The sequence below is a fragment of the Neolamprologus multifasciatus genome, chromosome 16 (genome assembly GCF_963576455.1).
Source record: "Neolamprologus multifasciatus chromosome 16, fNeoMul1.2, whole genome shotgun sequence".
NCBI classification, from domain to species: Eukaryota; Metazoa; Chordata; class Actinopteri; order Cichliformes; family Cichlidae; genus Neolamprologus; species Neolamprologus multifasciatus.
In genome coordinates this window covers 597,138-650,432 of record NC_140454.1, presented here as the reverse complement: position 1 = coordinate 650,432, position 53,295 = coordinate 597,138, and the positions used below count along the sequence as shown (strand labels likewise).

Genomic DNA, 53,295 nt, shown 5'->3' with positions numbered 1-53,295 from the left:
AATTAATATTATATTATTGTATATATTGTTTGGAGTTTAGTCTGTTACTGTTACTATTTTTACCATTTCTTCTTGGAGGAACTGTAACCCACATAATTTCCTTAGGGATTAATAAAGTATTCTGATTCTGATTCTGATTGTTTCAGGATGACCTGCCATTATCCAATGACACATCTGCTTACCTGTATCTTTTGCTCGTTTCTCCTTGTAGGAGTCATAATTAAATGTATTGAATTTTAATGATCACTGGGTTTTCATTTGTTTGGTTGCTATGGTGATGTGTAACGGGACTCACGTGGGTGCTAGCGGTGACATTAAGAGGGCGTTGTCAGTCTGTCTTTCACTGGTTTGATTTTGACAGAGAGCAGGGCTGGGTAGCCATAGTTTTTGTTGACCGCAGCACAACGAGTTTCCCCTTGTTGCATTAGAGCCTGTGATGTTTTAAGAGTTTGAATCGCGAGCCGATAACATTGCTCTGTAAACTTTTCAAGCACTTTAATAAACAAGCAAGCAATTCCACCTCTGGCATTATTGCGTAAAGTTGACAGCGTGTCAGGCAAATAGGCAGGCTCCCTCCCCAGCCTCTAGCGACTGTGGAAGTCGCTACACTCCTCTTCTTTTCTCTTTTTTTAAACTTTAAAAACGGGTTGTGTGTGAGACTTTAAATAAACAAAATATAAAATATACATTTTAAATTGTTATTGATCCCTTTACCCCGAGTCCTAAAGTGTATATTTATTTGTTTTACTCTTAAATATTTATTGTTTGTTTACTTGCACTGCTGTAACTGGAGCCTCGTCGTCTCGTCTCTCTATATACTGGACTGTATGCAGCGGAGATGACAATAAAGTTTACTTTGACTTCAGCAGCGAGCAGGCGCACCGAGGGCTCTCGCGCTCACTTTTCGCGTATAGAATTTTGAAAAAACATCGGTGCAAATTATAAGTCTGTATGATGATGTCTGGTGTTTTCGTGTTTGCTGTTTGTTTTTATTTTGTTTTATTTTGCGAGTTGGTAATTTTTACTGCTCCAGCCAGCCAGAGAATCCCCCGCCGCCCTGCACTCTCCTCCCTGTGCCGCAAGCAGCAGGCGCACCTCGCAAACGGAGGGCGCCCTTACTCCCATGGGCGATAGAAAACCTATGCCATTCCCAGTATGCGCTGGCTGATGTCGGGGCATCATGAGTACGAGCAATTTTTATTTTTTTTTACCGATTCTCGTGATGCCGCCCCCCACCACGATGCCGCCCCGGGCAACCGCCCGTGTCGCCCGTATCTAAAACCGCTACTGCATAGAAACATTTGAAAAGTTGTGATAAATAGAACAAAATAATATTTGCAAATATATTAATGTGTGTGTGTTTGTGAGTGTGCGCACGTGTGTGTGTGTTTGTGTGTTTACAAAGATCTGTCTGTCAGTCTCTTTCTGCCTTCTCATCTTACTCTTGAACAAGATCCCATGAAATCCCATGAGACTTCTCCACTTGGAGCGATCAATCATCCCACAGTAGGCACTTGTGGCAGAGGTGTGGTCCCTGGCTCAGCTGCAGGGGAGAGATGGTGCAGTGAGTTTGAGGGGGCGGTGCCAGCTGAGGCCACAGGTCTTGATGATCTGTGAAGTGAAGCCAGAGACCGGAGCGAGAGGAGTGTGTGTGCTAGTGATGGGATTTCCGGCTCTTTTTAAAGAACCGGCTCTTTCGGCTCCGAACCGGCTCTTCAGGTTGTTTTGTTGCTTTAATTAATTTATTAACAATAATATAAAATTATGCACAAAAAGAAAGACTAATGTAAAAAAGTGGTTTTATTTATATATGTTTATATATAAATATATGCGGTGGCCCCTAGAGACAAAACACAAACTCCAAAACACATTTCTAGCATGAACTGAACTTCCAAAACAGAGCTACCTATATCACTTAAATTACACAACTGAAAGCATTAAAGCATATGTGTATTGTTTATGTATTTATACACAAGCACTCATATATATTCAAATAATAAAAAAACAAACTTTCATTTACCTGTTACTACCACACACCAAATCCGGTTGTTGATACTTCCTGGCTTGTGTAGCCACGAGGTAACAAAAGCTCAACACTGCGCCCAGCATCCTGGAGCACTTCTGTTGTCTTTTGTACGTGTTTTGTTTTTTTATGTGCTTCGGAGTTTATACGTGTTTTTACGTGTTTTGGAGTTTTTACGTGTTTTGGAGTTTGTACGTGCTTTGTCTCTTGGAGCCACCGTAAATATACTTTTATTCACTCCACATAAAATGTAATAAATAAATCATATAATACAAAAATCAACTATTCACATTTCAACTTTTAACTATTTAAATTTTCAGCTTTTTCCTTTTACAAATTTAAAGTGAAACAACACAAAACACTGCAAACCACAACACAATTAAATATAAATTAAAATATGAAAACAGAAAGAACATGCACATTCTCTGTCATATGGACCTGCATGAATAAACTTTCTGAATCCTTTATCATCGGCAACTGAAAATAGTTGTGGATGATTACTTTACCTTTCTAATGTGATCAAAGGAGCTTGCAAAGAAAAGCGTCTGGACTTCTTTAAGTTACTTGAAGACGTTTCACCTCTCATCCGAGAGGCTTCTTCAGTTCTAAGGTCAATTGGTGGAGAGTCCCAGATATAACCCTAGTGGGAGTGTCCCCCCACAGAGGGACAAAAGGACCCCCTGATGATCCTCTAATCGCCTGAGCCAAGGTGTGGAACTGGGTGTGGGTCCCAATCAGCCAGAGTTTCGGGTGATTTCATTGTGAAACCTGGCCCCACCTTATCATGCGAATTCCTGAGGTCAGATGGCCCAGGGTGTGAGTGGGCCTTAAGGCGTCTGGGAAGGGATCTCAAAACTGGATTATAGATGGCAGAGAGTTGGTGTCGTAAACCACCGCCTCTGTTCAAAGATGGTCGCTCACAGTGGACATAGATGGCTTCTTTCACTCCTCTTTCAAACCATCTGTCCTCTCTGTCCAAAATGTGAACATTGGCATCCTCGAAAGAGTGTCCTTTATCCTTAAGATGCAGATGGACAGCTGAATCTTGTCCTGTGGAGGTCGCTCTTCTGTGTTGTGCCATGCGCTTGTGAAGTGGCTGTTTGGTCTCTCCAATGTAGAGGTCTGGGCATTCCTCGCTGCACTGTACGGCATACACCACATTGTTAAGTCTGTGTTTTGGCGTTTTGTCTTTCGGGTGAACCAGTTTTTGTCTGAGTGTGTTGCTGGGTCTGAAGTACACCGGGATGTCATGCTTGGAGAAAACCCTCCTGAGTTTCTCTGATACACCGGCTACATAGGGGATGACAATGTTGTTGCGCCTGTCCTTCTTATCCTCCCTCGCTGGTGTCTGATCTTCTTTTCTGTGCCTCTTTGCTGACTTTAAAAACGCCCATTTAGGATAGCCGCACGTTTTGAGTGCTTCCTTTACATGTGTGTGTTCCTTCTTTTTCCCTTCAGGCTTAGAGGGAACATGTTCTGCCCGGTGGTGTAGGGTCCTAATTACTCCAAGTTTGTGTTCCAGAGGGTGATGGGAGTCAAACAGGAGGTACTGGTCCGTGTGTGTGGGCTTCCGGTAAACTTCGATGTTGAGGTTGCCATTCTCTTCAATGTGCACAGCGCAGTCCACAAAGGCAAACAGTCATCCTTCGTGTCTTCCCTGGTGAACTTGATGTTTTTATCCACAGCGTTGATGTGCGCAGTGAAGGATTCCACTTCTTGTGTCTTGATTTTGACCCAGGTGTCGTCTACATATCTGTACCAGTGGCTGGGTACTCTTCCTTTGAAAGAGCCAAGAGCCTTCCTTTCCACTTCCTCCATGTAAAGGTTGGCTACAATAGGTGACACGGGGGAGCCCATAGCACAGCCATGTTTTTGTCTGTAATAGCCTTCGTTGTATTTGAAATATGTAGTGGTGAGGCAGAGGTCTAACAGTGTGCAAATCTGATCGGGTGTGAAGTTGGTCCTGTCCTCCAAGGAGCTGTCTTCTTGTAGTCGTTTTCTGACAGTCTCCACTGCCTCCGTGGTGGGTATGCAAGTGAAGAGAGAGACTACATCAAAGGACACTATGGTTTCATCTGGATCCAGGGTAAGTTTCTGGACCTTGTCAGTGAAGTCGGTGGAGTTCTTGATGTGGTGTGGGGTGTTCCCCACGAGAGGAGCAAGGATGGTAGCAAGGTGTTTTGCAATGTTATAAGTGGCTGAGTTTATGCTACTGACTATGGGTCTGAGTGGGACAGCTTCCTTGTGGATTTTTGGAAGTCCGTAAATGCAGGGTATGGCATCCCCTGGGTAAAGGCGGTGATAAGTAAGGCGGTCAATGCTTTTGTCCTTTTCCAAGTCTTGAAGGCAAGCTATAACTTTCTTTTTGTAGCTGCTTGTGGGGTCTCGCTTTAAGGCTTCGTAGGTATTGTTGTCACTGAGGAGAGTAGTGATCTTTGTATGGTAATCTGTAGTGTTAAGGACCACGGTGCATCTTCCCTTATCCGCTGGTAAAACAGTGATGTTGTGGTCTTTGCTCAGGGAAGCGACGGCCTTCTTTTCCTGTATTGTGAGGTTGGACGGAGGGACTTTGGCACTGGAGAGGGTGGCTGAGACTTTCATCCTGATTTGCTCTGCTTCTGTCTGTGATAATTTATTAATCCGAATGGCAGATTCTGTGGCTGTGATGAGGCCCACTATGGGCAACTGTTGTGGAGAAATGGCAAAATTGAGACCTTTGGCCTTTAGAACTTTAGACTTTAGGACTTTAGACCTTTAGAACTGAAGAAGCCTCTCGGATGAGAGGTGAAACGTCTTCAAGTAACTTAAAGAAGTCCAGACGCTTTTCTTTGCAAGCTCCTTTGACTACGATGACCTGGATGACTGAGAACCTTCACAGACATATTGCCGTACATTTTGGGAGGAACACCCTTCAACTGGTGCGGGAGTATGAAAGGGAATCAAGGAAACTAGCGGATTATAGGAACCATCTCCGTTTCAACCTAAGATGCAGACAAACCAGAGTTGTTCCCAAGAGCCTGCGCCTTGGATCCACTGTCAGGGGATACAGAGCAGACTTGATTCTACAGAGAGCGCAATATCACCTTTTAAGTGAAAGGATAAGACAGGTCCATTTCACTATAGATGCCCTCCAAATCAAGATCAGCCAGACTCTGCAGGAACTGGAAACACTTCTACCCTCTCCAATCTTAGAAGAGGTTTACAAGTTTGTGGACAAGGCTCAGCGGGCCCAACACTCGAAAGGAAAAGAAAGACAACGCAGGAAATTTCACACCTTGCATTCAAAAACACACACTCCTCATTCTGAATCTGAACCTACACAACCCATAGAAGAAAACACACCTGAAGACAGTCAGGAGAAATGGGTTAAGAACTTTTCAGACAGGAATCTCACTGAACCTGAAAAGAGAGTATTAGCCAAAGGTCTCAATTTTGCCATTTCTCCACAACAGTTGCCCATAGTGGGCCTCATCACAGCCACAGAATCTGCCATTCGGATTAATAAATTATCACAGACAGAAGCAGAGCAAATCAGGATGAAAGTCTCAGCCACCCTCTCCAGTGCCAAAGTCCCTCCGTCCAACCTCACAATACAGGAAAAGAAGGCCGTCGCTTCCCTGAGCAAAGACCACAACATCACTGTTTTACCAGCGGATAAGGGAAGATGCACCGTGGTCCTTAACACTACAGATTACCATACAAAGATCACTACTCTCCTCAGTGACAACAATACCTACGAAGCCTTAAAGCGAGACCCCACAAGCAGCTACAAAAAGAAAGTTATAGCTTGCCTTCAAGACTTGGAAAAGGACAAAATGATTGACCGCCTTACTTATCACCGCCTTTACCCAGGGGATGCCATACCCTGCATTTACGGACTTCCAAAAATCCACAAGGAAGCTGTCCCACTCAGACCCATAGTCAGTAGCATAAACTCAGCCACTTATAACATTGCAAAACACCTTGCTACCATCCTTGCTCCTCTCGTGGGGAACACCCCACACCACATCAAGAACTCCACCGACTTCACTGACAAGGTCCAGAAACTTACCCTGGATCCAGATGAAACCATAGTGTCCTTTGATGTAGTCTCTCTCTTCACTTGCATACCCACCACGGAGGCAGTGGAGACTGTCAGAAAACGACTACAAGAAGACAGCTCCTTGGAGGACAGGACCAACTTCACACCCGATCAGATTTGCACACTGTTAGACCTCTGCCTCACCACTACATATTTCAAATACAACGAAGGCTATTACAGACAAAAACATGGCTGTGCTATGGGCTCCCCCGTGTCACCTATTGTAGCCAACCTTTACATGGAGGAAGTGGAAAGGAAGGCTCTTGGCTCTTTCAAAGGAAGAGTACCCAGCCACTGGTACAGATATGTAGACGACACCTGGGTCAAAATCAAGACACAAGAAGTGGAATCCTTCACTGCGCACATCAACGCTGTGGATAAAAACATCAAGTTCACCAGGGAAGACACGAAGGATGACTGTTTGCCTTTGTGGACTGCGCTGTGCACATTGAAGAGAATGGCAACCTCAACATCGAAGTTTACCGGAAGCCCACACACACGGACCAGTACCTCCTGTTTGACTCCCATCACCCTCTGGAACACAAACTTGGAGTAATTAGGACCCTACACCACCGGGCAGAACATGTTCCCTCTAAGCCTGAAGGGAAAAAGAAGGAACACACACATGTAAAGGAAGCACTCAAAACGTGCGGCTATCCTAAATGGGCGTTTTTAAAGTCAGCAAAGAGGCACAGAAAAGAAGATCAGACACCAGCGAGGGAGGATAAGAAGGACAGGCGCAACAACATTGTCATCCCCTATGTAGCCGGTGTATCAGAGAAACTCAGGAGGGTTTTCTCCAAGCATGACATCCCGGTGTACTTCAGACCCAGCAACACACTCAGACAAAAACTGGTTCACCCGAAAGACAAAACGCCAAAACACAGACTTAACAATGTGGTGTATGCCGTACAGTGCAGCGAGGAATGCCCAGACCTCTACATTGGAGAGACCAAACAGCCACTTCACAAGCGCATGGCACAACACAGAAGAGCGACCTCCACAGGACAAGATTCAGCTGTCCATCTGCATCTTAAGGATAAAGGACACTCTTTCGAGGATGCCAATGTTCACATTTTGGACAGAGAGGACAGATGGTTTGAAAGAGGAGTGAAAGAAGCCATCTATGTCCACTGTGAGCGACCATCTTTGAACAGAGGCGGTGGTTTACGACACCAACTCTCTGCCATCTACACAGCAAATCCAGCATGTCCAAATTAACACTGTCAGATTTGATTTCAACACTTTTAAAGTGTCTATATGGGTCCACACCAGAGAGTGTTAATTTAACTCTTTTTGGAGAGTTGGTATGTTAACTCTGATTTAGTGTTAAACACCAAATCTCTCTGGAGTTGATAATTTAACACTTGGTGTTAAGAGTTTATATATTAACTCTCAAAGAGTATTTTAGTTTAACTACGTAAGAGTTATCTTCTAATTAATTCTAAAAAGCGGGAATTTTACTGTTCTGAACTACTAGAAATTTCTTTTGGAAATAAACATTTACTAAAAAGACACAATGGTTTTTGAAAAACATTTATTCTGAACTGTGCACCACAATTTCAAAACATTTTCTGAAAGATGTAACAGTGTACATGTTCTCACTTTCATTAGAATTTCGTTTATCAAAAGGTCTGACATAGGTGAGCTGGTGCAAATAACAGCATTCTCATCACTTATTTCAATAAAAACAAAATACAATATGCATGTCCTTCAGTCATCACTTTGTGGAACTTCAACGCACTTCTGCTCTCCCCCATATTCCATCTTCACAAGCATATCCTATGTGGAGATTGAATAAAAATTAGTTGACACTAATTAATGGCACAAATCAATTGCAGCACAGTAAAAAAAAAAAGGAATCCTTTTTGAGCGATTACTTGTGTAAAGTATTTTCCCAAAAGACAAGGACACAGACAACAGGTAATACTGAACTAAATGTAAAACCTCAACCTTTTTCATTTTTACCTAAACCGTGTGCACAAAACTCTGGAGGAATCTAAGTGCTAACGTAGAACTCAGTCGGGACTCGGGACATCTGCTACTGCTGTTTGCTCGTTTTTTATGGGAGATCGTTTTCAGGCTTCAATTAGCACCATTATATCAACATTTCACATTCTAGACATTGTTTTAAGTGTATTTGACCAAGCTTTTTTTCCAAGGCTGTGGTATTTGCCCGCAAACAATACCTTTCAGCTAGCTAAAACAGAATATTATGCTATCAGCGAGCAACATGGCTAATGCCTTTCACACAGCTTTGTCTCAACTCCAAAGAGCCACAGAAGTAAAAGCTAATAACAATAATTGAAACAATCTTTGAAAACATGACTTACCAAGCATGGCAAACAACTCAAATATGTAGAGCAAAATGTTCTGAAACGGCTTCACTTCAGCTTCGATTGGAGCCGTGCTGGGGGCGTAGTCTGTGAATTTACTCTATTGGTGTCATAGCCCCTGTAGGAGTTCAGAGTTAAGAGGTCAAGAGTTAACGTTTCCATTGTAACACCTCCAGATTTGAAATAGAAACACTCATTTTTAACACTCGATTTTAACTACTATCATTTCACACCTCAGAGTTACATTAAAAGAATGTGACTCTACTTAGAGTAAAATTAACTCTAAGACTACTAACACCAAAACATTTAACACTTTTGAATTTGCTGTGTATAATCCAGTTTTGAGATCCCTTCCCAGACGCCTTAAGGCCCACTCACACCCTGGGCCATCTGACCTCAAGAATTTGCATGATAAGGTGGGGCCAGGTTTCACAATGAAATCACCCGAAACTCTGGCTGATTGGGACCCACACCCAGTTCCACACCTTGGCTCAGGCGATTAGAGGATCATCAGGGGGTCCTTTTGTCCCTCTGTGGGGGGACACTCCCACTAGGGTTATATCTGGGACTCTCCACCAATTGACCTTAGAACTGAAGAAGCCTCTCGGATGAGAGGTGAAACGTCTTCAAGTAACTTAAAGAAGTCCAGACGCTTTTCTTTGCAAGCTCCTTTGACTACGATGACCTGGATGACTGAGAACCTGACTGAGATTTCAACTGAAATCAGCTGATTGTAGGGCGAGTGTATGAACGGATAAGCGGGATCGATAGGCAGGCAGACTAACAATTCCAAGACTGCTGGGAACTGGTTTTCTACAAGGAACCGTCTTTGATTCCCTAGTGATACTGAGTGATAGCAACATCAGGAAGAAATATACCAAGGGCTGAAAGAAGAACTCGTGAAGATGTGGCGGGTAAAGACAACAGTAGTTCTCGTGGTAATTGGAGCATTCATGGGTTAGGGTTAGGAGGGCCAGTACGTTACTGCAGACTGCAGACCCAAACACAGAGACAGCTGAATGAATTTTTCACAAGCTTTATTTAAAACTATAAACAAAGGTTTAAACACAAGAAGGGATTTGTGATGTGGCGATCTAATGTGTAGTGAGAGCAGCAGCTTTAAACATGCAGAGGGACTCGTGCCGTGATGACCTTAGCGTGCTGTGAACTGTGAACAGAGGAGAGGGTAATTACCATACCATAGGGTACACAGCAAATCTCTGGAGTTAAATATTCTGGAGTTAGGCATAAAAGTGCACAAGAGTTACATTCCAGGAGCTCATTTTTCACTTTATACTACAGTCAGTGTTGGGGAGTACTCTCAAGCGGTGTAATATTTAGGTGTTCATTCACTGAGCGCTAAGGAGTCTAATTCAACACGTTGCTGGTGTTGTTTGTCTGTCGACCGTTACCCCGCCTATCTGTGCTTGTCTCTTGGACTCCGACATGTAGGAGGTAAAAATACTTTATTTACTTTGGGATTTTCTGTGTGACGTTATTTGTATATATTTGGTTACATGGCTGCATAAGTAAAATATAAAGTTAACTAACTAGCACTACACATGTTTTCTGCATGTTACGCTGATTCGTTGATAGCAGCTAGGCTAACATTAGTCAAAAGTTAGCTAACTAACTTATCTTACTCAGGGCTCGCAAAATTTCAAAATCCCTGGTAGCCGTTACAATAATATACTTTAATGTATAATATTGTAACGGAAACAAAACAGGAAACAAAACATCAATCAAAAAAATTGCTCTCTTTTTTATTTGGGCTACTTAAATTTATTTTGGGCTACCAAAAACTGAAGAGTCCCTACCCGAAGGGCTACCAGAGATTTTGAAATTTTGCGAGCCCTGAGTAAGATAAGTTAGTTAGCTTACTTTTGACTAATGTTAGCCTAGCTGCTATCAACGAATCAGCGTAACATGTAGAAAACATGTGTAGTGCTAGTTAGGTAACTTTATATTTTACTTATGCACCCATGTAAAACAAAACATTAATCAAAAAATTGTTGAAACACAAATTACAACATTGTATAAAAATTACAATCATCAACTCAAATACTTGGTTCTAATTGAACAGAAATTTCTATGAACTTGTAAGAACTGTAGAACATGAATCAGTCTGTGTCAGATCCTGAATCTGAAATTTCCACTGAAGTCACAGGTAAGAGGCAAGTGGAACCAAGATCGAGGCCATTTGCTGTTTGAAGTTTGCAAAGACTGCTAAATTGTGCCAGTGGTAGTTCACTCTTTGCAACATAGTAGCTGTTCTAAACAGATTTTCAGGTTTATTTTTAGTTTGTTATTTGCAATTGGTGTTTGTTCTGGGAAAGATATTGCAGACTGAGCAATAATGCATTTCTTGCATTTCTCATGGGTTCTAATGGGGGCCTTTCTTAAAATGACTGGTCCCAGTAACAAAGGCGCTTGTCGACTCAGAAATCGAGGGAAAACCAACAATACACCCGGCAGAACATTATGTTATTTACACAGGTGCACATAAGTGGTCCGCATGTGCGCATTCGCTGTCAAAATAAAAGACGCGCACCAGATAAGAAGTTGCAGCGCGCGTTTGCGTCCATATAAAAGGCTGTTTTTGTCCGCTAGAGTGGGATTTTCACGGCACATTCTGCACCACATCTCTGTGCGTTCATCATTTGTTTGAAGCCAGCTCACCTTCTGCAACCACTTTTCCGAGAATACGCGCTTCTTTTGTGGTTCGGACTCCTGACATTTCTTTGGAGGTGGAGGAACACTTAAGTAATTGCTTAAAGGAGCTTCTTCGACATCTTTAAGAGTTCTAAACAAATGTCTGTCCTCCTCCAGAAAATCTTATGTACGCAAACACGCGTTGCAACTTCTTATCTTTTTTATTTTGACTTGTCTTTTTTATTTAGTCTTAAAGTCTTAGACAAGGACACGGCAAACATGCGGTCACATTGTCTGCTAAATAGATTTTAAGCAGTAGCTAGTGTGGACAGGCTAGCTCAATGTTAGAAATTGTTTATTGATTAAGTTATACACAGTTCACATAAAGTTACCATAAACAGCCTCTTCTTCTTCCACATGTTATGTTTCATATTAGTAAAGGTTTTTTTTCAAGATGTTGATAAAAGTAAAACACAGAGAGACAAAGAAATACGTCAAATTGGAAGAAGTCAGCTTCACAGATTTTATGAGTGCAGGTAAGTTATACATGGTTTGTAATAAGTCATTAAAGAGGAAATGATAATGTTGTTATTAACTAAGTGATGATTTTACTTCAGTGCAGCAGAAGTTTCTCATACCAGAAATTACAGCCCTGAAAGTCACGGATGAGCAGCGTATAGAGGTGGATGAGGATGTCTTCCCTGAACTTGCAGCAGTCAAAGAGGTTTTGTCATCTATCCAGCTGAAGGTAAGTAAATATATGCTCTGATAGATTTTGTAGGATTTGATTTGTACAGTTACTCTTAAATAAACATTTTTCATTTGTCTAATATCCTGTGGTAACAGTCACAAAACGCTGCTTTCATGGCTCAACAGTAAGTTGGATTTATCACATGCATTTCAGACGTCCTGGAAACACAATCATCCAAGAAGCTGCGCGACTGCTCAGACCTAACACGCTATGTGACACTCACACCTTGTGGTATGTAAATTGTATATTACCATAATAAAATACAAAATAACCATCTGTTCTCCTGGGAGAAAGTATAATTTAATCAAAGCGTGCAGTTTACTGGCCCTGTGTGCGTAAATGCTTTGTTGTGGTTGATTTTTGATTGTATATGCCTTATATTCTAATATTTATGTTTGTCACCCTCAGATTTGACTGTCCTGAAGCAACATGTGGAAGAAGCCTCTATTGGACAGCATACATGAAAGAAATGTAGATACATTACTTAATAGACTTGTACTTGACTCTTTAGTTGTCCTTACTTGAAAAAGCTTAAACACGAAGATAAAACAGATTAGAGAAAAATAATTTGATATAGTATTTCATGTAGTTCATATGTTTGGGTTAAAATTGTCTCATTTTTTGTCAATTGTTTTGTTCTTTGTATCAAATGTGTTTAGACAGTGGAGCAGATTCTGACTGTCATCCATGAGTATGAAAAAACTGAGAGTTTGAAAGATTCCACCAGGCGATTAATGGTGAACGTCATTGTAGCTCACATGCGTGAAAAGGAAGGGTAAGAGGAATAATGTTTATTCTATTCATTTTTAAAACTGGCAAGGATCTTATCACAAAAACACTTCTGCTTTTGCAGGAGAACTGTAAGTAAAGCAACAAAGGAGTTTCATGCACTTGGAATCGTGTCACTCTTCCCATCTTTGAAGGATCCGTACTCCAAAAAGGGATATGTGAGTTTGCTCTGCAACTGTAGTGTGTGATAAGACTCTCTCTCTCTCTGTCTCTCTCCCTGCACATATACAGTGGCGGTCCTAGCCTGTTTGGCGCACTGGGCGAACACTCTCTGGCGCCCCCCCCCCACACACACACACAGACAAAACATATTAAGGATTGTACATTAACATAAAGCTGTTGTACACACACACACATATGAAGAGAGAGAGAGTATGCATAGTATGCAAACGGCTACCAAACAGCCATCATAATTCGTCATACAATGAGAACAGGACAAATCAACAACTGACAATGACTAATTAATATTAAAATCTGTAACATAATGTATTGTTTGGAGTTTAGTCTGTTACTGTTGCTATTTTTACCATTTCTTCTTGGAGCAACTGTAACGCACATAATTTCCTTAGGGATTAATAAAGTATTCTGATTCTGATTGTTTCAGGATGACCTGTCATTATCCAATCACACATCTGCTTACCTGTATCTGTTGCTCGTTTCTCCTCCTCTTCTTTTCTCTTTTTTCTAAACTGAGCACCTGATTCAATTCAATTCAATTCAATTTTATTTATATAGCGCCAAATCACAACAAAAGTCGCCTCAAGGCGCTTCATAGATACAGAGAAAAGCCCAACAATCATATGACCCCCTATGAACAAGCACTTTGGCGACAGTGGGAAGGAAAAACTCCCTTTTAACAGGAAGAAACCTCCAGCAGAACCAGGCTCAGGGAGGGGCGGGGCCATCTGCTGTGATTGGTTGGGGTGAGAGAAGGAAGACTGGATAAAGACATGCTGTGGAAGAGAGACAGAGGTTAATAACAGATATGATTCAATGCAGAGAGGTCTGTTAATACATAGTGAGTGAGAAAGGTGACTGGAAAGGAAAAACTCAATGCATCATGGGAATCCCCCGGCAGCCTACATCTATTGCAGCATAACTAAGGGAGGATTCAGGGTCACCTGGTCCAGCCCTAACTATATGCTTTAGCAAAAAGGAAAGTTTTAAGCCTAATCTTAAAAGTAGAGATAGTGTCTGTCTCCTGAATCCAAACTGGAAGCTGGTTCCACAGAAGAGGGGCCTGAAAACTGAAGGCTCTGCCTCCCATTCTACTTTTAAATACTCTAGGAACAACAAGTAGGCCTGCAGAGCGGGAGCGAAGTGCTCTAATAGGGTGATATGGTACTACAAGGTCATTAAGATAAGATGGGGCAAGATAATGTGATCCAGTTCCAGATACTGTGGTTCATGGAACACTTTTTCTTAACCTAAGGGTTTATAAAGTGACGCTTTTTATTGTGTTTCAGTCCTGCCAGAGCCTTGAGGATCACCTCATGAACAATGAAGGAAACCCTCAGCCATATCTCCTGGCCACAGGGACTTCAAAAGCACAGATTTTCAGCTTCTACATAGTATTGGATCGAAAGCTTCTTCCATGTCAGTCATGCACATCACTGGGTGCATTTGATGAGCTGTTCAAGTGTCACTTTGTTTTCAGTGTGAAATATGAAGATGCTCTGTCCAGCCTGTACACATTTTTGCAGAACACTGTGTCCAATATTGATGTAGGCACAACAGTGTCCAAGAGTCAAAGAGTTGCGAGCAAAGCTGTTGAATAAGTAGTAACCAGGTTATGCATTCAAAATGTTTGTAACAACTGAAAATAAAATAAATAATAAAAACAAAGGTCGATCAAATGGACCAATACGGCAATGCCATGATGATCCATTTGGCAAAATAAATCCATTGGGTATCCTTGTTGGTCTTCAGACAACAATTCTGACGGCTAAAGAACCAAATGGGACAGGCGAAAAAGAAAAAAAAAAAAAAAAAAAAAATGTTGACCTGTTTTCTCTGTGCTTTATCCTTTGGTACAGCTTTACTTTTGTTCAGACATTAAAAACTAGTTCATGGAATGTATCCTGGCAAAAATGTGAAACTAAAATGTGGTCAGATAGGATGTTGTTTACAATTCTCAAGTTATTCTGGATTTAGAAGACATCTGAATAAGATACATGCTACTGTTAGCACATGTGTTCCTCATGAGGCCCCTTCTGACCATGATACCCAACAGATTAGTAGTTCTCAGTGCTTAAATGATGAAACACCATCCACATCATCTCTGTCACAATACGGCTGTGTGCAGGCAAGAGTAGGACCCAAACACAAACTCGCAGAGACGAAAACTAAACTCAAAAAACACAGCTTTATTGCTGGCGTGGAGTGGGACACAAAAAACAATACAAAACTAAACTGGGAAGACTAAAGCACAAGGAGCCACGGGGAAAAATCACACAGCTATGAGGGAGGACGCAACACTGACAAAGAGAAACATGGGACTTAAATACACTGAGGGATAACGAGGGGGAATGAGCCACAGGAGGAGAGCACAGCTGGGAGTAATTAGGCAGGACGAGACAAGGGAAGCAAAACATTAACATTAACAGGAAACACACTGACGGAACTCAAGACATGTAAACGTAACAGACTGGGGAGACAGAACATAGGGACCTGAAACATGGAACAGAAAGGCAGTATCTTCAGCCAGGAGAACAACTGAGATAATCCATCCACAATACGAGGTTAGTCATTCATATACTGCTGCATGGGCTGGGCTGTAGCTACATCCTAAGGTTTTAAAAACTGAGCTTAAATAAATGATTAGCGGTAATAAAAGCCGAGGGAGGTCAACAGTGATCACTGACTGTTTCAGGAGCTTTTGGAGATTAAATAGAAGAAAATACAAAACATTAAACATGTTAACAACACAAAAGCCATATTAAACGCAGACTACTTTAGGCCCGGAAGTAGGATTCGTCACGTCATCACTTAATAATCGGATTACAGCTATATAGAAAAAAAAAAATAAACCAACGAATATTAACCTGGATCGTGCAGGGCATGGAATAGGTTTAAATGCATCACAAACACATACCTTTGATATTTGGTGACCTGGTACCAGAGGATGATTTGCACTGGCATTTGTTGCTTTTGTTGTTGCACATTCTAAACATAGTTTTCTCATACTCTACCAGCGAACGAATGACCGTGTATTTAAAGCACCTGATTATTGAACACCAGGAACTATACCCATCAAACAACTTAATTCCAAAACATCATTTCATGGTCCACTATCCTAGGTGCATTCGAAAGATTGGTCCTCTCCTTCATATCTGGACGATGAGATTTGAAGCCAAACACAAATGTTTTAAAGACTGTTAGCTTATCATTGGGAATGTATGAGTTTAAAAGCAGTTGAGTCTGGTCCAGTTAAAATGCGTTCACTTGAAACACAAGAATACTATCACCATATCTTCACGCTGATTTACAAACTCACAAACTGGGAAAAGTGTAGTGGAGTTGAATATCGTGTTGGGCTTTCTGTTTGCACAGGCACTTATGAAAACATGCCATTCAGCAAGATAACCTCGATCATTTTGCATGCTGGTTTGTTGTTTTTGTTATGGTTGAGCATGAAACGTGTTTCCATGATCATTTTCATGCTTTTCAGGTAAATGAAACCATTCCTAAGAAGATACTGGTGCTAGAAAGGGAGAAATTAAGACATTTCAAATGTTTTGATGCCCAAATGTCATATGGGTGTGATTCACAATTGTATGTTGAGTCAGAGAGTTGCGTTATTTAATTTGTTGGCTTAATGGAGACCTTACAGAGTCTTTTTCATGTTAACACTGCATTACAAGAAGTGCTTATTCTGTAGTCTTTTTTTTCTTTAATTCATTTTTTTTTCCAGAGACACAGACTGTGGAGCGATGGTGGAGTGAATCCAGTTAGTGATGACCAGCATCCAGAGAAGGACGAGCAGATCAGTGGCACGATGAGGAAACTATAGCACAAAGAGGAGGTAAGTACTCAATCTTGGTCATAGAACATGGAAAAGAGAAAAACTGTTACCAACATGAATAATTTGGTGAATTGTCCCAGAAGAGACAGCTCATAAATACCCTCCCGCAGATTGCCAGGGATCAGTCTCAGGTGAGTCGAGAATAGTTCAGAAAATGATGACTCTACCAGGGGAGGACACGGGAAAACATGGCCGCCTGGGGCGCTCCTCAGCCCTTTTCTAGGTGGGTGGCGGGATTGCCCCAGCAGTGGTCCTCCTTGAGCTCTCATGCTCTGGGGGGCCTCTGGATGTCTGAGGCCAGGATCTCCTTCATGTCCTGGGAGGGCAGGGCTATGGCTCCCCACTACTATTAGACGCTTACAAGGAGAAACTTTATGAATACAAGTCCGCCCACACACACAGGTGTAAAAACAGGTACTCACAGACACACACTTTCTTGGTTGGCTGCTGCCTCTAAACATATCCTTAGTCCTGTATGCTGCTCAGTAACCTTCAATATCTATTATTTACTGTTTCTTAAGCTTCTCAATCAATCTTTATTTATAAAGCACTTTTCATACACAAATGTAGCACAAAGTGCTTTACATGGTTAAAAGCAAACCCTAACCCATAAGAATGGGATACAGTATAAATATAAATAGAGTAAGAAGATAAAAAATGAATAAGAATAAAATCAATAAATATTAGGTAAAACCTAAATTAATAATATAAATAGAATAACAGAATAAATAAGCATAAAATAAATAAGCGTTCGGTGAAAGCTAAATTAAAAAGGTGGGTCTTGTTCTTAGAAACATGTACGTTCTCTGCGGCCCTGAGCTCCTCCGGCAGGCTGTTCCACAGACGAGGACCATACCACTGAAACACTGCCTCTCCGTGAGTATGTGTCCTGACTTTAGGGACAATCAAAAGGCCAGTACCAGAGGACCTCAGGGTCCACGAGGTTTCATATGGTAAAAGCAAATGTGAGAGATAAGAAGGCCCAAGACCATTAAGACATTTAAAAACCAATAAAAGAACTTTAAAATCGATCCTGAAACACACGGGGAGCCAGTGCAGCGTTTCTAAAACCGGTGTAATGTGGGCCCGCACTCTGGTCTTCGTCAGCACACGAGCTGCAGAGTTTTGTAAAAGTTGTAAAGGTGAAATATTCTTTTTGGGGAGACCAGAGAGCAGGACATTACAGTAATCAATGCAACTGGTAATAAAAGCATCAGCATCTCCGTGGTGGCCGGAGAGAGAATGGGGCGGACTCTGGCTATATTTTAGATGATCAAATCCAATTTTGGTTACATGTTTAATATGTGGGATAAAACCAAGCTCAGAGTCAAAAATAACACCCAGGTTTTTCACTTGTAGTGAAGGACATAGTGAAGATGCCTGTAATTTAGACAAGAGTTTCTCTCTCTGAGCCTCAGGACCGACGATTAAAACTTCAGTTTTGTCCTGGTTAAGCTGTAAAAAGTTTTCTGCCATCCAAGATCTTATATCTAAAATACAGTTAAAAAGGGCATCCATTGGTCTGGTTTCATCAGGAGACACGGAGATGTACAGCTGAGTGTCATCAGCGTAACTGTGGAAGTTCACTCCATGCCTCCTGATGACACCACCGAGAGGGAGCTTATACAAATTAAAAAGTACAGGGCCTAAAACCGACCCTTGAGGCACACCACATGTCATTTCATGGATCTTAGAGGAGCATGTATCCATACTCACCATAAAAGTTCTGTCTGAGAGACAGGAAGTGAACCAGTTGTGTACAGCAGCAGAGAGGCCCACCATGTGTTTCAGTCTGTTTAAAAGAATAGCGTGATCTACTGTTTCAAAGGCTGCGCTTAGATCCAGTAGCACCAGGACTGAGAGCTTTTGGGAGTCCCAGTTACATCTAAGATCATTTAAAACCTTTAGGAGAGCAGTCTCTGTGCTGTGGTTCACCCTAAATCCAGACTGGAATATCTCAAGGATCTGTCTATCATTCAGAAAGTCATTAATCTGAGTAAAAACACGTTAAAATGGTGAGTTGGATACAGGTCTGTTAAAATCATTACAATCCAAATTGCTCTTCTTCAGAAGGGGCCTCACCACCGCCGTTTTAAAGGCAGCAGGGAAGACACCCAACTGAAGAGAGCAATTCATCATGTATAAAAGCTCAGCTTCAAAAACTCCATAAAGTGTTTTATAAAGTGAAGAGGGGATTGGATCTAAAGGACATGTGGTGGGTCTCACTGTGGAGAAAACTTAAGGTTCTCAGCATTAACCAGGACAAAGCTGTCCAGTGTCTCCTCAGGTACAATTGAGCCCTCAGATGTGTTTAAAATCATATCACGAGAAGATAAGATATCAGATCTGATGGCGCTGACTTTCCCCTGAAGTGGTCTTCAAACTGCTCACAGAGCGAATCTGTGGGGTTCTTTGGGAGCTGTTAAAATCACGGTTAAATAAATGATCTATGGTGGAAAAGAGGACCTTGTCGGTTGTTGCTGTGGTTTCTTTAGTGTCTTATTTGGTTTTTGCTTGGTTTTTTTTCAGCAGGTGATCAAGCAGATTTTCACTGTCTTGTCTCTTTCTATCTCCTCTATTTTATTTCTTTAACTCTCCTTCTGTTAACTCTCTTTCCAACTTCTCTTTTCTTCTTCTTTCTCTTTCCTGCCCCCTGGTCCCATCTGTTGTGATTGCAATAACTTAAAATATATAATATATATAATAATAACAAAGATAAACTATGACAGTCAAGTGGACCAGCATACAAAAAGGCATAATGGTTTACATGGGAAAACAAACCTGTTCTGATTGCTACAGTGATGGAGGGCAAAATAAAATGTTTGGACACACCTTCTCATTTAATAGTTTTTCTTTATTTTTACTACTTTCTACATCGTAAATGCAAACTGACGATATCAAATATATGAAGCAAGATATATTTAATTATGTAGCAAAGAAATAAAAGATAAATAACTCTAAATATGTTTTATATTTCAGATTCCTGAGATTAGCCGCCCTTTGCTATGTTGATAGCGCTGCAAAACCTCGGCCTTCTCTCAGTGAGCTTTATGATGAAATGGTTGAACTGGTTTCACCTCACAGGTGAGCCTGTCAGGGTTCATTGGTGGAGTTTGTTGCCTTCTTAATGACGTTGGGACCATCAGTTGTGTTGTGCAGCAGTCAGGTTGGTGCACAGCTGACAGGCCTGTTTGACAACTGTTAGAATTCAGATTATGGCGAGAACCAATCAGCAAGTAAAGAGAAACAACAGCCCGTCATTACTTTAAGAGCTGAAGGTCAGTCAGTCGGAAAACTGCTAAAACGCAAAAACCATCAAGACCACAATGAAACTGTCTCACATGAGGACGCCCCAGGAAAGGAAGACCAGGAGTCCCCTCTGCTGCTGAGGATAAATACATCTGAGTCACCAGCCTCAGAAATCTGTGCTTTGGTCTGATGAGTCCACATTTGAGATTTTTGGTTCCACCTGCTCTGTGTGACGCAGACACATTTGAATATTTGTCCAAAACTGAAGGCACACTGAACCAGCATTGCTACCACAGCGTCCTCCAGCAACATGTCATCCCATCTGGTTTGTAATTGAACCATTATTTCCTTTTCAACAGGACAACCTGAGGTTCACCTCCAGGCTGTGTCAGGGCTATTTGACCAAGAAGGAGAGTGATGGAGTGCTGCGCCAAATGGCCTGGCCTCCACAGTTTGGGATGAGATGGACCACAGAGTGAAGGCAAAAGGTCAGACAAGTGCTCAGCATTTCTTCAGGTGACTACCTCATGAAGCTCATCGAGAGAATGCTAAGTATGTGCAAATGGGTAAGCAAATGGTGGCTATTTTAAAAAAAATCTAAAACATGTTTTGAGTTATTTTACACTTTTTACTTTACCACGTAATGTCATACGTGTTCATTCAGTGAGAATCTACAATGTAAATAGTCATAAAAATAAAATAAAAACCCCATTAAATGAAAATGTGCATCCAAACTTTTCACTGGTAGTGTACACACACACACTCACAGTCTCCTCTTGCCCTGTGATTATTTGTCATGTAAGCAGGAGGGGATCAAACCATTAACCTTCCAGTTGTTAGATGACACACTGCCTGAGCTACAGCCACCAGTGTATGCACTACAATAAAGAGACATAAAGATTTTAAAACATCAAGTATAGACAGTGGATATTTTCCTGGTTTTTAACACTGGGTTTCACTTAAACACTTTTTTGTTTTCACGTTTACCTGATGCTGGCTGATGGACCAGTAACAGCATGAGCATCCACAGCCCACAGACACCACATATTGTTGAAACGACCCTATCTGACAGCAGACTATTAGCAGGTAGACCAACTGTCTGTAGCTGCCCACAGTGTTCCTACCAGCTTAACACCCCTGAACTAGAATTTAGTATAAGATGTCAGGAGATGTACACACCGAGAAACGGGACAAAATAGCTATTAAAAAGGAACGGCAGTGGTTCGAGAGACCTGCTGTACCCATCACCAACCGCTAGGTGTCGCCCTGATATAATTTTTTTTCATCAGACGTGGACTGGTGAAATGTTTCTGATTTAAAGATAGACTTATTTCAGTAGTAACATTAAAATCACAATAATTAAAAAACTGTGAAAGAGTGTGTGTGTGTGTGTGTGTGTGTGTGTGTGTGTGTGTGTGTGTGTGTGTGTGTGTGTGTGTGTGTGTGTGTGTGTGTGTGTGTGTGTCACGCTGTAAATTAAGAATTCCTCTTGGCATTACTGCTAAATGTTTCCCCAACAAATTTCAATAAAAAATTCATTCTCATTTGTTTCTAACTGTTACAGTGTTTTTTAGATCGTTTGACATGAAATTAAAGGTAAATTATAATTTTAAAAAGACAGCTCCCTGAGATTTCCTATACACGTGATTTTATTATTATTACTATTGGTGTTGTGGGTGTTAATAACAATAACAATAAGAACAATAATAACAGCCGGCGATCGTACTTTTTTAATGTCCTGACGTCTGACCGCCTGCTCCACTGTCCCGCTGTGCAGGTTCAGAGACACGGGTGGGTGATCCGTGATACTTCCTGAGCGGATTATATAAAAACGGGTTTTCGCTTTTTGTAGTTTTAATGTTTCTTTTGATTTTCTTTTGTTTAAATAGCAGCTCTAAGCAGATTATTGTGAAGCTAAAATAACGTACAAGTATATGTTTAATCAGGTGCAGCACAGATATCATTATTACGAGTTTATCAAATTAAACGCATTTCTTTTTAAAAATAAAAAAATAAAAAATAGAACTCAAAAATGAAAACACAGAAGTTCGGATTTTTTTCTTTCTTTTTTAGCCAAACTGTATTTTTTTTATTACAGTTAGCAGATTATGTCATAGCTACGTCAACGAATAAAATCTAAACATGCGTCTCTTCTTTTTGTGTTCATATTGATGTCCATTCAACTCCGGGGATTCTTGCGTTATTGCGTTTTCTGAGCCTCTCTTTCTGCAGTGTCACAATCATGTTACTAAACCTTAAACTTGAGGATAAGAGAATTATTAGGAATCACAGGTCTGTGAGGAAAACAAGCAGCTCTAAATCATAACTGACTGACGGAGATGGAAGCCAGAGATAAAGCAAATGATCGCAGCAGTAATGTAACTGAAATGTTCAACGTAAAACATTTTCAATAATCAACATATAAAAATACGACTCATCATAGCTTGTTGTAATAAGGCTTGTTATAACAACCAAACTATTATAATTATTATGAATTGCAAAATGATTCATAAACATTTTATAGTCGATGATATAGAGCCGAGTGAAGCGCTGTATTAGTTATTATCGGTATATTTAATGACACGACTGCTATGAAGTTTACTCCTTATTCTACTAAAGGAACGAAGAAAAGGCAATAAGTAGTTAAAGGAGACACAGGGTCTGTTTATAATCACACTATCAGTGTTGTTCTGTTTGCTGCAGGAAGACTAAAGCCAATTAGGGCATCTTAGAATGTAAAACATTACAGATCATTATTGTTATTATTAGTATTATTATTATTTCGTGTAAGACATATAATCAGGCTTCATTTAATATGAATTATACCAATTAAGTTGTCCCTTCACAAACCTCTCAGTATTCCGCTGCACAGCAGCTTTTCTATTATCATCTTGGCAGGCGGCGTGCCTGTCTATTATGCGCATTTCTGGTATTCTATCGGCCCACTTTGCTCACACTTTGATGAAGTGTTTGGCAAGGCGACGTTGACGGAGACTTTGAACGGCTTTTCTCTTGCAGCCAGGTGATGAACGTCCGGCTCATCAGGCGGAATAAAAAATAATTAAAACCTATAAATTATCCCGCGGCAGCTCCTCTCTCTCAGAAAGAGATAAGAGCGCGCTATTTCAGCGAAAACAACACACGCTAACAATGGCCAGAAAGAAGGGGAAACAGCAGGTATGTGTGTGTGTTTTGATAGGTGGTGGTATCTAACCTGCAGCTGTGCGCAGTTAGATACCACCATTCAGAGCGAACGGGCGCATATGAAGATGTAGAAGGCGTGCGCTTTGGTTTGGATAAAACATGTTTGTAAGTGGGGAAGCAAACCCCCAAATGTCATCCTATCTATTTACGCTACGGCGCAATTAAAAGCATTTCTGTGTGCAGTCGTGGCTCATGGTTTAACTGGGTCTGAGGCCCGCCTGTGTCTGTACAGTTCAAAGTAAAGTAGAGGTGCGCAGTTGAATTTAATACAAAAACCAGCAGTGAACAGCCAGTATTCTTCCGTTCATCAGCTGTGTAGATGTAACAGCACACCGTAACGAGACTGAAGGCGAGGAGCAGCGATAATCTCTTGTTTGGTTTCTCTGTGAAGCCTGCTCCCTGCGCCACAGCTCTCCACTTGGCTCAGAGACTCATGACATTATTGGACGTCGTCACACTCTGTTCCAAAGTGTCCCGGTCGGTGATTGGCCCGATACGTTTCATGCGCCTCGTGTGTGTGTGTGTGTGTGTGTGTGTGTGCGCGCGCGCGCGCGTGTGGACTTTGTGAAGAGTGTCACACAGCGGTGAAAAGCTCTGGGTGTGTGGGAGTAGTGTGCAACAGCGACCACAGTCAGTCTTATAGTAAATCAACGACCATGACCCTGTGGAGCGCCTTTGCGCAGGGAGGATGCCCACAGTTTCCGAATAATGACAACAACCAGCACCATTCCGGTGAGAACATAACTATGTTTTAGTGCTTCCCGTAGTCGTAATTTGGATACAAAATAAACTCACGTAGTGGAAGTGGATTAAGAGAACAGAAACCAGGTTCTTCAGAGAAGCACCGATGGAGGAGCAGCGGGATCTTAACAGCTCGGATAGCAGCGAGGGGGAGAGCGTTTCCCCGTCTCCCAGCCTGCCCTCCCCGCCTATATTGCCTCTACAGGTCGCCCAACAGGCCCACAGAACCACCAACTTTTTCATTGACAACATTTTGAGACCGGACTTTGGCTGCAAGAAGGAGCACGGCCTTGGCCTGCGGGAGAGGGCGCAGACATCCGGTCGGGAGCGCGTCCACCCGGCGATCAGCAGGCCGAGCCTTCCAGGGACGCCGTGCCAGGACTCCAACTGCAGCACTGACAGTAGTTCGTCCTCTGCCTCCTCCGCTTCTTTGGCAAGTCCCAAAAAAAGCAGCGTTAGCGGCGGAGGAGCCGCAGCCGCTCCCTCTACCGGTAACGGCCATGGCGTAAAAGCAGAGGGGAGAACTGGCACTGGGGCCGGGGAAAATACCTCGTCTTCGCTGGTGGTGCTGAACGGCACCGCGGCGCCCACACCGGAGACGCAGCCACTGCTCTGGCCTGCCTGGGTTTACTGCACCCGATACTCGGACAGGCCCTCATCTGGTAAGGCAGTAGATTCGTGAAGAAATGCAACTGTGACCGTGCATAACTGAGGATTATTTCCACCCTAAACTCACTTAACATTTTATTCATCGAGACTTTTTTTTAAACGTTAATATTCAACTTGTTTTTTTTAATATTCAATTTGTTTCCATGCAACAAACGAAGAACATTTTTTCTAATAAAGTAAAGCACGAAATAAAGTTTTAGAACATTTTCAGACCTTAAATGTTCTCAAAAAATGAAGCTGCGCTGACTCAAGTCTAATATCAAACCCAAATTAGCAATACAATACTGGATATATGTTATTATAATGTTTGCATTGCCGCATTGATTTATTTTTAAATCGTCTCAGGATTTCACGCCGCTGGACGCAGCAACACAATAATTAAAAAAAAACTCGATAAAGACAGAAAACAGTTTAAAATGCTGGTTCATGTATTTATTTATTTCGGTTCAAAAATAATATATATTTTACATTTATATATTTTGGGATAAAAAATATAAATGTTTATTACACATCTGTAACGCTTTGGTGTGTTTGACGCGCGTGGAAGTTTCCTGTGAATTTCTGTTTGTTTAAAGTTTCACTTGCAAAATGAAAAATGATTAAATAAATAATCCTAAAAGCTGCTTTCATTTTAATTCACGCGCATCAAAAAGCACAACTAATGCTCGTGCGGCCTGTAAGAACTTCTCCCCGTTTCAGTCATAATCGTCTTGTTAGATTTCTATAAGCGGTCGTCCAGCGTCGATCCTGCAGGATTAGAATTGTGTCGCTGACAACGGAACATATTTGACACGTACTTTGGCTGATTCCACGAGATATTGTCTTTCCACAAAAACCGGTGTAATAGCTCCTGTGACCCGGTGTGTGAGCTGCCATCAGGTGGAATAAAACACAAATGAACTGAAGGTAAATAAAGTCTTACAGCCTCGCGAGCCTGTTCGTCTTTACAGAGGACATTTTGAATTTATTAAGCGCGTGTTTAAATTTTTGCTAAAGAAACTATGCAGATGTAAATAGCTAGAAGACACGTGCACATTCATTAATATATATATGTGTGTGTGTGTGTGTGTGAGCCATATTATTAGTGACGTGGACTTCAGTATTTCAAAGACTACAAGTAAAGACATTTATTAATATTTTAAAAAGTCAATCGTACACCAGAGGATTATTCAAACCATAGTCTTTGTGCGGCATCTTGTTAAAGAATTTAACTTTGTTCAGTGTGAGCTGAAGCTTTCTGTTCCAACTGCCAGTATTTGTTTTTGTCGTTTAAAAAGAAAAAGAGAAAAAGCTGTAAATGCGCGCTGTTTCGTGCACACCATGATCTGCGCGGCCGAATATTCTAAAACATTAAAAAAAAATCTTATTGTCGAATATTTAAATGACAGATTATTGCGTGATAAACACCTAAACGCACGTGTGTTCGCAATGATGTCAGACTGGGGCTCAGGCTGCTGTAGTCATCCGTGTAGGCAGTAATCAGGAGTGCGTAAACGCGCTGATACCGCCACACAGACACGTGCCACATAACGTTATTCTGTAAATTAAATAAAGAAATAATAATAATAAAATAATAATAATTACTATTATTATTATTAGTAGTAGTAGTAGTAGTAGTAGTAGTAGTAGTAGTAGTATCTGTCCTGTATCCACAGCTTGCTGGATTACTTTGAACTCCAGCTCATTGGCCTTTGTTAGCGCGCTGTTGTTTTGCGCACGCTGCATATTTATGTTTCCGCTCTCTTCTTTCGCCCCTACTGCAGGCCCAAGGACACGGAAACTGAAAAAGTCAAAAAGCGGCAAAGAGGACAAACGGCCACGCACGGCCTTCACGGCCGAGCAGCTGCAGAGACTGAAGACAGAGTTCCAAGTGAATCGCTACATCACGGAGCAGCGGCGCCAGTCTCTGGCCCAGGAGCTCAACCTCAACGAGTCCCAGATCAAAATATGGTTTCAGAACAAAAGGGCCAAGATCAAAAAGGCCAGTGGCTTCAAGAACGGGCTGGCCCTTCAGCTGATGGCGCAGGGACTTTACAACCATTCCACCACCACCATCCAGGAGGACAAGGAGGACAGCGACTGATGAACACGACTTCCTGCTTACACTCACGCTGTACATTGTAAATAATAATATCTAATTTAACGTGGAGGATGGGGGACCGAGCGAGTGTCCTCTTCCTCGTCTCCTCCTCTTCAGAAGTGACTCTAGAGCAGAAGATTCGAGCAGACTGACCTGCCACCGCCAAACCAAAGATTTTATTGAGAAATAGACACTTTCAGAAACGTTAATAAGCAGCAGCACCCTTGATGTTAGACTGAAGTGTACCCTCACCCATCCATTCCTCCTCACAGCCATAACAGGCGCACACCAGCTGATGTTCTGGGGCATTTTTACTTTACTAAAGGTCGTTGCTTTCGCTCTGGAACGCGCTGCTGTGCACTTCCAACAGCCATACGAGTACTTTACTAATCCTGCGGTCAGTTTGAATAAGGTTCAACACACAGTTTGAGTACCAAATGTGAACAACGTGGTTCTGTCAGTTCAAAAGACACAAGAAATCCCTTTGAATTTGTCAGGAACGTCTCATGCAATCTGTTACAGTGAAAACACACGTGGGATCTAATCTAGAGGATTCTGTATGATGATCTTTGAGAAACCACACGGAAAATATAAAAAACACTATTATAAATAATAAGTTAAAATTGTAATTGCTGAGAGAAAGCCTCGATAAATGCCCATCGTTAATATTTTGTGAATATTTTATTGGTACATAAAACGTGTTGTGGTCCTGTTTCACTTTCAGACATACACGCTAAAACTGAAACAACAACGCCTTCACACAAACACAACATCTGCAGCTTTGCCACACTCTCTGTTTTTGTGCCATTTTTCTTTTATCTAATCGGCCGATCAATAAAAAGAAATAAACAAACGAACAAAGAAATTTAAATCAAATCAAATTAACGTGTGACCTGTACTGCATTTTCATAACATCACCGCGTGTGTGTGTGTGTGTGTGTGTGTGTGTGTGCGCGCACCTGCAGCGGTTTCTTAGTCGAAATTGTGTAATTGTGTTTTCTGAGCTTAATGTCTCTCAAACGGACCCAAGGATTACTACAGTGCTTCTGTGCGTCATTTCCTCTGGTGCAAAGCGGCCTGAGACACTCGGCGAACAGCATCGCACTATTTGAAATACATCTTGAAATACATTATGTACAATTTCAAATAAACACTTTTATATTGGAACCGACCCAGTTGTGTGTCTGTGTGTGTGTGTAACTGAATATTCAATTAATAAAATAAAATGGAGGTGAGGCTGTCTGCGGAGAAGCTGGGGGTAAGGGGACGTCGCAGCTCATTGGTTCAAGTGAGTGGGGACAACTGAATCCATATTCATAGGTCTTTGGAAAGGAGGTGAATTTACACTGCAAGACGCATCGCTATCACGCCGTTCAAAGCGTTACAGAGCATGAAATTGCCTCTCCGTCTTTCTGTGATCACCCATTTCATCAGCCGGCTCTCTGCACAGCCTTAAACAAAAATACAAAGGTGCTGAAGGTAAACGCAGTGTGAGTCCGCCTGTGTGTGTGTGTCTCCGAGAGACAACCAGCACATCGACAGGTCAAGGCACGGCCTACAAGCAACACTAAAACAACACAGAAAGGCACAAAGCAAGCAGGTGAGAGAGGGAGGGCGTATCTGATATTATTTTCACGCAAATGGTTAAAAATTATAAAAGAAAATGAATATTACGATTCATATTCCCCACATTTAATTAGTTCGTCTTTCTTTATCCTTTGAGCAGCCTGATCGGGTAAAATACAATTCATGTAAAACCAAAAACACCCGAATAATCTTTGGTTTGTTTTTAGATAAATTCTTTCTTGTATTATTTTTGGAGAATATTTAAAAATCACGAAATAAAGAAACTTTAACGTTTTCTCGTTTTTATACAAGCTACATTTACAGACTATCGCTCCAATTGATTTCTTTCACAGGATAAAAAGTGTGTTTAAAAGAAATAAAAGTAACCTCACTTTCTTCACTCTCCATCCAGCTATTGTTTCCATCCAAAGAAATGTGTTCTTATCTTCTATCAGCTAAGTAGAATGAATAAATGACCTCCGGTTAATCTGACAAGTAAAATGAACCATAATCCCTTTTTGTTTGGAGGAAGGGGGCTTTGTTAGACCTCAGAGAAATATATAAACATAAACACCTTAGATCTGCGTTATCAGCTACTGATAGAAGTCCACTGTGTAATTATTTTGGACTAAATTAAACAGAACGAGTATCTTGGAGAGGAAACCAGTTATTTCCTGTAGCCTGGAGGTCATCTGTCATCTGGCGCTTCATAGTTAACCTATGGTTGCCTCTTGCAGAGCCTGTCCAATGAAAGCGCTCCTTACTCCTTATAAAAGAAAAAAAAAAAAGAAAGAAAACAGAGGGTAACAGCAGGCTGAGATCAATTTGTCAAAATCAAACGTAGATGTTGTGACAAGTTGTATGGCCCTCTGCCTGTACCTGTTCTCTTCCACTCTTCTGCTGTTGCTGCTGCAGCCTCAGAGGAAGAGGAGGGGAGTTGTTATGATTCTTATACAGGCCTTTGGAATATCTATACCTATATATGTGTGTGTGTGTGTGTGTGTGAGGGAGACTGGTAAAGATGCAGAGTGACTGAAGAGTGCAACCAAACAGCTGGTCCTGCGGCTACAGGAACAGCTTTCATTTACATGCAAATGAAGGTAATAAAGAAAGCCTCCCTGCTGATATAGAACTTTATGAATGTATATTATTAGTACTGTTGTTGTTACTATCATCATCATCATCATCATTATTATTATTATTATTATTATTATTATCAATAATAATAATAATAATAATAATAATAATAATAATAACAATAATAATAATAGAATAATAATAATAATAATAACTTTTATTGAATAGAACAGTAGGAATCTTTGATAATCTGCTCTGTCTGAAAGTCCTCATTTCGTAGAACAAAAAGTGCACACAGCAAACCCAACACTTCCAAAAAAATGGAAAATTCCCAATCAGCAGATTGATGTAAACATCTGCTATGATCCAGTGGTAATTAAAGAACTGAATTACATTTCAAGTCATAAAATGATCAAATTTAAAACCTTCTTAGTAAACAAAAAACGTTCTTGAGGAAGTGACTGAAGAAAAGAAAAGGTGTTATCATGTGATACATGTTACATGCACAAGTGATACATGGAATTTGAACACACGTGGGTTACCATGGTGTCTAATTTATTTGGATTTACAGGAATGCAAATATGGGCAACATTTTTTGTGCTGAAATTCAAAATCATCACATTAAAATTTGGGGAAAAACCCCCCCACGCTGTTATACCAACACACATGCAAAGGCTTTATGTATGTGTCTCAACACAAACATACACAGTGGTGTGCAGAATTTAACTCTGCATGTCTCTCTCTGTCTACAGTCTGTCAACAAGTGAACTGTGAGAGCCAGCAAAACAGTTGTGGCACAAATGGCCACGGTTGTTTCATCATGAGTGAGTAACAAAAGTGGCATTGAGTTGTACAGGCCTCCCACACTGTTACTGAACACTGTGTGTGTGTGTGTGTGTGTGTGTGTGTGTGTGTGTGTGTGTGTGTGTGTGTGTGTGTGTGTGTGTGTGTGTGTGCTAAGACCCATAACTCATACATGGATTAACTGTTGGATGTTAGATGTATGTGTGCATGTGTGTGCCCATCTGCTAGGAAGAATTTGTTCGATAAGGATTACTCAATCATTAAACGTCACATGTTGACTGCTCACCTCTGATACTCGAGATTGTTTCACACAGACAGGAGCGAGTGAAATGTTGGCTTATATTCTGTGATAAGATAAAACATTTACCAGCAATAAGCCGATATATTCAACAAAGAAGGACTAGAACAGATAATCTGTAAACCAACACAACAATATCTAAATTTATTTATATTATGATTATTATTTTAGGAAGGTTACAGTTAATTTTGCACATTGTGTTTAAAAAAACAACCAAACACCTAAACACACTTTCTTAAAATGGCAAAACACAGAGTAGAAGAAGAAAGCTGTGAGCAGTGTTGGGGAGTAACGGAATACATGTGCCGCCGTTACGTATTTAAAATACAAAATAAGAGTAACTGTATTCCGTTACAGTTACCGTTTAAAAAGGTGGTATTTAGAATACAGTTACTTTGTTGAAATAAATGGATTACACGGCGGTACTTCCCTGTTTCATGTTGTCGCGGGTCAGGACTGTTTGGGTTTTGTTTGACAGCTACGTTCTGTTGTTCCAGGCGGCAGAGTTACGGTTGCCATGGTTACAGGGTGACGCTCTCTCTCTGCGTGTTTCCTGGGTGAGAGAGGCCTTTTTGTTGTTGTTGTGCTAAGCTAATAGGCAGAATGCTACAGGTATAGCTCTAAAGAATGTAGCATCATAGGCAGTGTAGTCCGTGCTGCAGGGAGAATGGACTGCCATACACGTTATGTGTCTGTGAGCGAGGGAGGGAGAAAAAGGAAAAGTACGAGCTGTCATCGAGCAGAAACGGGAGCTGGAAGCATGTAAATATAATAATAACCACTGCAGCCAAGAAGAGAGCCTGACGAGCCCAGTTGTAAGTAAGCTATTAAGACTCGACTGTACACCGTGTTCGTGTTTTCCTCTGAAACAATAAGTCCTGTTGGAGCAGCCTTTCAACGCCTCTCTCTGTCTCTCGCTAGCAAAGTTGACCCAGACAACAAAGTAAAGCTAGTTTTCAGCTACGAGCCGACACAGAACCCACCGTATTAGCCAGAGGTCCCTTTACTACGGTTCGGAGCCGCGGACCTTCAGTAACAGTAATAAATCACAGCAATAGTACATTCATGTAGTTGTAAACAGCAAGTAATGCAAAGTATTCAGAATACATTACTCTCATTGAGTAACGTAACGGAATACGTTACAGAATACATTTTGGGGCATGTATTCTGTAATGGAATACATTTTAAAAGTAACCTTCCCAACACTGGCTGTGTGTTGTCCCTGTCACTACCTGTGCAGTGTTATTTTAAACGGCCTATGGCAAAAAGCAGCTCAGTAAATGATTTGGTAACAGGAACAGAAAACAATGATATAAAGTCATTAGAAACAAACTGATAAACAATGAGATATGACAAAAGATGCTTTTCTTATATTTCACACAATTCCTCTGTGTACTCTGGTGGATTCTGGTCGTCTGGAAATTAATGAAGCTGGAATGAAAAGGTGTCTTTTTTGCACACATGGACACAAACTGTACTTTGTCAGTAAGAATTTGAATCCAGTAGAACTGAAATCAACATATTTATTTCCCACAGATCCGTGACAGGCTTAACCAGAAATGGTGGTTTGTTACAGTGGCGTGTTTGTTAACCAGCTCATCATCTTTCTCTAAACATAGTGTTGATGCCTAACACTAACCAAAGAGCAAAGACAGCAAAACCAAAAGAAAGACGTTTAACTTCACTTGTGTCTTTTGTATGATTGTGCTGTGTTTCTTTGTGTGTGTGTTAGGGCTGGATTCTCATCACACCTGTGAAGTTTGGTAGAGACTGGGTTTTGTGTCTTTGAGTTACAACGGTTTCGTGCTTCACGGTGATTGATCGAAACTCGGAGTGTTGCTATGCCATTTCGTTTTCATAAAAACTCTTTAGGATCCATTAAGTGTAAATCATGTTGAGCTCATGAAATTCCTCGGTGTTTGTTAAGGTATGAGGCCTGAAATTAGCAGAAAATGTGGACAAAATTACACATTAAAGTCAAAATGGCAGACTTCCTGTTGGGTTGAGGATGAGACTTTTATTGTATATCTTGATATCTGACATTAGGATGCCAAGTTTCAAATGCATAGATGAAAAAGTGCAGGGAAATTTCACAGGTGGCATTGTGGAGCCATTTTGCAATATTCAATGAAAAGGGCTAGAAAAGGAAAGCCTTCATCACCTTTGAGAGTCTGCCAGGTTTGACGACTTTTCAACCTTTCCAAGCTCTGTGAAAACTACTTCCTGTTGATGGCGAATCGCTATTCTACCAGGGTGCACCGTTAAATGAAAGCTCACATTTTCACACTGAAGCATCATCAATTTGTTTATCCAGGCAGCTTTTGAGGTGAGGTCAACCTGGGAGGAGTATAAAACATCACATTTCCTTACAACTAGGTGGCGCTGTAACTTTTGCTTACAATGAACATAAGCTGTTCAGAGTCGGACTCTCGTCATGCCTTTAAAGTTTGGGAGAAACTGGACAAGGTGTCGTAGAGTTATAGCAATTTCGTGCCTCATGGCAAAACATAAAAATTCGCAATGTTGCCAAGGTTACACGCTTTGATGAAAACTCAGTTGTCCTTGTAGTGTAAGACCATCTCGAAATTTGAGGTTGCTGAGGTCAGCTGCCTTGAAACTGTACCCCCAAAGTGTAAAACATTACATTTCCTGTTCCCACTAGGTGGCGCTGTGAACACTGTACAATATTGCAGTTAATATGTATTTGGGGGCGGAGCCTGATGACATGTGAGACCTTTGGTTCAGACTGGACAAAATATGTCAGCCAATTAAAATTTCACAGCAAATGATCAAAGTTCCCCCACAAACAAACTCTTCAACGAAAACTCAAAAGCTCAGCAGTTGAATGTTGCCCACATCAAAATATGAATCTGATAAATGATCCATTAACATCCTGAGGAGTTCAAAAAGTATTCACTGGACCCGATGCATGTGCAAAATTCAATACTTCCTTAGTGTTTGAGCATGCTAAGGCCCTCAAAAAGGAGATTGAAGATGATATTAAACAGATCGCTTGTAATCCGGTCGTTAAGTGATGACGTGACGAATCCTACTTCCCGGCCTAAAGTAGTCTGCGTTTAATATGGCTTTTGTGTTGTTAACATGTTTAATGTTTTGTATTTTCTTCTATTTAATCTCAAAAAGCTCCTAAAAGAGTCAGTGATCACTGTTGACCTCCCTCGGCTTTTATTACCGCTAATCATTTATTTAAACTCAGTTTTTAAAACCTTAGGATGTAACTACATATAATATATTAATAACTAACCTCGTATTGTGGATGGATTATCTCAGTTGTTCTCCTGGCTGAAGTTGGGTCCTTTTACAGCATCCTGCCATGCGATTACATTTGTTCATGACCACTGAGAACACTCACGTTAACTTTTATCAAGTGGAAAAAAAGTTAGCTTGTTTATATTATGCTAACATAGCTGTGTCGCTAGCGGTCACGTAGCACATCATTATACACCAGCTAGCCAAACTTCAGTAACCCTACAAACGTCACTGCTGTTTAGTTTTCTGTCTTCATTTATGTTGGAAGTGATAACAGAGCTGTACGTTTTAATTTGTTTCCAAAACCCCACAGTCAGGACATGCTATATTGTATTTAGATAGAAGCTAGCGAGCTAACTTCCTGCTAACTTCTAACTCCGTTAAATGTCATAAATTACGTTTTCATGGATGCCTGGATGTTAAACTCAATTGTTACACCTGGTAGAGCAGAACGCTGATCATTTTATTAAAGATGAAAGACTTTAAACAGTTTTTCAACTCTCAGTAATGCCATAGTGATCGTTTGATATATGGACCTGCAGCGGAGTTTAGGCCCAGACACGGCTAGTGACGTCAGACTTAACAACCGGATAGGGCCTTCACACTTTTAGTGCTCGGGCCCTAAAAGCTTAAAACTTTTAAGCTACCAGCCAGTCATCAAAGCTAGCCGGCCCACCTCCTCCCAGGGTCTGCTTGTTCCCATATATAGCATACAGTGTATTTACATGGTTTCCTTCTGCAGCTCCTCAAATATAACTGCCATTCAAGGGTCTGAACTTGGATCCCTTCATATCCCCACCCAATGCTGCAGTGATGCCAATTGAGTTAAGCCAGCAGGCAAGTGAGGTTCAAACCAAAGAAAGTCTCATAAGCATTATTTCAGTAGTTTGTGCAGTGGTTGCTAAATGCTTCAGTTTGTGAACAAATGTCTCAACACACATATCAGTTCACTGACAGTGTTGCCTTTAAATTACATTATTGATTATATGCATAATATTCTTCCCCCAGTGCACCATCTATCACTTGACATTGTTTTTCATGACAGTCTATATTACTAAAAAACATATTGTGGCCACATAACAGTGAGGGTCAGGAAGCATTTGTCTGGTAATTTCTGTAATCTTTAATTACACAAGACTGGAAATGCACCCATGTAATCCACAAGACACTCTCAGCTCTCACACAGTAACAGAACAGAATACCAAAACACACCAGAATTTCGTTTTCCGAGCAGAGCGGTAAAAGTCCTCGGCATCTTCTGAACATCCGCTGTAAAAGGTTAAAGAAGTAGTAAAAATGACAACGCTGACATTTCCCCGAATCCTCTGTTTGCAATCGCTGTTATCAACAATTGCCAAACAAAATGGCAGCAGTGCTTACTGCGTATGTGTCTGAGCAAACAAGGACTCTGCACCAACAGACTACATTACACTTTGGAAGATTTTACCCCTTGAATTTATTGATGCTGTTTTTAATGACATAACACAGATGTACACAAACTAAAAAAACAAAAAAACAAAATGGTAAATGGCCTGTATTTGTATAGCGCTTTACTAGTGTCTAAGGACCCCAAAGCGCTTCACACTACATCCAGTCATTCACACACTGGTGATGGCAGCTACATTGTAGCCACAGCCACCCTGGGGCGCACTGACAGAGGCGAGGCTGCCGGACACTGGCGCCACCAGGCCCTCTGACCACCACCAGTAGGCAACGGGTGAAGTGTCTTGCTCAAGGACACAACATGAAAAATAATAACACTAATATTAATACTACTAATAATAAATAACAATAGTAATAAAATACAATGTAAGTGTGTTCTTTATCATTTCAGAAGCATTAAATGTAAGACTTTTGGTATTGGCTCTCAGTCAATAAACACACTAGACAGATTAGAAATTGAACCATAAAAATTCATATTTACAAACTTTTTGGCAAGTCTTCTATTTTTGCATCAGTTATTGTGCAACAGAAAGTTAAAAATACATCTGCATGTCATAATTTGCAAAGATAATTAGAGAAATGAAAAGCATGGAATCATTCAAAAATAATATCAAATCCAGGCTCTCAGAGAAAGCCTAAATCTAAACAATTATGTGATTTACACATGAATAGCATATTTTATTTACCGGAAGATCGACTAAATAATAACAACAATGTATCACAATACAGCAATTAGCAATGAAATTTTATTTATTCTAGATTTTAATCTCACTTCAATTTTCAATTCTCAGTCCTGTCCTGAAACCAAAATTGAGAGTATACATAAATATTATATGATGCATACTTTGATGCAACAATATGGAAGAATGTGCAATTTAATAATTAAACATAATTTAAGGAAGATAGGTGACTTGTTGCAGCTGTGTGTTGCTGTAGTGGGTGAACAGGGTGTACAGCAGGGGGCTGAGCACACATCCCTGGGGGGCACCTGTGCTGAGGGTGAGTGTGGATGAGGTCCTGGAGGCCAGGACTCCAGAGCTGCAAATAGGCTACATTTGTTACAAGTATCATTACTGCTAAAGGAGGCTGAGGAGTAACTGCATCTGACACAATGAGCAGGAAAGTGCAGGAGGGACAGGTGAAGAGGCCATGCTGCTAGCGAGTTGGCTACGAGCTAAGTTAAGCTAGCGAAACCCTAAAGACACAGTAAGTGAAAACTGTGACTATAAATTAGCGAGAGAATATGCAGAGATTGTGCTTCAGATGAAGCATGTGAAGATTACACTATGAAATAAGAAGTTATCTATAAGTTTTTAATTAAACTGCTACACAAAAACACCACAGTGTGTTGGAACAGTAGTAGGAAGTGATACTCTACCGCAGAGAGAGTGAACACCAAGTGACAGAACCACCAACGTCATCTGGCAGGGCCTGGATTGGGTTGGCATGTAAGTCCATGACTTAAGGCCCCCACATTAGCTAAGCTGTGATGTAAGGACGTTTCGGTGGGGCTAACCGAAGTGTGCTAAGCTGGGATGAAGAATTGTTGAATATTAATAGTAGCATATGGAGATTGGGTAACGATCAATAGTCTGGCAAGTCCTGAAGTTCTGAGGTGTCATAATGTGTTTATAAGTACAGACTCAGACAGAGAGAGATATGTAAAGAGCAGCGGCTGCATTCATCCCAGGAGTTCAAGTTACAACTGAGAGGAATTTTGGGAATTAAGCTCAGTGCAGACCGTAGCTAACATTTTTAACACCAGGATTGTGTGTGGTCCCTGCTGAACATGTGCATGCGTGTGAGAAATGCATTGCATGTGTCTGAAGGTGTACCTGTGTATTTGATGGAGGCAATTTGAGTGAAGAAGTGTAGTAGTGGTCTTTTCTTCACAGAAAAAATCCAAAAGATTAGACAAGCAATTGGTACATCAACAGCAGATCCAGAATATGTACTGTGTCCACCGAAAAACAGTTTAAACACCATGAAACAGTTTCACCCGATTAACAGCAAAGACCTGGAGGACATCTTAGGTCAACTGAACTCCTCCTCTTGCTGTTTAGATGTCCTGCCAACAAGTTTTTTCAAAAAGGTCTCAAAGACTTTAGAGTCAGACCTGTTACAGATCGTCAATTTTTCTTTATTATCAGGTGTGTTTCCAGAATCACTAAAAACGGCTGTAATTAAACCTGTACTAAAAAAGGACAATCTCGACAAGACACAAATGAACAACTACAGGCCGATCTCAAATCTCCCATTTTTAAGTAAGATCGTTGAAAAAGCAGTTTCTCAACAGCTCAATTACTTCTTAAAACAGAATAACTGCTATGATGCCTTCCAGTCAGGTTTTAGACAGAACCACAGCACTGAAACCGCTCTGACCAAAGTGTTTAATGACATATGTCTGAATACAGACAGTGGAAAAATGTCAGTCTTAGTTTTACTGGATCTCAGTGCAGCATTTGATACAGTTGACCACAACATATTACTCAAACGGAGAACTGGGCAGGTCTTTCAGGAACTGTACTAAACTGGTTCAAAACATACTTAGAAAACAGGAAATACTTTGTATCAATAGGTAACTTCACATCTGAGCAGACAAGTATCACATGTGGAGTTCCCCAAGGTTCCATCCTGGGACCTCTTCTGTTTAACATTTACATGCTCCCATTGGCACAGATTATAAAGAACAACAAAATAAACTACCATAGCTATGCAGATGACACACAAATATATATCACAATGTCACCAGGAGACCGAGGCCCTGTACAGGCTCTTGGTAAATGCATTGAGGAAATTAATGACTGGTTGTGCCACAATTTTCTCCAGCTAAACAAAAACAAAACTGAGGTAATAGTCTTTGGCGCCAAAGAAAAACGATTACAGGTCACCAGAGAACTTCAGTCTATACACCTAAAAACCACAAACCAGGCGAGAAATTTGGGTGTAGTGATGGATGCAGACCTAAACTTAGAAAAACACATTAAGACAATAACAAAATCAGCTTACTATCACCTCAAGAATATATCAAGGATAAAAGATCTGATGTCCCAACAGGACCTGGAAAAACTAGTCCATGCATTCATCTTTAGTAGGCTTGATTACTGTAACAGCATCTTTACAGGTCTACCTAAAAATCAGTCAGACATCTACAGCTCATTCAGAACTCTGCTGCTCGAGTCCTCACTAAGACCAAAAAAGTGGACCACATCAGTCCAGCTCTGAGGTCTTTACACTGGCTGCCTGTCCGTCAGAGGATAGACTTTAAAGTTCTGATGCTGGTCTATAAAGCTCTGAATGGTTTAGGACCAAAATACATCAGTGACCTCCTGACCCAGTATGAACCTTCCAGATCCCTCAGGTCATCTGGATCCGGTCTTTTATCAGTTCCCAGAGTCAGAACCAGACACGGAGAAGCCGCATTCAGCTTTTATGCTCCTTATATCTGGAACAAACTCCCAGAAAGCCTCCGATCAGCTGAAACACTCAGTTTATTTAAATCCAGGTTGAAGACTCACCTGTTCTCAGCTGCATTTGAATAAAGCACCAAATCCGCACTCAAAACTTACATTTTAACTACTGATTTTATCTACTGTTCTGATTTTATCTGTTTTGATTTTATATACTGTTTTGTTTGTTTGTTTGTTTGTTTGTTTGTTAATTAGTTAGTTTGTTTGCTTGTTTTAATCAATTTTAAATCATGCTTTTTATTTGTTTTTGTTTCTAATGTCTCTGTAAAGCACTTTGAATCACCTTGTTGTTGAATTGTGCTATACAAATAAACTTGCCTTGCCTATACAAATAAACTTGCCTTTTGGCTGTAAGCATCTCATATGGTGATGGTCACGCATACTAAATGATCTCCCATCCATTCAAGCCGTTTTTCAATGCTTTCTCTGCATGACAGCTTTGTCTGTAATAGGGATGCAACGATACCAATTTTTTCAAACCGATACGACACCAATACTTGGATCTGAGTACAAAAACCGATACTTCTACCACACACACACACACACAAATGCAATGAATTGGAAGACAGGTTTTATTTTATTCTCTGCCGATAAAAAATAAAATCTTAATAAAAATGACCACAAAAAAATTTCAAGTGAAAAATAAGCACTTCTGTTAAATTATTGCAGAGTCCCCACATTGTAATTTAACAAAATATCACTGAACTATTGGCACTGTCCCGAGCTTTCAGAATAATAAACACTTCTGTTTATTTATTATATTTCATATCGCAGCTCGAGTATGCTGAGAAGATGCCCGTGGATTTTCTCTTGACATTTTCCATCGCTTTTCCAAAACCTAAGTTAAAGTTGGCTGTTCCGGTCCACACTGCTGACATTTTGTTTAGCCTAGCTACAGCAGCCACCAAGTTTCTCTTTTTTATCTGGAGCTGCCAGTCTCACTCGCCTAACCCTGTGCCTGTTTAGCATGGGATGTCCCCCTAGTGGCCAATCTAAAAAACTACAACAGAAATGACAAGCCACCCTCTGATTAATGAAATAAGTTGGTATTGGTTCATGGTATCGGTATACACACATTTTACAGTATCGGACCCGATACCCGATACCAGTATCGGTATCGGTACATCCCTAGTCTGTAATATTCACACTTATTCATACTTCGATTGTTGTACTGGAGAGCAACTTGTTGGGTTGTTATCTTGACCAAAGATATTTGGCATACAGACTGAAGCAGCTAGTGTTTGAACCACCAGCTTTCAGATTAGTAGCTGACCTGCCCTTACCTCCTGAGCTGCAGCCACCCCAATTATCATCCCAGTTACTTTTAGTTACAGAAACAATTGGAAATGCTAAAAAATGTAGCACTAGTAAAAAAACAGAAATGCGGAGACGTGGTTGCCTTTTATTTTCACTTATCTTAGAATTTTAAGTCAGTCTTGTTAAACAGTGCTGATAGCCACAGAGATGTTTACAGGTGCACGGCTCAAAGTTAAAATGGGCTCATAGAACCAGCCTGAATAACAACAACCCACATTCATCAAGAATCTAATATGGAATCACATCATACTATATTATTCATGTGGGGACAATGCGAAGCAAATGTAGCCGATGTTTTACCTGATGGGTACAGTGTTGCTGCTGCTGCTGATGGTGCTGGAGGGCAGGGCTGTGCTGAGTCCACAGGAGAGATGGGAGCTGATTAAACAAGTGTTATGAGATAATAATAAAATGCAAAGACTGGTGACAGAGCTTGGAACCATAAGGAAACAGATTTAAAAAATAAATAAATCAGGTTCTGCCTGTGACTCACTCTTTGAATCTCTTCCATCTCATCTATCACTCTTGGTGTCCATCTGAGAACAAGGCACAACTTCCTGTTGCATTAAACTGTTATTTAATTATCCACACGTAACAACTCTTGCACCTAATCCATAATAAAGTAATGATAGAAAACTGTTATAGAACAAAAACATTGCAGTTGTGTTTATTATTATTTTCATACTTGAACACTTCTGCGATGCAACAACTGGTACAGCTGTTATTGTGACCTGAGCTCTTTGTAATCCAGCTGCTGAGGGATCCTCACACGGCGCCTTCTGTCACGGTTTCCTCCTCATTTCCTTACAGGGCAAGTCTGGACAATGTTGTATCATGAGTAATAATTTAAAAATCTATAAACATAAAACATGCACACACATGCACATACAGTGACATTTTATACCTTCTTCAGAATACTGTGTATACTATGGCCACAAGTTTGCTCCTTGGAGCTGCTCCAGAATCCTTCCTTTAATATTTATTCCTAGTGCTATAATAATAAAGTAATGAGAATAAAAAAGTAAAGCAATAAATGTAAAATAATGTATTTATGATGATTCAATTTGCTTGACTATCCACTCCGTGCAGGCAGAAAGTTTATTAAATGTTTAAATTGTGGAGATAATATAATTTTGCTGCTGTAAAATCAGCATTTTGTCATATTTGAAATATAAATCTAATATAAACTGTCTCTTAATTTATTTTTTAAATACAGTGTTTTTTTTCATAGTTATAATAATCCATAATTATGTGGATATGCATATTAGCCCTGTAACTTACTTTAAACTAAGCATGTTCCCTAAAACGGTGAACAGAGCTACAGACCCCTGAAACCCTTACCCAGTTAGCTAGCAGCTAATGACCAGCACACCAGTTAATAAAAGGACCAGTAATGTTTGTTTCAATTTGTCAGTCATCACAAGACAACTGAACAACAAATACATAATCAATTAACTTAACAATTAAGTTTAACATCCAGGAATCCATGAAAACAGAATTTATTAAATTGAAAAGAGTTAGAAGTTAGCAGGAAGTTAGCTCGCTAGCTTCCACCTAAGCATGATATAGCATGTTCTGATTGAGAGACTTGTGAAAAAATGAAAACGTACAGCTGTGCTATCACTTCCAACATAAATGAAGACAGAAAACTAAACAGCAGTGATGTTTTTAGGGTTAGCTGGTATATAATAATGTGCTAGCATAGCTAGCGACACAGCTATGTTAGCATAACATAAACACAGTGAAGCTGGAGGATGAACGTTAACTTTTTTTCCACTCGATAAAAGTTAACGTGAGGGTTCCTGATGGTTAGAGACAAATGCAATTGCATGGCAGGAGTCATTAATATACTGCAACAACATGGGAATAGAGCAGCTGTGAGAGAATTCAACATTAATGAATCAATGTTACAGAAGTGGAGGAAGCAAGACGAATGAGTTAAGTAAAGTTTGACTTATCTGACTGTTTTGTTTTGCTTAATGCGCCTTATAATCCGGTGCACCTTATGGTCCGAAAAATATGGTATTTAACTGCACACAGAAATGTATTGAAGGAAAGATTTTGGTGTGGTTTAATACATAGATGAGGGACAGACAGTGTTGGGAAGGTTACTTTTAAAATGTATTCCATTACAGATTACAGAATACATGCCCCAAAATGTATTCTGTAACGTATTCCGTTACGTTACTCAATGAGAGTAACGTATTCTGAATACTTTGGATTACTTAATATATTATCATGCTGTTTACAACTACGTGAATGTACTATTGCTGTGATTTATTACTGTTACTGAAGGTCCGCGGCACCGAACCGTAGTAAAGGGACCTCTGGCTAATACGGTGGGTTCTGTGTCGGGCTCGTAGCCGAAAACTAGCTTTACTTTGTTGTCTGGGTCAAGTTTGCTAGCAGAGACAGAGAGAGGCGTTGAAAGGCTGCTCCAACAGAACTTATTGTTTATGGAGGAAAACACGAACACGGTGTACAGTCGAGTCTTAATAGCTTACTTACAACTGGGCTCGTCAGGCTCTCTTCTTGGCTGCAGTGGTTATTATTATATTTACATGCTTCCAGCTCCCATTTCTGCTCGATGACAGCTCGTACTTTTCCTTTTTCTCCCTCCCTCGCTCACAGACACATAACGTGTATGGCAGTCCATTCTCCCTGCAGCACGGACTACACTGCCTATGATGCTACAGTCTTTAGAGCTATACCTGTAGCATTCTGCCTATTAGCTTAGCACAACAACAACAAAAAGGCCTCTCTCACCCAGGAAACACGCAGAGAGAGAGCGTCACCCTGTAACCATGGCAACCGTAACGCTGCCGCCTGGAACAACAGAACGTAGCTGTCAAACAAAACCCAAACAGTCCTGACCCGCCACAATATGAAACAGGGAAGTACCGCCGTGTAATCCATTTATTTCAACAAAGTAACTGTATTCTAAATACCACCTTTTTAAACGGTAACTGTAACGGAATACAGTTACTCATATTTTGTATTTTAATTCCGTTACTCCCCAACACTGTACATAATAAGCTAATACTTGTGTGTGCTATAGACTACAGTGTACGCTGTAAACCTGCTTACTGGTTTTTGTTGCATCAGTCTGGATCTCCCAGTTAATTTGTGTTTCTCCTACAGCTCTGCACCGCTCAGGCGGCAAGTGCTCTTTGCAAGCTCATTCCCGGGTCGTAACCAGCGCCCTCTGCCATCAGGGGCGATCATTGGTTAATGGTCATCATGTGACTGATGCAAGCCAGATCCTTTTATTTAACAAAACTGTGATTAATAGTTAAATATTACTACACACACACACACACACACACATTACAAAAAAATAAATAAAAATTTGTGTCAAGAAAAGGGCACTTGGTGCAACAACAAAACACTGTGAAATAAATTACAGTTTGGTGAATTTTCCAGTAAAGTGTTGCCAGTATTTTTCTTGAAAATTTACAGGATTTTTCTGACTAAATAACCGTTAACAACCTGATTCTGGGCCGAAACACGGCTCGCCAACAGACTAACAGTTGGACAGGTGCACGCTCCACCTGCACTTTAGGATCAATGAGAAATCACCTGTTTAAATGTGTTAAGTTTAGCTGTTTTGCTAATATCCTGTCTTCATGTATTTATTAATATCATCCGTATATGTTAATAGTTAACTGTGTCATGCAGTGTTCAAGCATTTTAATCCAGGACTTCCTCTGAGCTAATCATCACTGTAGTCCCTCTTCAGAAAAACAAGCCTTTGCTGTCCAATATGGCGAGTTTCAAAGTACAGAAGAAAAAAACGTCTTTGCACCTTAACCTTCGATTTTGTTGGGATACTGGCAAAGGCCTCTCGCAGTTAGGATGAGGTTAACGGTTTTAGAAACAGGGCACGTCTGACTATGTCTAATATGGTACACACAAACAGTAATGGCCTTTACCTGTCTGCTGTGCTGGCACTGCAACTGTCAGAAGAAGAGAGCCCTCCTCTTCTTCACCTTGAACAACAGCAGACACTGATCCTGATTATACCTGTTCTCTCTCTCTCTCACACACACAGTATATTGTTATATCCTCACGTTCTTTATATAAACACAAACACTCCCAACTCATACATGCATACTGTATGTACGCACAAAACAAACCATAAATATCTGTTTATTCAAACACACGCGACCTTCTCGCTGTGAGGCAACAGTTCAGTCTTTACCTTTAGATTGATTTCAAACATTTCTTCCTCTCCTGCCCTCTCTTACATCTTTCTCCATCTCTGAGTCATCTCTCATTCTTTTACTCATTATTAAACCAAAACTAACAAGCCTGTCTTGAGAAGCAGTAGAAAGTACAGATATTTGAGTAAAAAAGTAATATATCCAACAGATGCCTAATTCGACTGGCATCTGGGGGATTTAGAGAGCAAGTCAGCAGCATGGTGCACCGCGTATTCTGACACCATTATATCAGAACCAGAATGAACTTCAAAAATGATTCAGCCTCATCCATGTAAACTAACAGCCATTTGGAACAATCCAGATATTTGTAAGAAAAGGTACAAACTACATTTTTGATCACAGCATGAAAGACATTAAAAAAAGGAACATGTTATCCAGACAGAAATGATTTTCATTTGAAGAACGCAAAAAGAAAACACTATAGAGGACAAAGGATGTTACACACGGAAACACATGCACCTATTGCAAAGACAACTCTGCTGAGAACTATATGCATGCTATACGCGCCAGTGTGCTTGTTCAGAGGATCTGGCAAAGGACATGTGAAGAGCTATTCACGTGGTTTAGTTGCTGTATCCCAACCTCATCCAAGCTGTACATTTTAGGAGCATACACGGATGAGCTGGTTTCTCACTGGTCCCCACTGATCAGTTCCATTACTTAGTGGGGGTGGTCGGCTGTGTGCCTTACAGGTGAATGAGACTTGTGTCTGGGACTATGAGTGTCTGGCAGCTTCTTGGGTGCTGGAGAGCTGTGGTTGCCATTGTGGAGTGTCTGTGTGTCTGCATTAGAGACAGAGAGATGCCGGCCTCAGGCAGGGACGTTTGCCTTCATCTGGGGCTGTCCTCCTCCTCTTCAATTCAATTCAATTCAATTTTATTTATATAGCGCCAAATCACAACAAAAGTCGCCTCAAGGCGCTTCATAGATACAGAGAAAAACCCAACAATCATATGACCCCCTATGAGCAGCACTTTGGCGACAGTGGGAAAGAAAAACTCCCTTTTAACAGGAAGAAACCTCCAGCAGAACCAGGCTCAGGGAGGGGCGGGGCCATCTGCTGTGATTGGTTGGGGTGGGAGAAGGAAGACAGGATAAAGACATGCTGTGGAAGAGAGACAGAGGTTAATAACAGATATGATTCAATACAGAGAGGTCTGTTAACACATAGTGAGTGAGAAAGGTGACTGGAAAGGGAAAACTCAATGCATCATGGGAATCCCCCGGCAGCCTACGTCTATTGCAGCATAACTAAGGGAGGATTCAGGGTCACCTGGTCCAGCCCTAACTATATGCTTTAGCAAAAAGGAAAGTTTTAAGCCTAATCTTGAAAGTAGAGATAGTGTCTGTCTCCTGAATCCAAACTGGAAGCTGGTTCCACAGAAGAGGGGCCTGAAAACTGAAGGCTCTGCCTCCCATTCTACTTTTAAATACTCTAGGAACAACAAGGGATCTTCCTGGGATGGATGCACAGTTGTCGCCGAGATGTGCGGCCGCAGGTCTTCTGTACTATTAGAGGCTGCGGATGGCCTGCATCTAGTTTTGTCGGCCTCAGCTTCCCATGCTCATTATCATTTATATTCCGTGAAGCCACACACACACAGACACACACACACACACACCACAAGAAAATTGCTGATTTATGTGTCTATGCAATTTTAGACTTTTATGCTCCAGGTGCTGCATGTTTTCTTTCCCTTTGGGTTTCCTTACAGATAAAGTTTGTGATACAGCATGCTTTTCTATTTGTGTTCGATCCTTTTAGTATATTTTCTTCTATTTTCTCCCCCATGTTCTGTTTTTTCTGCCGGTCAGCTTAGACATCAGGCAGGCAGTGGTGGGACGCCATCACATGTAGACAAACTGGGATCTCGCCATTGTGTGAAAGACTGAAGGGGGACTGACGTTTCGAACACAGCAAGTGTACAGCAGGTATAAATAACAAACAGGAGAAATATATACAATCAAGAGGAATATATATGTATATATAAGTGTGAGTGGCTTACTTAGACTATGGCTCAGATTGGTGAGGTGAGGGCAGGGGTGGGATGTGGGGGGATAGTGCTCGTTAACAGTGTGAATGGCCCAGGGAAAGAAGCTGTTTAAGAGTCTGGAGGTGTGGGACCTGACTGACCTGAGGTGCCAACCAGAGGGCAACGGGTCAAACAGGTAGTGGGCAGGGTCACCTGTGATGGCCCTGGTTTTTCTGAGACAGGAGGCTCTAGCGATAGCCTCTATGGGTGACAGAGGGCAGCCAGGGTTTTTTGGGGACCATTAATTACCCTCTGCACAGCCTTCCTGTTCTCAGTTGTGGCCCCTGCATAACAAAACTCAGCAATAAACAGTTAACCTGTTGAATCCCAATGCCCTCGGCACCGGGGTCGGAGGGAAAATACCTGGTTTAACAGGATGTACCACCATTTTATTTAAATATAGAGATGTGTGGTATCCACGGAAACACCAACATCTCAGCTAAAAGCTCACAAAACCATTTCAACAACCTACAAAAAGCTAAAACAGCAAACAAATAAAGAGCAGGTAAACAGATTCTGTAAATAGATGTAAACACAAAGCATCGATGCTTCCGTCATCTGAAGGAATATACGGACATGCCGTCGGGTGCTTAAAGCCGACATCTCACAGATTCCAAAACTGCAGGTTTGGTCACTCTGCGACCAAAATTCACTGAAACAGTAGCAAAAGAAGACATTTGGAAAACATTGTCATGGATTTTGTCTCACCTTCACTGTAAATAAATAAATTGCACCTCACCCAAGGTCGTTTCTACAGGTTCAAACAAACAACCTTCATTTGTCACATACACAATCATACAGGGTACAACATGTAATAAAATGCTTGTGTTGCAGACGTAGCCACGTCATTCCAGGGCTTGTTTTTTTAGCATGGGCGTTCTAGCCAGGACCCTTACTGATGGGAATCAAACTTGCAACTCTCACTACAAAGGTGTGTAGGCTTACCACTACACGATCTAGCTGCTCAGTGAGGCCTGTTAGTAGAATCGTTTTCTTATTTCTTATGCTGGTTTAACTTACACATATTTGTTTTTAATATATGAGATTCTCTTCTGATCACTGTTAAGGATACTTAACTATCAGCAAAACACATGAATTATGGTTCTGTGTTCAACCACTACAACCCTTTCTTTTATTCAAAATCATGATCATGAACCAATGACTTGGTGGTGTTCCAGGGTAGGATAGCAAAGCCGTCTTTTCCACTTCTTCCATGTACAAATTGGCCACGATGAGTGAAACTGGGGCACCCATGACCAGTGTTGGTCAAGTTACTTGAAAAAAGTAATCAGTAACTAATTACTGATTACTTCCCCAAAAAAGTAATCCCGTTACTTTACTGATTACTTATTTTCAAAAGTAATTAATTACTTAGTTACTTAGTTACTTTTTAAAAAAACGATTTACAACCTGAATAGGTGATAAAGTGATAGATCTTTCAGCCCAATTCTACTTTTTCTGCATAATCATCATACAAAATGTAATCAAATGGAAAAGTCTCTTTTTAAAACTTGTTTTATTAGTTTTAATCTTTTAACTTTATGCATCAAGCAAAAATTTAATTATCTGCAACATTCACTGACTGGAAGAAATTAGTTTAACATTTAAACCTATTTTCTGCACATTCCAGCACATAAAAGAAAATATTTTGTGTGTTTACACTCAGTCTTTCAAATAGATGCAAGTAAAACACAGCAGAAAATAAATAAAGTCAAAGACTAGCGGTCCTGTTGCTCTATTTTCACCTGTAAAGCAGGAGTGGGGTAGGCGGAGGTTTACCCTGGTGCAGGTGTGCAGCGGTCAGTGGAAGAATCCGCGAGTTTCTCTGTGAGTTTCCCATTACGTCGTAGCTACTCGGTGCTTGTTTGGAAGTTTAGGGGTTCCTCAACCACCAGCTGGTTGAGGATCGAAGCCAGAAACTTAGAGATGTTATAGGTGACTGAGTTGATCATACAGACAGTTGGTCTTAAAGGTGCTCCCTGTTTATGTATCTTCGGTAAACCATACAGACTTGGTGTAGATCCCCCGGGGTATAACCTGTGGTATGGGTGGACAGCCTTGTCTTCTTCTAACTGCTTCAGACAGTCTATCAGCCTCTTCCTGTAACCACTTCCTGGGTCTTGTTTCAGGGGTTCATAAGGATTTTTGTGACTGAGCAGTGACAAAATTTTATGGAGTGGGGGGACTGCAAATGGAGTACTCTGAAACCAGCAGGTTAGACAGGGGAAAAACAAAACAGCAAAATCTAAGCTTCTTCAGAGCCACGAAGCACAAAGGTGAAGATTAACAAACAACCTTTAAACAACAAAGAACACAGAAGGACCACACTGAGGGAAATATAGCAGCAAAATGTGACTCAAAGGACAGAGTATTATCAAGAACAACCCCCATATACTTACAACTATTCATCAGTTCAATGGCTGCACCATTTACTACTGTTAGTGCGGGGGGGGGGGGGGGGGGGGGGGCTTGGTCCTTCGTTTTCAAGGTGTTGATCTGAATCTGATGCATTTAATATTTATTGATCAAACTGAAACTAATATAAAATTACAGAGCCCCGCAGGGGACATGGGAGAAAAAAAAATTAAGACGGACTTTTGCGAGATCTCGCAAAACTAACTCGGGATCTCGCAAAACGTTTTAGCCGCATTCTTCCCGTTAGCTTCGAGCTAACAGCCGGGAGGAACACTGCTTTCCCGGCACATCGTGCCTCGACCTCCCGGTCGGCTTCGAGCCAGCGTCCGAAGAATGCGGCTAAAACGTTTGCGAGATCCCGAGTTTGTTTTGCAAGATCTCACAAAACTTTCGCGAGATCCCGAGTTTGTTTTGCGAGATCTCGCAAAACGTTCGCGAGATCCCGAGTTTGTTTTGCGAGATCTCGCAAAACGTTCGCGAGATCCCGAGTTTGTTTTGCGAGATCTCGCAAAAGTCCGTCTTAATTTTTTTTTCTCCCATGTCCCCTGCGGGGCTCCGTGTAAAATACACCATGTGTAAATTTACCATAGTTATACAGTTTAACAATTTACTAATATTTGCAGATGTTTTATACCCATAAAAACATTTTTATATTTTCTTTAACCATTTTTGTGGTGTAACTTCTATACTTACACAACATAGTGGTTGACAAACACATAAATCTGTGTACATTTACAGAAACTTCTCTTTTATTTAAAAAAAAATTCTGTTAAATTACAGATTTCTTTACTTTCTTTACTTTTCTTTACTTTCTTTACTTACGTTCTAACTTATTTTCTTCCCAAACTCTAAATAACAATTGTTTCTGGGTATAATTTTATGGCAAAAAAACCAAATTAATAAATGGAACCAAACACAGAGTTGCTTTAGTCTAATCGGCTAATGTCCGATATATATTTCTTTCCACAAACCAGTTCACACAAGTCTCAGCTTCCAAATGATAGAAACAAAAAAGACACACAAATACTCAGCTTGAAGAACTTTTCAACATGTGGTTGCACTTTGCAAGCAGTGACATGCAAGATAACGCGCTGCAACTACTGTACTGCTGCTGGGTGAAGATCATCCTGCCCAGATTCAGCTCTGACTTCATGTGAAGGGAGTGAAAATTCCCGACCATCAGTCACAGAGAGGCAGCACCTCATCAAGCTTTATGTCTCAATCCAGCTACTCTTACAAAATCTGTTAGACGATCAGTGGTTGTTGCTCGAGGCAACGAGCAGGCAGAGATAGATGAGTTTGAATTGTTAGCAAAGACAGCGTCTGAAAAACCTTTCGTTGTGTCTTTCAGATTTGTAGTGGTTGGAATTAACATTTATTTAACATAATTAGAATAATTTAAATTATTGTTATTAAATTTAACTTCAGAATTTTGATAATATCAGAAGCAACATACCCAGTCTAGATAATCATAATGTCACAAAAGTAGCTGTCTTACCCAGGCAGAATAGGCAAAGTTAGTCCAGATGTGGGATGTTTATAGAATCAACTTGTAGAATACCAGGATACCTGTGATGGAAGCGAAGGAATGACTTAATGCTTTGCAGTTCAGTTCACTTCAGTTTTATAGCACCAAATCACTTCAAGGGTGTTTATATTGCAGGTGAAGACCTGACAATAGTACAGTGAAAACCCAACAATTAGATGAGCAAGCATGATGCATGGAGTGGCTGTAGCTCAGGAGGCACGCCATCTACTAATAGGAAAGCTGGTGGCTTGATCCCTGGCTGCTCCAGTCTGCATGCCAAATATCGTTGGACAAGTTGCTCTCCGATGCATCCATTAGAGCAGCGGTCCCCAACCCCCGGGCCTCGGACCGGTACCGGTCCGTGAGTCGTTTGAGAGTTGAGGCTCAGGTGTGAAATGTATGGTTTTCAGGGTTTTTATCGGTTTTCAGCGTTATTTTGTTATCGTATTTATCGTTAACTTGGTTTTCCTGGGTCTTTTCACGTGTGTTATGAATAAATCTTCTTTTTTCGGTACCAGTACTAGTTTTATTTTGTTGTTTCCGCGACACCTTAAAGGCCGGTCCGTGAAAATATTGTCGGGCATAAACCGGTCCATGGTGCAAAAAAGGTTGGGGGCATTAGAGTATGAATGTGAATGTTAGATAGAAAGCACTTCAGTAGAAAAAGCATAGAAAAAAGTGCTTGTATGACTGCGTGAATGAGGCAAGTTGAATAAATAAATAAATAAATAAATAAATAAATAACTTGGCAATAGGGGGAAGGAAAAACTCCCTTTTAAGAGGAAACTTCTGGCGAAACCAACATTTCTTGTTTCTTGTAGCCACTTATTTGTTGCATTTATTATTGTTGAAACAACAAGAAATGCAACAAATAAGTGGCTACAGAAGAAACTCAGATAGGTCATGGAGTCAATCTCCAGACCTCAGTTCTATGGAAAATCTTTGGAGGAAGCAAAGCCTTGAGCTGCCAAATAGCAGACAAAAAAACCTAAAGGATATAGAGACTTTCTGTAAATGAGGGGCCAACATCACTCCGGTGAACCTGGTGAACAACTACAAAACAAGTCTTACCACTGTGCTTGACAAGGTTACTCTATCATTTTTAAATATTTATTTCTCCCAATAACATGCAAATTACCTTATGTAATGTGTTTTTCTGGCTTTAAAATCTCTCTCTCTCTCTCTCTCTATATATATATATATATATATATATATATATATATATATATATATTAGGGATGCACCGATACCGATACCGGTATTGGCCTCGATACCACATTTTCTAAAGTACTCAACTCGTTAAAAGTCCCCCGATACCGGGGACCGATACAACGGTCTGAGACCTGTCTATGTTTGAGCGGCATGTAAGGGGTTAATCACAGGCGCCGAGTGCCCACCCCCAGGCCCTGAGTGCCCGCCCCCAAGCCCTGAGTGCCCGCCCCCAGGCCCCGGCTGCAGCTCAGAGCTGAGAGAAGGGCAGGCGAGACAAGTCAGCCGTGTGGAACTATTTCAAAGTGAACGAAGACGCGAAAACAAAGGTGGACTGCAAATTGTGCTCAGCGAAATTGTCCAGAGGAGGCTCTAAAGGTAGCGCATTTACCACAAGTAATTTAATCAAGCACCAAAATCCCAACACGACAACGAGTACAAAGAGTTTACCCACGCTTATTTACCCACGCTTATTAGCACAGAGGAGCATAGCTGATGCTTTAGCAGTGGGACGGAGAATAGTTGGGCATTTTAAACACTCCGCCTTAGCCTACTCCCGCCTCCAGGACATTCAGGGACAGCTCAACCAGCCAATAAAGAGACTGCAGCAGGACGTACAGACGCGCTGGAACAGCACGTATTACATGCTCCAGTCCCTCATTGAGCAAAAGCGTTAGTTGTTGTCATTGTTAGTTTATTATTGTACACTAAATAGCAAAGATGTTTATTAATGCCCCTTGTGTTGTTCAAAGCGGCAGAGTTTACAATAAACTAAAAAAAATACTTGAGTTGCACTGTCACTGTTTAAATTTTTTTTTCATAATTATTTATTCTGTAATATGTTGCATACAACATGCTTTTCATGTTAAATAAATGTTCTTAATTCCAAACCAGTCCCTTGTTTTTTTGGGGTTTTTTTTTTTTTTTTGTTAAATTATAGGACTAAAGCTGTTACCTGTAAATTTAAATCATGTTTTTATTAAGTACTCGGTATCGGTATCGGCGAGTACTGAAATGCAAGTACTCGTACTCGTACTTGTTTCCAAAGGAGTGGTATCGGTGCATCCCTAATATAAATATATATATATATATATATATATATATATATATATACATATATATATATATATATATATACACATACCATGCAGTGGCATGTCCTGCCATGATGGTTCCTCCTCTTCCTCCTCTTTCTTGGGTTTTTGCTGCCTGAGGTATTCACTGATCACACGGTCGGTTGGGGCCATCTTCCTGATGTGCTTTTGGATGTTTGTTGTCTCATCCTGGACTGTGGTGCTGACACTCACCAGTCCCGGCCTCCTTCCTTACGCTTAGCGTACAGCCTCAGGGTGCTGGACTTGTCTGTCTTGTCGTCTTTGTGGTTTCTATTTGCCTGTGGGACTCCCAGGTACTAGCAGTTGGTTTAGTTGTATTGCCAGACGCTCGTGGAGTGCAGTCAGCCTCTTCAGCCAGTAGGCGTGATCCATGTCGGGGCCTGGTGTTGTCCAACTCTTCATACTGGAGACCCTTTCTTGGATATCTGCCACTGTTGTGGTTACTGGACCCTGTTCAGGGAGGTTGCTGTGGTCTGCTCTTAGACCCACGAGCCACTGAGCATTGCTGTTATGGGTTGCGTCCTTCTTCCATTTGCTCCTCCAGTATTGCTCCAGCCTTGCTGTTCTCATACTGTTCCCCTGCCACTGACAGTACACCTTGGCTGGTTCTGCAGAGAACAGCTGATTTATTCTCCTGACTTGGTGTACCTCTTCAAGCAGCTTGTCAAGGCTGTGAGTCTTTGCTTGGCATTTTCCAAGGCCTCAGGTATGGACAGCTTACTTTCTTAGACACCCTCTTCATTGCATCTTTCTGCAGCTCCGATAATTGGCTAACCACTTCGTCACCTCGTTGCCACTTCCCATCAGTGTCCTGGTTCCTCAACACCTGGTGTAGACCTTGTTAATCCAGGCAGCTTGGTTAGCATGGGAGGTCTAGCCAAGGACCCTTAATGGATAAACGCCCCAGTCGGGAGTCGATCCTACTCCT

The 53,295-nt window shown here is 40.9% G+C and overlaps 1 protein-coding gene, 1 long non-coding RNA gene and 1 pseudogene across 2 annotated transcripts; 2 read left to right on the top strand and 1 right to left on the bottom strand.

Annotated features, from left to right (window-relative positions):
* Positions 1-7,562: 7,562 nt before the first annotated feature.
* On the bottom strand, positions 7,563-9,140 carry LOC146499930 (uncharacterized). The gene is made up of 2 exons (XR_014869767.1): positions 8,438-9,140; positions 7,563-7,886 (listed from the first exon to the last, which is right to left on the bottom strand). It is a non-coding gene; the product is annotated as an uncharacterized LOC146499930 (long non-coding RNA).
* A 2,283-nt stretch (positions 9,141-11,423) lies between these two features.
* Positions 11,424-17,362, top strand: LOC146499929 (uncharacterized; annotated as a pseudogene).
* A 4,613-nt stretch (positions 17,363-21,975) lies between these two features.
* Positions 21,976-29,375, top strand: en1a (engrailed homeobox 1a). Its single transcript, XM_085134414.1, has 2 exons — positions 21,976-24,512; positions 26,283-29,375. The coding sequence occupies exons 1-2, from the start codon at positions 23,957-23,959 to the stop codon at positions 26,600-26,602; spliced, it is 876 nt and encodes a 291-aa protein (XP_084990540.1). The 5' UTR covers positions 21,976-23,956; the 3' UTR covers positions 26,603-29,375.
* The last annotated feature ends 23,920 nt before the right edge of the window (positions 29,376-53,295 follow it).

Coding starts and splice junctions, on each gene's coding strand:
- en1a (XM_085134414.1), top strand. CDS start 23,957: ATGGAGGAGCAGCGGGATCTTAACAGCTCGGATAGCAGCGAGGGGGAG. Junction 24,513..26,282: donor CTCGGACAGGCCCTCATCTG/GTAAGGCAGTAG, acceptor CCCCTACTGCAG/GCCCAAGGACACGGAAACTG.